Source organism: Equus asinus, chromosome 3 (genome assembly GCF_041296235.1).
Source record: "Equus asinus isolate D_3611 breed Donkey chromosome 3, EquAss-T2T_v2, whole genome shotgun sequence".
Taxonomy (NCBI): Eukaryota; Metazoa; Chordata; class Mammalia; order Perissodactyla; family Equidae; genus Equus; species Equus asinus.
In genome coordinates this window covers 450,663-522,751 of record NC_091792.1, presented here as the reverse complement: position 1 = coordinate 522,751, position 72,089 = coordinate 450,663, and the positions used below count along the sequence as shown (strand labels likewise).

The 72,089-nt window shown below is 41.2% G+C and overlaps 2 long non-coding RNA genes across 2 annotated transcripts; both read left to right on the top strand.

Moving 5' to 3' along the window:
- The first annotated feature begins 22,024 nt into the window (after positions 1-22,024).
- LOC139044949 (uncharacterized) lies at positions 22,025-27,602 on the top strand. Its single transcript, XR_011502426.1, has 4 exons — positions 22,025-22,213; positions 23,729-23,811; positions 24,298-24,416; positions 25,648-27,602. It is a non-coding gene; the product is annotated as an uncharacterized lncRNA (long non-coding RNA).
- Positions 27,603-46,844: 19,242 nt separating this feature from the next.
- LOC139044749 (uncharacterized) lies at positions 46,845-55,851 on the top strand. The gene is made up of 4 exons (XR_011501806.1): positions 46,845-47,169; positions 49,422-51,048; positions 55,159-55,211; positions 55,711-55,851. It is a non-coding gene; the product is annotated as an uncharacterized lncRNA (long non-coding RNA).
- The last annotated feature ends 16,238 nt before the right edge of the window (positions 55,852-72,089 follow it).

Sequence of the window (72,089 nt, the reverse complement as noted above, 5' to 3'; positions counted from 1 at the left end):
CACTCACGGTACTTCTCTGCACTGCAGTAACTTGTGTACGAGTTCTGTCCTGCGTCTCCTGCTGGAACCTGATCTCCACGGCGGTAGCTGTACGTCTCCATCATTTCAATGCTCTTCAAAGTCACCCTCGGCAGAATACCCTGCACACTTACGTATGTTGAATAAATGACAAAATCCAGGGTAGGGCATGTATGTCAGAAGTTCAGCGGGGAAACCTTCACTCCAGTAAAAGTTACCACACGTTGAGAACAAGCTTATGTGGATTTGGCTGTGTTAGATCTTAGGGGGAAACTTCAGTAACACGCAGTTAAGTGTTCTCATGTGTATCTCCTCCGGAACTTGAGGCCTGGTGAGTATGAAGCCTGGCCCAGAGACGATTCCCAGAGAGGAGCTGGTGGGGTGGCTCTCACCCGTGGAAACAGCCTCAAGCCCTGACCTCTCCCCTCTTCCAGATCTGACCTCTAGAAGGATGGAATTTTATCCAACTCAAGGTTTTGGCAGAATCTCTTCAGCAGCTTCAACTCATTTCTGTTTAAATTGCTTTTAATTTGTTATGGGCATGGGTTGGATTAACCAACCAAAGTCAACCTCATCCAAGGAAGTACATTCTCTATGTTGCCTTATCCACACAGCTCTTTGGATACAATGAAAAAAATTAGGAATGTGCAAGTGGTTTCTTTTTGGTATCATTGCTTTTTCTTATGTTTTAATTTTAATACATCCTATGAATTTGTCACAAGGTTGTTTTATCTGGGAAAATACTCGGTGCTGCACATTCCTGACCCATAAAATGCTAAAGAAGAAAACAAAGAAGATGAGGGGAAAGAAGAGAAAAATGGAGGAGGAGGAGAAAACATGGAAGGAAGGAAGGAAAGGAGGAAGGAAAGAAGGAAAAAGAAGGGGAGGAAGTTGGTTGATAAACTTCTAAATGTCTTCATTCTTTTTTACACTAAATTTTTAAAAAAAAATAAATGTTCATTTCAGATACTCATCATGAGAAAACCACTCTTTCGGGATATGAATATTTTGGGAAAAATCATTATCTGAAGACACAATTCACTGAATTCTCAAGATTCCCTCATGTACTCTAGTAACCCATTTTTCTTTATTTTTCTCTTAGTATTTGATTTTTAAACATTTCTAATCAACTTTTCCCACTTCAACCTAATTATTTCTAAATTTTAGCTTTTAATTTTTAGTTCTACGAGATCGACATCTGGCTTGACATGTGAGGAGCTCGGCTGACCAGTGCCCCCGTGAAAGAGGGGGGATTATTTAACAGCCACTTACAGCCTCTGGAAACGGTTCCAATGACAGGCAGTGAATGAAGACACATCTCCTCAGTTTGGTGAGACTGGTGAGAGGCTGCGCTGTCTGAACTCAGCTGGTGCCCCTCACAGCTGGTGAGCACGGGCTCCACTCACCCCGGCCGCTCAGCTGGGCTCCCCTCCTAAGAAGAGCAGGGCTGCAGCGTTTCGCTCCTGTCCCAGGTGTCTGTTGGTGATGTTATGTTCCAGGTGGGTGCGTCCGGAGGTGGGCTCCTTTCCTCTGCCCAGCCTCCATCGCTGAGAATGGGGTGCCATTGTCCATGCCCTGGCTGGCAGGCAGTGGTTCCACACAGGACAGCAGAGACCATTGCTGCCCTCTTGCTCCAGGCAGCATTCAGCTCCTGGATCAGGGATGTGACTCCAGACAAGCTTACCAAGCACCTGCCCTCAGCTTCAGGGTGTCCTTGAGAAATGGTGGAGCAGTAGACCAGAAATTAGCAGAAGTTAACAGCTGGGGTGGTCAGGGAAAGACAGAGTGAAAGAGAGCCCTGCCCAAACCACCGCCATCCAGGGAGACTGTGGACAAACCTCAGCCTTCGCCTCCCTAACAGACAGGATCAGAGGCTTGGACTATGGTGGAGAACCAGATTCGACAAAGTAACACAGTCAGTCTCCAGGACATAAAGAAGCAAATGGCAATCTCGAGCCCAAGCTATCCCTCTTCCTGTCCTTGTCCCCTCTTCCTGTCCCCCCTTCTTGTCCCCCTCCCCTCTTCTTGTCCCTGTCCCCTCCTCCTGTCCCTTTCTCTCCTCCTGTCCCCCTCCCCTCTTCCTGTCCTTCTCTGTATAAGATGCCCCCACAGCATGGCTTGATGAGCCGTGTGTAGGTCTGCATCCAGGCTCCAAACTGGTGAACCCCGGGGCCACTGAAGTGGAGTGCACAAACTTAACCACTGGGCAACAGGGCTGGTGCCATATGAAATATAATCGACAAACACAGTATATCTCTCAATTTATTTAGATCTTTAACTTTTCTCCATAATGTTTTGCATTGTTCTGCGTATTTTCATTTGATATATTTCAGAGTAGTTGGTGCTTTTTGCTTTTATTGCAAATGGAGTCATATTTTAAAATTTTATTTTCTGTTTGTTTATTGCTTCTATATAGAAATATACTTATTTTTTATATATTTAATTTTACCTAGAAACTTTGCTAAAATCATTTATTCTAATGGTAGATTGTCTTTCACTTTCAGCACACAATCACACTGTCTGTGCATGAATAACTGAGGAATGACAGGTGTGTGTTCGTTTTGACATCTCTGCTTCGTACTGCACGTCAGCCAGGGCAGCTGTCTGGCACCGGGTTTTCATCTTCTTCTTAGGACCAGGGTGCTATCTGGTATGTTCTTATGGAAATGGAAGGGGCATAATAGATAAGATTGCCAAATAAAATACAGAGGGCCAGTTAAATTTTAATTTCAGATAAACAACGAGCAGAGTAGTATAAGTATGCCCCATACTTAGTGTAAGTATGACCCCCTGCATTTTTTAAACTAAATCTGACCATGGTAACAGAGCAGGGAGAAACCCAGGAGATCTCTCCAGACACACTTTCAATGTCATCTCATTTCTATTGGCCAAACAGGGTCACATGGCTGAGCCCACACTTAGGAGCAAGAATACATATCCCCTCACTTTAGTCGAGGGACTGAAAAGTCAGGTGGTGAAGGACCTGGGTTCAAGGAGGAGTGAAGGCTGGGGGCCAGTAATGCAGTCAACCACATAGCCTGCAAGCAAGAAATGGGATTTAATGTAAAGAATACACATATTTAAAGAATTGAAACTAATTGAAACATAAAATAAAATTGAAAAAAAAGCCCAAGCAATTGAACACTCATTGTGCCTCAGATGCTTTCGTGTGTGTTCTTTATTTAATCATTCCACCACCTGAAGGCCCACGTCATTTCCAGGTGAAGAGAAGCTGTTAGGGGATGAGACTTGCTCAAAGTTAAACAATTTTCCATAAGGAGAAGAGGTCCTTTTAAGTCTCCGAGTCCAGATTCTGTGCCTTCTCTACTTACAGCTCCACCTTGGAAGTGCATGAAAATGTCAAATTCATTTAGGAAAACATCTCGAAGTATTGAAGAAGAATGGGGGGATATGGTCTCATGACTCGTTCAAAGGTAGGGGGTAACTTTCCCAGTGGGTAAAACAGGTGTCGTGGGAGTGAGAGCAGTTCTGTCAAAACGAGAAGGAAAAACCTTTGATCAGCAGCTTCAGTGTACTAAAGATCTAAATACTCAAAGATTTCCTCTACTTTCATCTATCTATGAATCTATCTATCTATCTACTTTTGCAGAAATGCTGCTCCCTGATTTATGCAGTAAACCTCACTTTTTTGAACACAGGAGTCGCCCCTTTCTCTCCCACGGCCGCATCTTAGAAGGTGGATCCCAGATTCCCTGTGTGTATGCTGCCCGTGTGACCACCATTTCTGAGACAGGCAGGCATTCCCTTAGCCATGATGGAGCCCTATTGTTCTGTTTATTATCAAAGAATTTTGGTGCCAATGCACTCTAATAACATTTTCTCCTCTTCTGGCATAAATGGACAATAACACAAGTAACCATCTCATCATGGTTATGTGCTCCACCTGTCTAATATGTAGCACTCACCCTTAATATTTGGTTTGCTAAAATAAATGGAAACTAGCAGGGAAGAAATACGAGGAGAAATGGCTTCATGTTAAGTAACAGCATCAGGCTTGGGTGTCAAAACTGTGCTTGACTGTTCATGTATTTGAAAACATTAGAGTCATAGGATCCAAAATTGATTAAGCAATAAGAAGCTTTACTCTCATTAATATTTGAAAACTCACAAATGGATAAAAAATTCTTTAATCACCAGGTCAAAATGAATATATTCTTCATCTTAAAAATGTGTTTATAAATGATTCTGTGACCAGATAATTTCTGGATTCTATAAATATCCTGAGGGAGCAGTGAATTATTGTTTTTTATAATAAGAACTATGGCAAAAGTTTAGTTCCTAGAAAATCAAAGTATGATTTATCAAGGTGGGAAAAGACAAGGTGTCTGAACTGCCCTGGGAAGCCACGTCCATGCGATGTGTAGTATCAGAGTCCTGGAAGTTAGCTGTTGCACGGTCAGAAACCCAACAAAGAATGTCAAAGCGTCCCCTTAGACAGCGTTTGCCAATAATGGAATAACAGCAACGGCTACCATGTATTGAAATTTGATGATCCAGACGTTGTTAAAGGTTTAATATATTGTGTTTCATTAATTTCATGATAGCAAGTTTTCATGTTTTAATACCTGTTGAAATAGATTCTTCTTATAATAGATGACGTCTTTATTACAGTGTTCTTTGCAAGACAACCACCGCTGTCTACTCGACGTTGCCTGCGCATATGCAAACTTGGTCATTGATGCTAAAATTTTCCTCATTTCAACCCACTGGATACTATCACACATGTTAAACTTAATTGCTGTTTAAAATGTGTTAAAATATATTACATTGTGTCTAGATATTGAAAATTATTATGTGTGCAAAAAGGCAGGGATACAAAACAGCGTATGCAGATAAACATGGAAAGAAACTCTAAACCTGATATTAGTGAACGAAAAATCCACCAGAGGATTGAGCACAGTTCAATATTTTCTTGAAAAGTCACAACCAGATGCTTTCCAGATCTAAGAAAGGAAGATAATCATAACTGCAATAATCTTTATTACGTATTGTTTCTGGGTTATGTAAGAAAAGATGGCCTTTCATAAACGAGGTCCTACAACTAAAAGGCGGGAACACTGCTGGCTCCCTTAAACAGGTGAGGGAAACGTCAAAGAAACCAGGGGCAGGTATGATCGGATTTCCCTCCAGAAAGACCATCACGAAGACACTCAACCTCAGTGGTCAGGAACCGTCTACTGACGCTGAGCAAAAGTTGCTCACGATTCCAGCAATCTGTGGTTGAAATGAGAGGGAAAAAATGAAGTTTTGTTCTTAGATAAATAGTAAGTTGCTGGCATCCCCGTTCCAGAATGAGTGTGGATGAGTGGGAGAGGATCCTAGAGACAGTTGTGCCTCAGTCTCTCGAGAAATGCTGCAACCCCAGTGCTTTTGGCTGCACAGAGACAAAACAATAACGGTATGGACGCTGACCAGTTTTAGTTTCCAAGTGACTTAAAATAGGCTCTGAAAATGGTAAGTTTTGGGAATATCTAAACCAATGTATTTTTCTTGTATTTTGATTTCAAAATTTAAATAAACCTTAAAGCTCCTTTACATATATATATAATAAAAAATTCTAAGTGAAAGAAAGAATTACAGTTTTTTTCTTACTTAGTGATATAAAAAAGAGTGACTATTAGAATAAATGATAGATTTGGTGAAATATGACGTTATTTAACTTATTCCTCAAAATTTTAGTTACACATGTTAATATTTTCAGTTTCCGTGAGAGAAGATCAAGGCTTCGGGAGTCTTGCTGCCGTGTCCTGAGCCACACAAACCGTGCTGTGTCTGAGAGCAGCCGTGGGGACTCCTGTTGAAATGCCGCTGTCTTTCATGAGGTGATCAAATTTCTACACATTCCAGAGGCTTGATTTCCAGTATAAAATGAGAAAATTGAACTAAAAATACCATAAAGTTCTTTTCACTGCTGACGTCAATGATTCTGAGGAAAACCCAAGCTCTTGTCCAATGACAGCTGCCACCTGTGGGACCTGTTTGCTAAGTGGCCTTACGTTCATTCAATATGTCATTATGGCTGAAACACCCAGTCGTTTCTCCAGGATCACCTTGATCCACTTTAACCTGCTCCGTCCACTCTACACCCTATAAGGCAGTCATGAGTCTCATATGCTGTAATCTACAGCAGAAAAAAAGAGATTATTTTTGTTTGTCCTAAAATCAACATTTTGTTCTAGAATCCATGGATTTAGTGAACAAGTTCTTTCCCCCTCATCTATACCTTTAATTAATATTAAATTTCAAATGTAGAACTTTCAGCTTTTGGTTTTTGACATTGAATAATGGGTTTTAGTCTTTTCATTCGTAGATGTTCACAGAGAATCTCTAACACTGGCTAACTTTTTCTAGAAGGCAATAACTGCAGTTTGATGCCTACAGTACAATGAACAGAAAGAAAGGTTTTCACATGTGGTGAGTCTTGGTTTGATTTATGGATTATACAAGTATTTTTTGCTTTTCTTAATAACTTGACGTCTGTTGTGCTTTTGAGCTAATATTCTGACAACCAGGTTGCAACAAACCAAAACCCCTCCTCCTTCTGAGTGTGCCGAGATTTCACAGTCGCTCACTTCAGTTGAGCTGTTTGTTTTCTCTAAATGTGTTCCTTGACACTCGCAGACCCAGTGGGTCTCTGCCTGTTGGGCCAGTTGACAATCTTTGATCCCTTCCTGTGACTCATCTCTGTCAGCTTCGACACCCCCGGGAGCCAGGAATTTGGAGGCCATTCGACCCATTTTACTCCTTCTCCATCTAGAATAGAGTGAAATATTTCAGAGCTGTAGTTCGTCCTAGAGTTTTCTGAGAGATGTTACGTGAAATCAGAGAAATGGAATGATGTGACCAAGATGTCACCCGTCCCGCAGCAGGGCTGGTCCAGGAGTCCTGGTGCCACATCTTGATTCCCCATGCCATGCGGCTACTCCACGTCCATTTCCTCCATCTTTCTATTTAGACTTTCTAAATGAACTTCCTGATCTGTCACAAATAATTTCTTTCAATACCATTAAAACTCAGTTACCTTTTTTCTTTTTAATGAGACTTTTTTAAGAAATCTGACAACTCAAGAGACTATCTTGAAGAAAATGGAGAGCACAGTCTTTGGAGTCAGAACTATATTGAGTCTAGTCTGGGCTCTATGATATGAGCTTTCTCTACATCCTTTTGTTTCTTAAAATTTGTATAATGGGAAAAACAATAGCTACTTACAGGACTGTTGAAAAAATTTGTATGAGATATATGAGACCACACACCTTCATCCTGGGCCATTGTGAGTCTTTAATAAATGTTAGTAATTTTACTGGATTGAGAAAATGAATGAAATACACCAAAATGTGAAAAGTAAAGATGACAAGGTGAAAAAATAATGGATATTTATCCCCTTTATGTAACTTTTCCAAATATTGTATGAAGGCATTATAGTAGTGAATAATGAACAAATGGATGTAATTAAGTTGTAGAGAGAATAGAGAAAACGTACACAATTCTTCCAGTTTCCCCGATTTCCCTGTGATGATGGAGAGGCCTGGGAGGCCAAACAGTTTTACTTCTTGTCACCAATCACCTCAAGGTCCATCTTCCTGGCAAACTGGCATAGAAAAATTAAAGCAACAGACTAAGAGCACAATGAGATACACTCCATACGATCGGGAGGGTTAAGATTTAAAAAGACTCATGCCAAGTGTTGATGAAGATGTGGACCCACTAGAATTCTTGTAATTTTCTGGCAGGAATATAAAATGGTGCAACCACTGTGGAAAACTGGGTGTTAGTTTTAAAAAGAATATCAAAGATACCCCTATTCCACCTCTAGATATTTACTCAAAAAAGAGAAAAACACATATCTACCTAAAAACTTGCACACAAATGCTCATGGACACAGCCTAAAACTGGAAACAACACCGATGTCCACCCCCAGGTGAAGGGATAAACACTTTGTGATATATCGATACTATGGAATGCTGATCTGCAACAGGAAGAAATAACTATTGATATTCACAGCAACACGGATAAACCATTGAAATAATCGTGCTGTTGAAAGAAGCAAGACAACCCCCTTCAAAAAAAAGATGAGCCCATCTAGCGTAGAATCTAGAAAGTGTTGGAAAAATGCAGGAAATTTCAAACCTCAATGGATGGGCTCAACATCAGAATGGAGTGGACAGAGGCAAGAATTGGTGAACTTGAAGATAAATCAATGGAAATTATCCAATCTGAAGAGCACAGAGAAAAATAGACTAAAAAAGTGACCTACGGCAGGTGAGCTATCGTCTGGGGGAGGGGTGGAGGGTCAGGCAGATTTGGGAGGCAATGGGTACCTTCACCATCTTGACTGCAATCGTGATTTCACGGTGTGTGCACAGCCTATCAAACCGTGCACTTTAAATACACGTGGTTTACCATATGTCAGCTACACCTTAATCAGATTGCTCTTCTTTTAAAAGGTTATGCTACGCTGAATGTAGTCTTCTCTCTCAAACAAGGGTTTTGGGTCCATATTTTTACAGATGACAAAAATGGAAGCTTAGAGGCACAATTAGAAAAATTATGTTTATAGGATTATCTCAGATCTTTTATTCTAAGAATTAAAACATTTTTTCACTTTTATCATCTTTATAATATCTAAAAAAGGTCAGGCTTACTTTCCTCATTTTATGTAATAAAATACTGATTCTGCCGATAAATGGAAGTGTTGCAGTATGTGGTTTCAGGGTTCTCACTCCGATGTTTGTGCTGGACTGCATCCACCTTGGGGACTGGAGGGTCCATCTGAAGTGTGGTAAGGGAGCTGTTTTGGAAGAATGTAGCCAGTCCACAGATTTCTCAGTAGCAAGAACCATTCACAGAAACAGAAACTACGTGAGGTCCACCCGGAAAAACATCCCCCCTCAAAGTGCACTTATGAGATAAAAGAGACATATGGGCTTTACATTCGGCTGGAATGCGGCTGTAAATCATGTAAATGGTGTGATCACAGCTTTCAGCTTCTTGTCTTCCCCATTTTTCTATACAAAGAAGGTTGGAATCACATACAGCTGTTTTCAACAAGTTTTACTCTTGGACTTCTGTTAAAAGCCTACCCAAAGACACTTGAAAGACAGAACAACAAATACCCTCCTTTGTGGAAATTAAGAAGCCAGCACAGACCGGGGTGCAGGCAAGATTCCTTTACAATGAAAATCACAGGAATGAACAGTTTTGTCACAGAAGAATTTCATTCCAAATAAGTAAATTGCCATGAATCAAATTTCCATCCTACAGAGCAAATACTCAGCTTCCCATCTTTCTTTATAAAAGCTGTCAAGTGTCAGGAAGGGAATTAGTATGTGAAGAGAAATATTTTATACAGGGCAGGTGTTCTGTGAGTGTGTTTGACTGACAAGAATCCTGCTAAAACCTGGACTGAAGGAATTAAATCTACCGTTCGTTGTCACCTAAACGTGAGGGATCCTGGGAAGCTCCCCACCCTCAAAATAGTTCTCCATCGGCCTGTCAAAATGCCTGTAATTTCACCATTAGAAATTCACTCCTTTCCACCAGCTGAGGCTGTGAGCGAGCAGAGACACCTGTGTGGACACTGCTCAGACCCGGAATCTCTGACGTACGTGAAGGCTGGACAAAGGACACACCATTGCACGTTGTGAAGAGTTCCCATTCTCACAACCGTGCATGCAGCCCACTGAGGGTAAAGCATTTACCAGAAGCCTATGAGGGCCGGTAGGATGTCCAGCAACACAACATCGTCAAAGGTGCTAAGGGATACAAGCTTAATCACTGAATGTCACTGCAGGGTAAAAAGGGATTTTTTTAGGACACAGAAATCAATGATAATTTTTAAAGGAGCATTCAGTACCAACTGAGGGTATTAAGCAATGAGTGAGCTGAACACCCTGGCGAGGAGGTTTGTGTGTCTACGTGCACGAGTGAGAGGCGGGGGTGATTTCCGGTTCCACACAGCGTGAGGGATACTCCAGGGATGGTTCTTATTATATCGCAGAGTCTGTGCCCGTGGAAAGCCCAGGTTTTAATTATTCATATCTTAGGCTCTTGAGTCACACAACAGCAGCAAACACACGGCAATTAATAAGCAGCCAAAAGCCAGTGCTTGGTCTCCGGAGCTCTGACTCTCAGGACGAGGGAGGGAATTGAGGCTGCAGAGATGCCTGCCCAGGAGAGCGGTTCTCCAAGCCTCGCCCGGCCCTGGGGTGTGTGCTGAGCCCTCCCCGGCCTCCTCGCAGCCTCTGTGTGCAGAGCAGCGGCAGTCGACTCTGTGCAGGTGCGTGCTGAGTTGCTGCTGCCTCCCTGCGCGCACTCTGCTGACACTGGCTGCTGTCTGGATATTCTCATTTCCTGTCCTGATGCTCACCTACGCTGATGCGGCTGTAGCAGGCGGGTCGTGACCAGACTCCCACACTGTGAAGTGCTCATCTCATCACATTCGCTGCATTTTGCTGTGGAGTAGGGGGAGGTGCACCCAATCTGCAATGAAGCCATTCTATCTCACATTCTTTGGACACTCGCTACCCCTACATAATGTTATCTACTCAGAAAATGGGAGCCTTCCCTCTCCCCTCCCTACGTCTGCTTGAAACCATTGCCTCCAATTACTTTTCATTCAGAGTTCACGTTTGCTAAAATAGGAACAAACTCAAAAAGCTTTAAAAAGAGAGGGAAAGACACTCATCAGGATGCATTTTGTCAGTCTCCGGGCTTTTTCTCCTTCCTCTCCGAGAGGGCAGCCTCTTCAGATGAATGCTTTGCTTTTGACAGCTCTGCAGTGATTGGGTGCAGCAGGAAATAGTGCCTGACACATAAAACCCACTGATTCAACTATGCAATATTTATTTCATGGCCAACATAAATAAAAATAAAATATTTCCGTGAAAATTTTGCTCACACTCTGCTGGCTGCATTGCCAGGGACTTTTCAGGTCCTCCTGTCAGGAAACTTTTATTTGCTTTCCACTACACCATAAATCATTGTCTCTGATCTGACTCTGATCGGACAATCCTTTGTTGAATAATAATGCATAGGTATTTCTTGGGAATGTATTTGAATGTATTGCAGATAACACAATGAAGATGGAACGAGTTCAGTTGGATGAGGGAACTACTGGATTCAGATGAGATAAAGCCTTTCAAGGGAAAACACTATGCTCCTTGACCTAATTACGAATTCCCTTGGTCTCGCGGTGACTGCACCAAGAAGCTGTTACCCAGTGATCTGGGCTTTCACGGGACTGGAGCAGCCACAACCTCGAATCCAAACCCAGGGTACTAGAAGGAGAACAAGGTAATTCAGGAAGCTGCAAAAATCAGAGAAATCATCACTTGTAGGAGATTTTATAGCCTCAAGTGATTCAAGCAAGAGCAAGGCTGATGACCACCATCACATGAGACCTAACGGAGTTGCACAAGGGAGAGAGCTGGGAAGTGTCTGTTGCTTGGAGAAGCATTTGTGAGGGTGGTCAAGGTTTTCCTAAGAGGCAGGAAATCATTAGCCATAAAGGGAATGAGGTTAAACTACATGAAAAGACCATGGGGGAGAAGAATAGGTGACAGAGGGACGTCCTGACGGGGCTGTCGCTGCTGAGCTTAATTGAACATCTCTCCATAATTGGGCAACACAGAAGAATTTTATTTAATCCACTCACTTGATACGAGTTTAGATTGTTTAGTAGCAGCTTTCAAACTTTTTTACTCTGATACCTTTAAAATATTTTTAAGAGCTATATAACCCTTATAATTTTAAGCTGACATCTAAAAGTTTTTCATAATATGATTGTAGCAAATGATATAATTTATGTGTATTATAAATATTGACATGTGAAATTCACACAGTTATACTACTTTTTAAATGCATATGACTGAATATAAAGACCATGGTGTTTGATTTACACCTAGATCCATTAAAATTACAACAGAACCAGATGGCAGGGATGTTGTGATTATCAGACTGGGAATGTAAAACAACTAAGACTAAAATGCTAAGGGGTCTAACAGCTAAAGCATATAGCATGCAAGAACAGATGGGCAGTGTAAGCAGAGAGATGGAAATCCTAAGAAAGAACCAAAAAGAAATGCTGGAGATTAAAAAAGAAAAATTATAACGGAAATGAAGAATGCCTTGATGGGTTTATTAGTAGACTGGACACAGCTGAGGAAATAATCTCTGAGCTAGAGGACGTAACAATAGAATCCTCAGAAACCAAAAAGCAAAGAGAAGAAAGATGGAAAACACAGAAAAAAATATCCAAGGACTGTGGGGCAACTACAAAAGATGTAACATATGCATAATAGGAATCCCAGAAGGAGAAGAAAGAGGGAAAAAAATAGAGGAAATATTTGAAACAATAATGACTGAGAATTTCCTTAGGTTAACGTCAGACACCAAACCACAGATCCAGGAAGCTCAGAGAACACCTAGCAGGATAAAAGCCAAAAATCTACCCTCAGCATGTCATTTTCAAACCACAGAAAATCAAAAATCCTGAAAGAAGCCAGCAGGGAGGGAGGGGGTAAACCCTTACATATAGAGGACCAAAGATAACAATCACATAGGACTTCTCAGAAACCATGAAAGCAAGAAGAGAGTAGGATGAAAATTTTAAGGCATTGAGAGAAAAAAAACCCACCAATCCAGAATTCTGTACCCTGTGAAGTTATCATTCAAAAGTAATGGAGAAATAAAGACTTTCTCAGCAAGTAAAAATTGAGGGAAATTTTGCCAGTAGACTTGCCTTGCAAAAAATGTTAAAAGAATTTCCTGAGAGAAAGGGAAAATAATATATGCCAGAAACTTTGATCTACATAAATAAAGGAAGAGCTTCAAAGGAGTGAAGGCAGAAGTTAAGGTAAAATACAAACTTTTCTTGTTCATAATAGATCTAACAGATAACAGCCTGTTCTACACAATAATATCAACAAGGTATTCAATTAACTACACTTAGGGATGTATCTTATGTAGCTGTATGTTTATGTGTAGGTGAAATGAGTGACAGTAATGAGACAAGGAAGAAGAGGAAGGGTATCAATCCAATGACATCAATAATCACTTTGAACATCAGTGGTTCAAATACACCAATTAAGACAGAGATTGTCATAATGGATCAAAATACAACCCAACTGTATGTTGCCTAAAGGAAACCCCATCTATATGTAGAGACAAATGTAGATGAAAAGTAAACGGATGGAGGAGAATATACTTTGCTAACGGTAATCAAAAGAAAGCAAGAGTACTGAAATTAATTTCAGACAAAGCTGGGTTCAAAGCAAGGAAAGCAGTCAGGGGCACTGCATAATGACAAAGGGGTAAATTCTCTAAGAAGACATAGCAATCCTTAATGTGTATGTGCCTGACAACAGAGTGTCAAATTATGTGAGGCAAAAACAAGTAGAATTGCAAAGAAAAATAGATGAATCCAGTACCATAGCAGGGGACTTCAACACCCCCATCAGAAATGGACAGCAGGATTTCCAGCCAGCAGGAAATCAGCAATGATAATGGAACTCAACAACACCGTCCATCAATTCGGTATAATGGACATTCACAGACTGCTTCATCCAACAACAGCAGGGTGCATGTTCTTCTCAAGCTCACACGAAACATTCAGCAAGACAGACCACGTTCTGGGACAAACCAAATTTAAAAAGATAGAAATCATACAATGCCTGCTCTCAGACCCCCATGGAATTAACTAAAAATAGATAACACAAAAGTACCGGAAAGTCCCTGAATACATGGAGATCAAACAACACATGTCTAAATAATCCATGGTTCAAAGAAGAAATCTCAAGAGGAATTTAAAAATATTTTGAATTAAATAAAAATGAGATACAACTTACACAAATTTGTGGGATGTGGCAAAAGCAGTTTTTAGAGGGAAATTTATAGCGTTGAATGAATGCATACATTAAAAAAGAAGAAATATCTAAAATTAATAACCTAAGTTTCTACCTAAGGAAACTAGACAAAGAAGGGTAAAAAGCAGAAATCAATGAAATTGGAAACAGGAAATCAATAGAAAAAAAATCAATGAAACTAAAAGCTGGTTCTTTCAAAAGATCAATAAAATCTATAAGCTTCTTGCCAGGCTAACTAAGAAAATAAGAGAGAGGACACAAATTACTAATATCAGAAATGAAAGAATAGCTGCCACTGCTGATCCCACGGGCATTAAAAAGACAATAAAGGCATACTGTGCGCAACTCTATGCCCACAAATTGGATAAGCTAGATGAAATGGACCAGTCCCTTGATAGATACAGTCCACCAAAACCCACAGAAGAAACAGACAATCTTCATAGACATATGTCTATTAAAAAAATGGAATTCGTAATTAATAACCTTCCAAAACAGAAAGCAGCAGGCCCAGATGGATTCACTGGTGAATTCTACCAAACATTCAAGGAAGAAATTATACTAATTCTCTACAATCTCTTCCAGAGAATAGAAGCAGAAGGAATACTCTCTAACTCATTCTATGAGGCCAGCATTACCCTAACACCAAAACCAGATGAAGAAATTATAAGAAAAGAAAACCAAAGACCAATATTTCTCATGAACATAGGAATAAAAATCCCCAGTAAAATATTAGCAAATTGAATCCAACAATTCATAAAAAAGAATTATACACCACAACCAAATGGGATTTATCCCAGATACGCAAGCCTGGTTCAACATTCAAAAATCAATGAATGTAATCCACCACATAAGCATGTTTAAAAAAGGTAAATCACGTGGTCTCATCAATAAACGCTGAAATACAGCACCCATTTGTGATAAAACCTCTTGGTAAACTTGGAATAGAGGGAAACTTCCTCAACTTGTTAAAGAATATCTACCAAAAACTACAGCTAGTGTCCTGCTTAGTGGTGAAAAACTTTCCCACTGAAACCAGGACCAAGGCAAGATGTCTGCTCTCACCATCCTCATCAACATCATCCCGGAAGTCCTAGCTAATGCAATAAGGCAAGAAAAGAAAACAGAAGGTGTACAGATTGAGAAGGAAGGCATAAGACTGCCTAAAGATGTAAGACTAGAGGAATCATTTTATCCAATACTAAGGCATATTACATAGCTACAGAAATAAAGCCTTTTTGGTATTGGCAGAAGCACAGACACAGATCAATGGAACAGGAAAAGGAATCTGCAGATGAAACCACACAGATGTGTTAACTGATCTTTGCAAAGCTGCAAAAGCAGTTCAATAGAGGTAGGATAGCCTTGTCAACAAATGATACTGGAGCAATTGTACATCCATAGGCAAAATAATAAACCTCACACCTTACACAAAAGTAATTCAAAATGAATCAGGCACTTAAATGTAAAATTATAAAACTCTTAGAAAAACACACAGGAGAAAATATTCATTATCTAGGACTAGACAAAGAGTTCTTACATTTAATACTAAAAGCATTGTCCATAAAGTGAAAAATAGACAAAATGGACTTCATCAAAATTTAAAACTTTTGCTCTTTAAAGGTCCATGTAAAGAGAATGAAAAGACAAGCTTCAGAGTTGGAGAAAATATTTGCAAACCGTGTGGTGTGTAGTAGGTTGAATAGTCTGCCCCACAAAGATATCTGAGTCCGAAAGCCAGGAATCTGTGAATGTTGCTCTATTCGGCAAAAGGGCTTTGCAGATGTGATGGGGAGATTATCTTGCATTATGGGGAGGGGGTTTATGGGAGTAATGTGATCAAGAGTCCTTACACAAGGGACACGGGAGGGCTGGACAGGGCAAGCCAGTGTGCTGATGGAAGCAGAGATTGGAGGGATGCAGTCACAGTGCGAGGAATGCAGAAAGCCTCTAGAAGCTGGGAGGGGCAAAGATAGATCTCCCCCCTCTGGACTCTAGGAGGAACCATCTTAGCAGACAGTTTAGATTTAGCCTTGTGGGACTCATTTTGGACTTGTGATCTTCCAAATTGTCAGATGACAAATTTGCAGTGTTGTTTTAAGTCACTAAAATTGTGTTAATTTCGTACAGCAGCAAGAGGAAACTAATACACCATATATTTGATTAAAAAAGATCAAGATTACATAAAGAAATTTGACAACTTAATAGTAAGAATACTAATTAGCAGGTAGGCTAAGGGCATGAAGAGACGTCTCACTGAAGAGGACGCACAGATGTCAAACAAGCACCTGAGAAGATGGTCAGCATCACCAGCCATCAGGGAAGTGCAAGTTAACAGCTCAGTGAGATACCGCTGCACATTTATCAGCATTGCTTACATAAAAGTTACAGCACCGAATGCTGGCAAGCACGCACAGGAAATGAGTCACTCATTCATTGCTGATGGAAATGTAAAATTCCCACTCTGGAAAAAAATTTGGCAGTTTCTTATAGAAATAAACATGCAGTTACCAAATGACCCAGCAATTGCACCGTTGGACATTTATTCTAGAGAAATAAAAACTTGTGTACACACAAAAACCTGTACATGAATGTTTATAGCAGCTTTATCTGTAAGAGCCAAAAGCCGTAATCAGCCAAGATTTCCTTCAAAAGAGAAAAGGTTAACCAAGCTTTCACACATACATAGCATGGAATACTACCTAGCAGTAAAGAGAAACAGGCTGTTGATGCATGCCGCAATGTGGAGACATCTCCAGAGAATTTGCTGAGAGAAAAAAATCTTAAAAGGTTTTATATGGTATGATTCAGTGCATATAACCTTTTGAAGTGACTAAATTTTAGAAATGGAGGACTGAGTAGTAGCTGCCAGAAGCTAGGAAGGGCAGGGGAGGTGGATATGGTTATAAAAATGAAATTGAGGGATCCTTGTGACGATGGAATTGCTCAGTATCCTTGACTGTCTTGGTAGATATACAAACTAGATGGGATAAAATTACATAGAACTAAACACACATCCACACACACACTTCAACTCAGGAATCTGAATAAGACCGTTGGATGGTATCAGTGTCAATACCCTGATTGTTATAAGTTTTCAAAATGTTGACACTGGAAGAGTCGGGTTAGTGAACACATACCTGGAATATCTATAATAGTTCTTACAATCCCATGTGAATCCACAACTATTTCAATAAAAATTTTGATTAAAAATGCACCTGTGAAAGTGATAATGAGCCTAAGAGAACACCATTGACTTGTTTCTCCTTCGGGAACTAGGGTCTATGATCTACAGGATTCTAATTTCAAGGTTTTGAGAAGCACAATGTCTTTTGTGGTTGTAATTCTCATTTTTAACTTTTTTGTCTTTATATATTTTACCTTATTGCGAAGGAAGTTTGTTTGCCAAAACCTTGTTGATAATTTTCAGTATCTTGTTTACATAGGACAGAAAACACACATGCTGATAGAGAACAACTTGGTGTGCAATTTTCAGGTGGCAGTGCCTTAAACTGGGAATCAATCCGATTTCCGTTTTAAATCACTTATTTTTTCCCATATTGATCAGATAACTTGGGCACAAACCATGCTTAAGATCATTTTTATATCCCACGGTTCTTGGCATTATGCCATCCTTGAACATAATTAAATTGTTAAATATATATTTACTGACTCTGCTGCTAATTAACCTATCATATAAACTGTATGGCTGTAAAAATACAGTGGGGAAATGAAAATATAAATAAACATTCTTTATAGAACATTTTATAAATAGCTGTCTGAAAGTGTCAGTTAACTTCATTGAGAATGTCTGTGACACAAGACAGAACAAGACAAGGCCACTTTGAAAGCAGTAACATCCGTTGGACTATTGTGGAGTGTCAAAGTGTCAATAACCCCCTAATACACAATTTGAAGCCAAAACGTGAAGGAAAGTAAGCAACCACATCCATCTTACAATGGGATATGAAAGAGCTCCATGCCTGCTTTTTTAGTGCAGACTATCGTATTCAGCTTTGCTTCTAAGATTCTCATTAAAATTTTTGAGTATGGCTTAAAGAAACACGGCACAGTATGCAGAACCACACAGAACCTCTCTCTTAATCTACTGACCTATGTTTCTGATGACTAAAGTGGAAATAAACTGGACAATTTGCTATATAACAAGTTTGTTTTCTGACTTGAAGTATTGGAATAAATAAAACATTGTGCAAATTAATCTATACAAATATATATATATATATATACCAACTTCCACATTCAAAAAAAGAGTGTGTGTTGGTTCACAAACTGGCCTCATCCATGGAGGGCAGGGAGAGACCCAAGAAAGAGGCAGGGCCCCCAGGTTGGGAGGCGGCAGGTGTAATAAGTGAGGGAACTTATGTCGGAGGCTTGTCTTGGGAGCCACAAGACGAATACCGTCCAGATGGTCTCAACAACGCATTGCTCCCTCAAGGTTGTGTCCTTGAAACCAGCTCCCACTGGGGGAACAGGGGGCAGCATGGACATCCCAAGGACAGAGGAGGGTGAGGAGCCTCCCATTGCCCAGCTCCAGGTCATGTCTTCTCAACGACCTACCCCACCAGGGTACGTGATCTGGAGTCCTAGAAACAACAGATGAACAAGTGCTGGATAGTCCTTCCGATTTCCTTTTTAATTTGTATCCTGGTGATGGTTTACTTTGATCACTAATTCAAGATTGTGAACACACTCTTTTTCTTTCTCTCTCACACACACAAATGGGAGATGTGCCGTTTTTACACTCAGGCATTATATTTTTCTCTCCATGTGAAAACAAGTTGCCTGTCAAAGAAGATGCAGAAGAGAAATCAAAGTCAAGATGACTAAATGGAAGGGAACCAGTGATGCTGACCTGAGGAACACCCTTTGCACGCAAACCCAGAGATCTCAAGGACTTCCTGCATCTGAAGACAGACGATCACTGAGCAAAATTTATCCTCCTTCACGTTGTTTGCTTGTGGGCAGCAATATCGGAAAAAACATACCATCAAAGAACTGTAGCTCCACTTAGGGAATTTATTTTCAAGGCCATGAAATGATTGTTAGCGAAACTATAATTTCACAAGGTAAAAAATTTAGAATTAGGGAACCAATTTCACAATTAGTGTTATATTTATTTGTTCTCTAAGTTCTGAAGGTCACTTTATATTGATGCTGAGAACACGTAGCCTACGTAATAAAACACACAGAAAAGCATCAATTATCTCAGTTTGTCATGTTACTGGAAGCTAGAGGGATTGCCATTTCAGTGAACGCTTCTCCTTGGAAATAGCAAATGCTTAGTAACTGTAGATAGAGAATATCATAAAGAAAAATGCAAGTGGTATGTGATTGTTCAAGCAATGTTATGAGGAAAGTCAGAGTGAATTACTAACTGTTGCAAAAATACATCCAACAGTCATTGAAAATAATCTACTACCGCATAGTAATTGACAGTGTGGCTTCTGGGGTCAGGCTGAATTCATAACCCAACTCACACGTATTAGCTGTGTGACCGTGTACAACCGCACAGCCATTCTGCGCCTCAGTTTATTTCTTACAAGAGAGGGAGGATTCAGTGCCTAACTCCCTGGGTTGTTATGAGGATCATGTAAGACAATCTACATTTTAAAAAAAAGCAGGAGCCAGCCTGGTGGCGCAGCGGTTAAGTTCGCACATTCCACTTTTGCGGCCCAGAGTTTGTGGGTTCAGATCCTAGGTGTGGACCTACGCACCACTTGTCAAGCCATGCTGTGTGTCAGGATCCCACATACAAAATAGAGGAAGATGGGCATGGATGCTAGCTCAAGGCCACTCTTGCTCAAGCAAAAAGAAGAGGATTGGCAGCAGATGTTAGCCCTCCCCAAAACATCTTGCTAAAAAAAAAAAAACATAAAAAAGAGGGGGAAAAAAGCAACCTAGAATACTGTCTGACACATAGTAGATGCCATGAGTAGAGCTGTTACGACACGCCGTTGTTTGCTGACACAGTGAGGCAGGGAAAGAATAGAGAGGTAAAACCTAAGAGAACGCACACCATCCTGGAGAGGCAGGCATGCAAACAGCCCCGCCAAAAATAAAAAAGAAAGTACTGGGAAATGATTCACAAGGAGCTAATTACAACGGGATCATTAAGGAGGATTTCTTTTCAAGTAGTTTTATTGGGATTATAATCATTCATAACATTGTGTAATTTCGGGTGTACAAGCAGGATTTTAGGGAAGAACATAATTTGAGCTGAGACTTGAAATTTGAACAGCATTTCAATGGTTTAGGGAGCTGAGGGGAGGAGAGATGAGAAGAACTTTCCAAGACAAAATGAGCCTAAAGACATAGCGTTGTCTCAGGAAGAGATGATCTTGGGGAAAAGTCCGCAATGTGGTGGCTGGAGTTTGGGGACTGGGAACATAAAGGGCGAGGCCTGGAGCTGAAATGTGAGAGCAGGAGGCTGTGCTTTGCACACTTTGCTGTGGAGTTTTGTCAGCTGTGGTAAAAACCTACACCAATAGTTCACCAAAGACTCGCAGTCCCGTTCTATATCTTAGGGTGGACTTGGGGAAGCTGCTGCCAAGGCAGGGGCTCTCTGATTTGCGTCTATGTGGGGCCTTATGACTAATTCTTAACAATGGAATTTGAAGCTGAAGCGATGTGTGTCCCTTCCAGCCCAACATGGTTAACACCGATGCGCTCTCTCCACCATCTGTCTCCCCGTTCTCCACCTGGACGGCAAGAACTCTGAAGTCCCAGAGGATGAGGGTGTGAAAAAGGAAGGCAGAAGGAGCCTGCTTTCCTTTTGGCCACTGTAATGTACATGGGTGCTTAACAATAGCTGGCGTTACCTCACCTAATAATAAAAGTGATTTCCACTTTATTCTTATAGACACTGAATATTCCAGGAGAAGAACTCAGACAGTGTTGTACAGAAAACCTGGCTGTGATGTTGGGAAAAACTGTAGTGTGGATAAGCTGACAGTGGGGAGGCTACTCGGGATGCCGCCCCCAGTTCTGGCAGAGGGGGAGTGCGCAGCTAGGGAGCCGGCGTAAGATCCAGGGGAGGAACGCACGAAGGCAGTCACCGGGGGAGGCCTGAGGGGGCTGGCGGCCGACCTGGGACGAGGAAGAAGGAAGAGAGGAAGAAACACTGCAGATTTCCTGTCGCTGTGAGCGGTGAATAAAAGTCACGAGACACCATATTCTGGCTTAATCTGTGATGATGGTTAATTATAAGTCCTATCAAAAGTGATGGCCAGCCCATGGAGGCAGCGGCATCTCCAACATCCAAACAGACATGAAGGTGGTGAAGGGCCTTTGCTAAGGGTGTTACGGACGGGCTCCTCGAGGAGAGGGTCCTTGTGAAAACATAACTTAAATTTCTTACAATTCAAAGATTTTATAATTAAGCAACAATGGTGGGTGGTATTCAAAATGTAGCAACAATTATTAAGAAAAAATTCAGGCAAATTTCATACAACAAAAATGTACAGACTATAAATGCATTTCATGCAGCATTTTTGAAATAAACATTTTGTTTGGTTCAGAATTATGCAGGAGTTACAAGGATATTTCAAATAGCATTTAATAGTATTGACATAATCTGATTAACAGAAGTTTATACAATGATGAACAATTAGAGATCTTAGGCATGTCTATACATATTTTCTGCTGGTTTTTTTTCTGAAATAATTACCCAAGCACGTTTTGTGGTTCCTATCCAGGGCACAGGCAGTACTCTAGAATATAACCTAGCACTTGCCATTTCTCTGTACAAGCCCTTCCTCATTCTTCGGTCTCCTTTACCCACCCGCGATGTTTTATCTGAGGCAGAGCTGCTCTGCCTCCGCATTAAGAAGTGTCAGGAACGACACAGGTCTGTATGTGATGGTTTCTGTGCGTGCATGTTGTGTGTCCACTGCCGATTTGCATGGCATCTGCTGTCACTTTGTGCTTCCTCTGTAGTTTTTCCGCATTCCTGACAGCTGCTTCAACAGCACTTTGCCATCGGATTGGCTGTGATGAGGAGAAGACGTGACACCTTCAGACGCTGATGACACAGCAAACTGCAAATTACCCATTGGCAAAATGAAGTCTGTTGCTGGCAAATAGTCTCTGGAATTCTGTAACAGGCAATCTGGGCATTGCAGGCTCCCGCGCAGCAGATGCTGCTCTGTGACGGCTCCATTTTCCAGTCGTCAGAGAGGTGATCAGCCACGCACGGTGCCCACGACTGCCCGCTGTCAACAGACACGTCCTCTCTCACTCCCAGACACTCTGGTGACTCCGTGGGCTTAGCAGGGCAACGAGGCTGTTGCTTTGAGGTATTGTCATTATCTTTATAAATTACACAGTTACAATTCTTTGATCCTTCATTAATTGCCTTTCATGGCGTTTCACTAGCATTGGCTGTACATTCAATGAGACAAATCACTTTTGAGCTAATAAGAGTATCAATTTTAATGAAATAACCTATATTTTAAATTATATAATTTCACTATTAAGGTGTAATATAAATGCAATTTGCTTCAGAGATTAGAGATCCTTTACAACAATCAAGATGGAATGTGAGAAATCTGTTTTTCTCACATCCCAGTGTGAAAGCTTTAAAGGCTGATGAAATAAATTTAAGATGGTTTATACCAAAATGTGTAAATTTTATTATACCTCCTTAAATATCTGCTATAAACTTCTTGAAGGCAGGGGAGTTGTCCCACCATAGCACATCAGATAAGTATATAATATAAAACACAAATAGAATATTGATTAAATACAAAATAAATTACACAAAAAATGATCTTCCATACAACAACATATTCTGACCCTAGACAATATTCCAATACTAAGTCAGAGAAAAAGCTTTTAAATACATATGTTGAACCCCCATTACAGATTTCTTTGATGCTAAAGCCTTCTTTGAAATTAGCACAGATAAGAATAACATCAATAAAATCTGCAAAGATGAGATTCACAAAATCAGCAGAATTTTTGTGCTAATATGACACAACAAAGTCTAGAATTTAAAGGACCAGGTTGAATCAGTGGCTTTATTTAACAAGTGGTCTTTGTAGGGAGCAAAATGTAGAAAGTCATACTCTCGATATATGCAAATCACACGGATGGTATTTTCTCACCATAGGTAGCTAATTTAACATATTCTGTTGTTGCAAAAATTGCCGACATGTATACTGACCTACAAGTTAAAACTCTTTATTCTGTTTTAAGGTATATAGAGTGATTTACTCCATTTTTAGGAGCCCTGGCATCCAAAATGTCAATTATTTCAGCAATCCAAGTTTTGACCACAATTGTGTAAATATTAATTAAAGTCCACAAGATAAATTTGCAAAGGCTATCTCTTCCGTTGTTGTGTCGGATGCGCGCAAACAAAATTGTGCACTCATGTTGTGGGGTGCTCACCAGTAAACTCGTTGGACAGGAATAAGCAAATCATTGAGAGAAACTGAGTTTAAAAGGATAAGTAGGGGCTGGCCCCGTGGCAGAGTGGTTAAGTTAGCACACTCTGCTGCAGGCGGCCCAGTGTTTGGTTGGTTCGAATCGTCTCTCAGGCTCAGTGACTGTGCAGCTGGCCGCTTTAGACAAAGTGAAGACAAAAGGAAGAGAACAACAACAGGCCACAGAGGGAGCGTCGTCAGCTCTAGACATCAACCCCTTCTCACTTTCGACTTTCAAAGTCTGGAGGTGCTCTGCGACCTCCTCCCTAGACCTCCCCCTTTAAAGAAATGTTTTTGGAAAATGAAGGAAACGTTTCTAAACGTGCTAAAATATTTCAGAAATGAGTGATGAGATGAGGGAAGTTACAGTTATGCTTCTTCTAGTTACAGCACCTGAACTCCAGCCGAGAAGTCAGGGTGCTGCCGCAGAGCTGTCCTGGATTCCAGAGCTGCCCCGGATAAGCTGTGTATCCTGATGAGGGAGATTGAGTTTAAAACTGTGAAGTTAGGGAGCATAACGACATGGGTTCAAAATTCTTCCCACCACACATCACCTGTGTGAGTTTGAATGAGTAAATCAGACTTATAAACCACAGCTTTCTCTATGCTACAGTAAGAATAATTATAGAACTTACATTTTAGGGTTATGGGTAAACAAAATAATATAATGTATATAAAATAATTGATATACAAATACATTTAAAAGCCATAAGCTATTGTTATTAATAGCCTCTAAAGAGAATTAATTCTATGTCTAGATTACAGTAAAATGTGCAGCTATGTTACATTGCTTTCTTATGTTGAGTTTCTAGATAGTAAAAATAGGTCTTTTCATATTCTTCATAACTAAACTCAATCCTTAGCATTTTGATCTTAAAATTTAACTTTATTTCTCAAGCTATAACAATTTAAATCTCTTGAAATCATTATTGACCCTAAGCCTGTCATCACAGATGAGCCATTCCAATCTAATGAGCAAATCCTCTCTGCCTCAACTGCTGAAATCCTTCAACCAGAGCAGCCTCGCTGGCCTCGTGGTTGAAGTTCCGCATGCTCTTCTCCAGCAGCCCAGGTTTGTTTCCAGGTCTCAGAACCACACCACCCATCTGTCAGTAGCCATGATGTGGTGGTGGCTTACACGGAAGAACTAGAAGGACTTACAGCTAGAATACACAACCATGTAGTGGGGCTTTGGGAAGAGGAAAAAAAAAGGAGAATCTTTCTCAGCAAAAAATCCACAAAAAACCTTCAACCAGACACAACCAACAAATGTACTCCATGACCTGTCACCAAGGGGCTCACTTTAGGTCAGCATGATTCCATTAATTTCTCCTTCTTGGAAATATTTTTCAGAATTCGTTATGGATTCAGGTAATTGCACTCTTATCCAGTATTCCATACCTTTAATGTAAGCATAGATAATTTGATATTTTGCCTTCTGAGTTGCTGAAGTCATTCTTTACATTTCACTCGTCATGGAAGCCTGCATAAAGGGATGAAGTTATGTCTGTACAGCTTGTTCTCAGGGAATCTGCATCGGTTCCTAGTGTTGATACTTCTGTTTTCTTATATATATATATATATATATATATATATATATATATTAATTCATTTGTTCATCAAGTATTTATTGAATAACTGCTATGTTTTATGCATTTTACACGATGGGAAAACCTTTGTGAACAAGGAAAGCATAGCTTCTCCTGTAGAATTGTGGGTCTACTAGGGGTTATGTTCATGAAGACAATCATAATGTAATAAATTCTATTGTGAATCAAATTCATGATGGCATAAAACCAGACTATGTGTGATGAGGGGGATCGTTAGTGAATATTTCCTAGAAAAAGTAAAAACTTAATATTTAAGCCAAGACCTGAAAGAGAGGTAAAATTCAGCCTCACTGAAGAAGAGTGCTTAGCAAAAGGAAATAAGGTTTACGAATAGAAGCAAAGAAAATATGGATGACAACCAGAAGGGTCAGCTTTGCCGTGGCTGGGGTGAGGAGCCTGCTGGGTGAGGCAAGGAAGAGGCTGGAAGGGCGAGCCAGCCAGAACGGGAGGCCCCGGGCAGGCCAGGGGAGCGTTCCCACCACAGCTGTGGAGTCAACTGGCCTTGCCCACCTTGTGGTACTAGAACAAGATTGGCACATTTCCATGTCACATGCATATCTTCAAATTCCCATTGTTTTCCAATTTTTATTAATCATTGACCTGTGGTCACAGTCACACGTTCAGTACATTGCATATGAGCCACTAATTTACTCTTTCACTTGTTTATTCATCTATCTATATATGTGTATACAGCTGAGTTGTCCCCAAAATTCACACATTGAGGCCTGACCACCAGCACCTCACAGTGACTGCACTTGGAGACAGCACCTTAAAGAAGGGTTAGGTGGAACCCAGTCCAGGCTGACGCTGTGGGGTGCCTTCACAGGAGCGACGTTAACACATCAGAGAGATGCCAGCGCAGTGCTCACAGAGGAAGGACCAGCAGGTGAGGACGCAGAGGGAGGGCTGCCACCTGCCAGCCAGGCGAGGCTTCCCAGGAACCAACCCTGCCAGCCCTTTGACCTTGGACCTCTAACCTCCAGAGCTGTGAGGAAATAGAATTCTGTTGCTGAAGCCACCCAATGCATGTGCTTTGTTATGGCAGCCCCGGGAAGCCAATACGATGTGTGTATTTATGTATATTTAGCTATGTCCCCTTCCCTGCACTTTCTGTTGGTTAAGGACATAAAGAAAAGAAACATTATTTCCTAAACTCTTGGAATTTAAAAACTGAGGGAGAGATATATTAGTAAGACAAAAACTGCCCAAAGGGCGTGTCTGATCACAGAGGTCTGCATGTGCTGGGAGGGCACTGCCAGGAATTACCTCGACATCCAGGGAAGCTTCTTGGAGATGGGGATGCTTGGGCGAAATCTTGAAGGGAAAACTGGGCTTAGCAAGATTAAGGGACTGGTTCTCAGTGAGGAGATGGCCTTGGCTTTCCGGCTGGTTGCAGAGGGTGAGGAGCCCTGCCGAGTGTAGGACTTGCTGCTGGCACAGGTGCGTGTGAGTGGGGGGCCTGCGGGGCCCAATTGACCTTGGGGAGTGAGCTCCTCCCTAGGACTCCTCCGAGACGCTGTTCACCCTTGTCAGTGTGTGCACCATTTCCTGTGTGAAGGAAGGGAGCAGGTTAGCCATCACCCATCTTGTCCGTCTCTGTTACCCGTCTACTCTGCATGACCTTTCCCAGCGCACTGGTTCCAGCACTTCTTGATCCACGATTTTGTTCTAAAAGTATGTTTAAAAATATGGCAATACTTTTTCAGGCTTTGGCCTTTTTCCTGACCGTCAGGTCATGCTGACGTTCTTCCTCTCAGCTTTTGACCTATTTTAGTCGGCTTTAAGCTGATGATGAATGCCTACACCAGCTGGTCTACACTGTCGGTACACACAGCAGACAAAACACGGACAGTGACTTGGTCGTGACGCTGTGGGGTGTTCATCTACCACACCCCGATGTGTTTGTCTTTCGGATCAATTCTTCTATGCTGGGTTTCTGCTTTATTCCCCTTGGGTCTACTGTTCTAAAACTTTATTGTGTATCGAAATTACCTGGATGTTTTATTGTTAAAAACGCAGATTCTCCCCAAGCATTCTAATTTTTGAAGAGGTAGTGCATGAAATGATTTGACTAGAATTCACTGAATCTATATATCAGTTTGGGGATAATTGACTACTCTGTGGAATTGCACTTTCTGTCCTTGACCAAAATCAATCTCTCCACTTATGAGGGTCTTATTTAGTTTCCTTCAATATTTTGAAAATATTTTCTATGTGAAGATATTGCATATCTTTGGTTAGATTTACTTATATAGGCATATCATCATTTTGTTTTCATTAAAAATATCTTCTTAAATTACATTTTCTAATTATGTTTGAATAATGTATGAAAATGCAATTAATGCTTACATATCAGTTTTATATCCAGGAAACTTGCACAACATTCTTTAAAATTCTAATAATTACTCAGTTGCTTCTCTGGGGTTTTCTATGTAGGAAAACACATCAATTGTGACAAATTTCATTCTCCCTTCACAATACTTATAAATTACATAGAGTGTGACAAACGTTGTCTTTTCATTAGCGAGTCTAGTCCACTTACATTTGTTATTATTACTGGCACACCTGACTGCTCGTGTCTTCCCCTTCTAAGAGCCACTGATTTCTTACCCTCCTTGAAAGGTGGCAGCATCTGGTTCCTGCCGATCCTCCTGGATTAACTACCTGTTTCACAGGACCCTGCATTTAGATTATCTTCTTGAAGCAGGAGGGTTCTGCCTCCGTTCTTAGGTGTGGTTTACCCTATTTTCCTTCTCCAGTTGACTGTCCAATGACACTTCTACTTTTCTTGAGTATTTTAGCTTAGTGTCTCAGTTTCTGTTTGCAGAATTTCTTCCCAAGTCTGTCCTATTGCCTAGATAACTTGAGATAACAAGATAACTTCCGGCTTCTCCCCGAAGTGCCACTCTTCTGTTTTGAGTCTCTCTAGTTCCTAATTATTTGCTTCTGGAATTTGAGTGACTAGGGGACACAGCAGCCCTTGGCTCAAACTCATGATATAAAATTTAATCTGGCCAAGAAGGTAGCCTTCATTCCTGTCATATTGTCTTCCTCGTCACAGAAGAGCTCCCTTTGTGTTTCTGAGCCCTCTACACTGGAGCAGAGTATTTTGGGGGAGGACATCATGATTTCACCAGTTTCTCCCTCCAGGATGTCAGCCTCTTACAAGGAGGAGGAGAAACGGTGTCAGTTTAACTTCTTTCCCATGGTTTCAGCACAGCTTGCTGTTTTTATTTTACCCCAGTTTACCCAGCCTCTGCACAACTAGAGTCAGATTCCAGCATGGTATATGTTGTTAAAAAAATACTATACCCATGGTCATAAGATAACAGCAGCCATTTCTGTTTCACCAGTCTGTGGTTCTGTCACATGAGGAGTTCCTTTAGTGCAGAGCAGCACCTCGCCCATTCCCAGGGCATCCTTAGCATCTCTCCTGGGATCTGAATCCCACATCCCTCCAGACACGAGTCTCTGCCGTGCACTGTGTCTAAGCACTGTGGTCCAGCGGGCAGATTGCTCACACCTATCCTGTCATAGTCATTCAATTTCTCCAAGGAGCAAATTAATTGCTTACCTAGGCACCTAGGGAGACCTGCTCATCCCGATTTTCTGGAATTTGAGTTTTTAGGACTTCAAGTTACGTACCTAAATTATATCCACCTCCCTTCTCACTTTTAAAATTCCACCTGAAGTTCCCAATTCCAACCCTGCTCTACTTTGCTGTTCTGTCTTAGTGCCTACAAACAAATAATGTTAGCTCACCCTTCTACTCTAGCAAGTTATATGCACTAACAGGGACAAGTTGGTAACCTATTCACTTTCTTTCAGCAGGTTGAGTTTCTTCAGCTGAATTTCACTATAAAGAGTACAAGTAATCACTTAATCCAGCCTAATTTCATCAATAATACCTTTCTATACTCTTCTTTGCAAAGAAATCAAAAGTCCTGAATTCTTTTTTATCTTCTGATGTGTCAAAATTTTTGTATATGCTTCCCACCTTACCTCCAAACTCTAAAACCCATCCAAACACTAGCAAGCCTGGGTCACAGAAGCAGAAACTTTTGAAGATGCGTATGATTCTTAATACGCATAGAACTTCTAAACTTTTTCCTTGTTTTTCTCCCCTGAAGTCTTCTTCCTATGGGATTTGATGGACATATGTCCACACTAAAATTCACAAATGCTCCTCCTGTCTCAGACATTGCACTTTCTGGGTACGTTCAGAAAGTACTTACACAAAGTACGGGAATGGACTCTTCTTGCTGGGGCCCCAGGACCACTCCTAGCAGCGGTTCGTCACACATGGAGTAAGGCAGGAGCTATTGACCATTGCAGACCTGTCCTGCCCATAAAGGACGCCAACCCTGACTGACATGATTTTCAGGGCTGTCTCTTTCCTGATACTTCCCGAGGGAAGCTAGAAAGTTGGCAGTGCTACACACGTCTGAATTTCCAGCTGAAAACCCAATCTCAAAGGCTTAAACTTTCAAAGGTCATAGAGCCAGCCTCTGAGAGTTTCCTAAAACTTCTTTCTCAACCCGAAGAGTTTCTAGAGCCATCACTGAAGACCAGGTTGACTGATGCTGCTGATTTTCTTGCTCTTTGAATCAATTCTTTGGCAGTCAAGCTACGAATGGATTCCTGGCTGATGTGAAGGGTCTTCATTTTTTTTTTTTTTTTGAGGAGGATTAGCCCTGAGCTAACTACTGCCAGTCCTCCTCTTTTTTGCTGAAGAATCCTGGCCCTGAGCTAACATCCTTGGCCCTCTTCCTCTACTTTATATGTGGGACGCCTACCACAGCATGGCGTGCCAAGCGGTGCCATGTCCGCACCCGGGATCCAAACCAGCGAAGCCCGGGCTGCCGAGAAGTGGAATGTGTGAACTTAACCGCTGTGCCACCCGGCCGGCCCCCTGAAGGGTCTTGATTTAAGCTAAGCTGCAGCTGGATATTGTTAGAGAATTCAGATGATCTTGGACAAGACTTTAAAATAAAATCCAAAATTAACTGGGTGTCCTTGCTCCCGGGGGTCTAAATAAGAGTAACAGGAGGCTCAGTGTAACGTCCTATAGACTGTCCTCGAAGTTCTAGTAGTTTTGCCTGCATTCCAGCTTCTTCGGAGTTCCTCTGCGCTTCATTGAGTTTGTTCATTTGGCATCTATAATATTACTGACCCATGGATGTCGTCACTGATTAAACTATACTCACCCCCATGGTTCTCCTCCACTTTCCTTCAATCTATAAAACATAAGCGAATGTCTTCAAGCAATCGGCTTACTAAAACTTTGAGTAAATGGATCTTTTCCACGGTATGGTATAGAAACCAATTTAAATCTGAAACATCTTTAGTGTAAAGACAAAAGCCCCGGGATTTCCATGATTCGGATCTAGCCTTCTACCCTGCTGTCCAGTCCTCCCGTTTCAGTGACTCATACAGAAAGTCTCAGTTTTCTCTGGCCTCTATCCTGTAGCTCACTGTGGGCCTTGTCTTTTCACACACATTAAATAGCTGGTTGCACTAACCTGTGGGCCACCTACTCAGGCTTCTAGAAGCCCTACCATCAATTGCTGTTCAAACAATCACAGAGAAAATAAAGAAGCATTGTGGATGTTTTTACTGATACAGATCACCTACCTACTCCTTTTAGAAAGGGCATACTCTTTTTAGAAAGGTTGCAGGCAGTTTGGGTTTTAAAAATAATTGCTTTCATTTTGCCTCCTGGTGATGTTCAACAGTACAGCACGATTCTTCCATGTTGGACTGGAAGCTCTATGCCTGCTCGTCTTTCCCTCTCCTTGACTATGTCCTTCCTTCTGTCTTTCCTTTTCATTTGGGGGAAGGAGTGCTAGCTTCTGTCGTCTTCTTTCTCCCACTACTTTCTCTCTTCCATTTCTATCATCTCTGCCCTCTTCCTTTTTCTTTCTCCTTCTTTCCTACATATCCTCTTTCTGCCTCTCTTTATTAAGTTTATTAAAAAAAGAGGAAAAAAAAGATTTATTTCTGGCAAGTTAATTACTAACACCTTTTTGAAGAGAAAAGATTCAACACCTAAATACATAAGTTGACATTTCAGTTGGTAGTCATACAAATTTATACTATTATCTTCATGTTTCTCACAGATTATAAATTAGATTGGTTCTTCCCTTGGATGTGATTTGATTGAAAAACCTCCAATGTTCCAGCTGGGCTTGGGTCGGGGGAGGAATAGCTTCTTGCCAAAGTGTCGTCCCCTGTGAATTCCAGAACAAAGCTGCCACATGGGGACTCTTCCCTTCCCTGAGTGATCTGCAGGGTCAGAGTCCCTCATCAGACTTGTCAGTGTGAGCAGGTCTGTACCACTGCTATCAGCTTAAACTTCAGCTGTCTCGTCACCATTTCACATTTCTCTGGCACGATTTAAACTGATTTTGACAGTATTCCAATATCAGAGAGCATATTCTGCCAGTATAAAACATGTTCAGTAGCTACAATCACAAAACATTTAAATTTATCCAATTTCACTTCTTGGAACCCTTTTCCCCCTCACCCCACATGCCAAACTAAGTCATTTTTCCTGCCTAGTGGTACAAAAAGGCCCCAAGTAGCCAATCTTAAAACGTTGAGAGTGAATCAATGCTTCCAACTTTTTTCCCATTAATTTTGTAACTCTGCATCCTCAAGTTTTCAAGGTAATATTTCACTAGAGTTTGTGTGTTGGTTACTATAAAAGATTTTTAAAACATCAAGGCTCATGTATCTAACTGTTTTCCAATCACCCAAACCTACAGATGGAGAAACGTGATGCAGAGAAGAGATTTGCCCCAAAACGTACTTCTGGAAAGTGGTCAGACTGGGTACAGGCCTGGGTTCAAGGCTGTCCTAGTCAACACTAGTGTACATTCGGGCAGTCCAGATGTTGCTGTCAGTAATTGGAGGTGGGGATATTGGCTATGCCTTAGACGGCATCCATGTGTGTGGATCACTTACCAGCTCAAAAGGAAAGCGTCTCTTTTATTAATGCATATCTTTGGTACTGTAAAATCTCTTCGACCGCTACTCATTGTAGGAAATTATTGTACACATTGCAGTCGATTACCAGATACATACCACTTCTTGGGGTGTCGATATTAAGTTGAACTTTATGAAATCACTCAATTATTTTTTGATGTAAAAAAATTACAAGTTAATAGTGTTTAATCTAATACTTTGATGACATAGTAAACAGCCTTTGGGACCAAAATAATGCCAAAATCTGTGTCCTTTTATTTCCTAGATGTTAAAGTCAAGACAGGTAAGAATCAGTGGAGGAAAATATGAATTTTGACCATTTGGAAAAGGAAAAATAATCCAAAAGGAAAGATTTCCTTTGTAAGTCTTTTAAAAGGGCATTGCAACCAATGCAGAATAGATAAGAATTAAAATCTACACATGGCCAGTACTTGACAACGTCTCCTTAACAGCTTTAGCCGGTTTCAATTCCGCCTGGTGTCCTGGGGCGTCCACTCCTCCACCACGTACCTGCAGCTTGACTGACTCCTTGTTCTTGTTGATGCAGTGCATGGGAGCTGGCGCCGTTGTCTTCAGCTTCCAGGACTATCAAACATCTAAGAAACTTAGCAACCAGCATGCCACATCCATGCAATGCAGCCGGCTGGTGAAGTCTTGCTGCGTATTAAAGTGAAACTTTGCTTTCCTTTTGAAACGATGCTTGGGACTCCTTTCTTTCATATGTAACGTCTCTGGGAGTTTTGGAGACATTAATCCAAAGCTTTTCATCTTAACAATGGTGTTTTTGTCTGTTGCTACAAAGAGGGAACACAAGGCAACATGGAGGCAACTCTTACGCGACTAAATATAAAAAGCATGACATTTGTAATGACATATGACCATTTCAAGTCTATACATTTTGAGGAATTACCTGTACATTTAGGAAATGAGTATTAGATAGAGGACGTGAGGGGTGTTTGAGGTGCAGAACCAAATGCAGAGAATGTTTGCAGATCCAGCCCAGTATCGCCGATGCTCTCTTTTTGGTATGGGTGCATAAATGCTCAGAGTTATCATGTGTGAATGTGTAGTTTCCATCACTGCTAATTAACTCCTTGTTTTCTTTACTTACCAACTGGAATCCTGATTTATCCCAAAATTTTTTGAGATGGCTCTAATTAACTCAGTGCTTGGTTAGAATAAATAAGAATAAAATAAAGATAAAATAAAGAATTAAAATAAAGAAAAAATAAAATAAGAATAAAATAATTTAATATGGCTGTTGCTATCTGAATTCATAAACTGAAACACACCAGGAGACATTTAAAAAGCTGTGACCACATGAATTGAATATAGGATATCAGAATCTGCCTACCTTTGTGAGAGAGAAAGTGAAGAACAGATTCATAGACGAGAAAGGTTCATTTGTTATAACTTATTCCAACTTCTCTTTTCAATTTTGGAGGTAATAATGAGTAAGGGACTTTTTTAAAGTCTTAAAGGTAGTTTGTGACAGTCGAGGTTGGAATGTATGTTCCCTGATTTCCAGTCCAGTATTCTTCTACTGTGCAACAGAGATGTAAACTGATCAAGGAAAACTTCCTTCTGGTTCGCTGAGAGCGGAGGAGGACAAGCCCCATCCCTCTCTGTAGGGAAAGGCTAAGGCTGGGGAGAACTGACTTTGCAAATGGCAACTGAGAACATTTTCTCGGTGTCCTGGTGTTTCCCCATCGAAGACGCCCAAGAGGAAGTGCAACTGTAAAAACCACGGTTAGTAATGACAGTGTAAATGACAGGCCTGATGCTAGGACAGATGGGCTAAAGAAAGGAGGGCAATATGCTTTTCTGTGGTCTGTCTGACAGTTTGAAGAGAGAAATAGCAAAGCAAGTGTGATCATTCGCTGCAGCAGCTGGAAGCTGCACGGACACACAAACTCCTTCTTGCTCATTGGTATCACAGAAAAATAGACTCCATGTTTTTAAAGGAAGTAAAGGATTAGGATGTCCGTGTTTATGCTGTGACTGTGGGAAGTTTACTTAACAAACAAACTTTTTTTCCTCAACCACCGAGGGCACTACTTTGACTGTGTAAGATGACTGTCTAAAATCGATCCACCTTAGGGTGGGCTGCGTGGCTCAGTGGTTAAGTTCATACGTTCTGCTTCTCAGTGGCCCAGGGTTCACCAGGTCAGAACCCGGGTGCAGACATGGCACCGCTTGGCAAAAGCCATGCTGTGGCAGGCCTACCAAGTATAAAGTGGAAGAAGATGGGCACGGATGTTAGCTCAGGGCCAGTCTTCCTCAGCAAAAAAGGAGGATTGGCAGTAGTTAGTTCAGGGCTAATCTTCCTCAAAAAAATAAATAAAAATAAAATAAAATAAAATCGATTTGCCGTGAAATTAAAAAGAAGATAAAAGCAGATCATGGCAGCCTAAGAACAATGTTAACATTTAGTTTGGAAAGAGAGACATTTATTGCAAGGAGTAATCCAGGTGTGCAACTCTCAAGAAAAATCTGATGAGATGAAACTTATAATCATTCTTGAAAAGAAGAAAGAGACCATCCTGAAAGTTAGAAAATTGTACATGTGTATTATGTCGAAGTGACGTTGAGAAACGAGTTGAACTGAAGCCCTCCCAGTTAATGCCCCTCACATAAGAAAAGATAGACTGAAAATTGATGGAAAATTATTATTTGGGTAAGTTGTTATTTTTGTGTGGACACACGCTGACCACAGGGGTTCGAAATGCAGCAGATCGCACGGATCTGAGGACTGATTTCCAAAGGACATTTAGCTATTTTTAGGGCTCGTTGAGCCTATGATCTAGTAAGAATGAAACCCTGGTCCACATTGACCAGAACTCACAGCAGCTGCCAGCGGCCTTCCTGTCCGATGCTGCCCGAGAACTGAAGCGTGGTAACGTCGCACACCCTCATGCATCCTCACAGGCACATTCCTCTCCGGGGGATAAGAGTGTTTGTGGGCTAATCCTTTTCCAAGAGGCAAATTGGTGGCTTTTTCTAAAGTACATCTTAAAATATCCAGCAGAATTGGTAGAACAAAAGTGGTAAAATTAGCTTCTAGAAAGTTCACATATGTTAACTTTGGCTTGGTTGTTTTCTTGACCTTTATGAAATATAAAAAGAATGATTTTATACAGGAGAATTAAGACATCGATTTTAGCAGTTCATCTTACATGTTTGCCAGTAGGAACTGTGTTCCTCCCCCTCAATCCTGAAGCCTTTTGAAAGAATTTTTTGCACTTTAAGTCTGTATTTAAATCAGTGGAAATAGGTGCAGAAGACGTGCGCTATATAGAGATTCCAGAAGCGACCCGCTCACCAGTCGTCTTTATATCTTACTTTTACATCTTACAAAGCAGACCTCACAGGTCCTAAAGAATACGCGAGCGTCACCTGCGCGTGGTCCTGCCATCAGTCCACGACCTCTGCACGAAGAACAGCATCTGAGAGACAGTCGTTTCCTCACGAGAAATCACAAACGGCACTTGCATGTTTGCACGTGGACGTCTGGGCCCAGGGACCCTCCACGGCTGAAGTCCTGCCCCGCCTCTGTCACAAGAAGTGTGCACTTTTCCACCAGAGTTTCTCAAGGAGCAGGTTAGGCAACAGCTTCAGTCACTCTAGCTCCGAAACCACATGATTCTGAAGCTAATTCCACATCCCCTGACTGCAGAACAGCTTCACCATGCGGCCAGAACGCTTGCTGAAATTCTTGTCACTGTGAGGGGCAAGGAAAGCACAAGGACTTCGACTACTGAGGAGAGAGTGCGGCCTGTGGTTCCACAGACATAAAGACACAGATATAGAAAGATATCCAGACAGGGAGGGACCCGCAACATTAACAGAGTGAGTTGCAGAATCTGTTTAGTTGGATGCGGCTCTTCCAATTTCAGTCCCTGTGTAATTCGTTCCTGGTTTTATTAGGGTGACTCTGAATTTTGTAGGTATCATGACTTGGAGCACTTTCCAAGACAAAGCTTGAAATCATGACGAGGTGTCTTTTTGCAATTATCCTAGATTTTTCCATCTCCCTACCGTTGCTGTGCATTACAAATGTTGGTTTGCTTTTTCTCCCTTTTTTTGGTCAATACAGTGACAGAATTACTGTGCAATTTTGTAGAGCTTTATCACTCTAGCCAGATATTTTGGAAAAGAAAGCTTTTCACTATAGGTGGTAGCATTTCTAGCAATCTGATTTACGTTTCTATTTCATTTTAACACTTTTTGGGCCATTCTTGAGAGAAAAGCATCTTTTTTAACATATGTTTCACTGTCAGGAGTTTTGGGAGTATTTTCAAGCATTTAGGATTAGTATTTTCAGGGTAATTTTCACTTAGTAGCATTTTTACATCCAGAGTAACTTATAAATTCCAAATTAACTCATTACTCTCGACCACACTGTGTTTGACAGCTAAGCTCAGTCTTGCAACCTAGATAACTATATAGATTTTCCCTCTAAGTAATTAAACCACAAGGCTTGCATTGTTAGATACTTTTTAACAGAGAGTAGATTTTAGGAGAGTTCTGATAGTTAAAATTTCTCATACTCTTGGACTAGCATTGGCCAAGTGTGCTCCACTGAATACTTGTCCTGGATAATAGTTACTTGAGGGGACAAGGGCTGGGAGTGGGTGGAGGAGGCTGACAACGCACAGCTGATGACTTCTCAGTCTTGAAATGGTTAAACTTTATTCTGATAATCTCAGAGCATTTGCGATATGATGTATTCCCAAATAAAATCACAGTATCACCCCCTTAATTTTTTTTTTTTTTTTTTTTTTTGCTGAGGAAGATTCACCCTGAGCTAACATCTGTGCCCATCTTTCTCTGCTTCTTAGTATGTGGGCTGCCAGCATATCATGGCCCCTCACAAAGCACTGTAGGTCTGCTCCCAAGAACTGATCCAGGGCCCCCAAAGCAGAGCGTGCTGAACTTAACCACTAGGCCACCAGAGCTGGCCCCTCATCCCTTTTAATTTAATAGAAAATTTCATTATACTAGTATTCAGAGGAATATATTTTGGAAAACACAGTTTTAGACAATTTCCTCATTTAGGATAGAAATCATCCTTTGCCTAGAGGTTTTTCTTTTTTTTTTTAAAGATTTTATTTTTCTCCTATTTCTCCCCAAAGCCCCCCGGTACATAGTTGTATATTCTTTGTTGTGAGTCCTTCTAGTTGTGGCATGTGGGACACCGCCTCAGCGTGATTTGATTAGCAGTGCCATGTCCGCTCCCAGGATTCGAACCAACGAAACACTGGGCCGCCTGCAGGGGAGCGCGTGAACTTAACCACTTGGCCACGGGGCCAGCCCCTAGAGGTTTTTCATAGTACGTTTTTTAACATGAAAAGGGTACTTCTCTTTCTACTCCATCTAAAGCTGCCTGTAGACAACCTATGAACACACCAACTTCTCCCTTGGCCTGCCTCCATTGGTTTCTGCCCGTCTTGTACTCTCCACTCCAGGCCTCTTCACAGGGCAGCTGCGCCCGTGACAACGCCCTGTACTCCGGGCTTCCTCTTCTCGGTCTCTTTGGACTGAGGTCCAAATCTGCTGAACTCTGTCGACATTCCTTGCTTCGAGCATGAGTCTATGCTAACGACCCTCAGAGGTTCTGAGGAAGTTTGTAGAGACTCACAGAGCTCTCTCCCGTCTCCCATGTCGTTGACGCCCTCAGAAGACAGGCAGTCACCTTTCTTGTCCAACTCAAGGCAGAGTTTCCAGCTGGAATTTTAAGTTAGATGCTATGCCAGGGTGACTGCTAACACAGCGGTTTGAGGCGTGGGCTCAGTTTTAGACCAACCAGCAAATACGTGTGTCTGCTATGTGCAAATCAATGCACCTCTTTAAGTTCTTTTTTTCTGGGTCTATCTTTGTTCAACAAACATATATCGAGTGCCTATTCTGTGTTAATCCTGAGACAGGCATTGTGGGTGAAATTACTGTGATATTCACTGTGGCATCTTGAATTAGTAAATTCCTGAGGAACTTGGATGTACCTTGTAGACCAATGAGAGAAAGATTTGATGAAAAGTAGGATCCTAATATATTCATTCCAAAAACAATTTTTGGGGGAAGGAGTTAAGCTAGACTTTGTTGAGGTTTGCTTACCGTATAGGATTACAGTTTACCTAACAGCCAGACTAAACATGAGCTTGGGAAACTGGTAAAGTGGCACCAAAACAACATTTGGACGATCGTCGATTTTTCTAAAGAGCATTATAATAGTCCTTATGAGAAGAATCAGAATTCCCCTGAATTTTCACATGCGTATTTTATTGCTCTCTGTTGTTTCTTCCGAAGTGACATGCATGCGTTAGTTTTGCGGCGCTGCTATAACAAAGGACGACAACCGGGTGACTTAGAGCTACAGAGGCTTATTCTCTCACAGTCCTGGCGGCTGGACCTGCCCCTGGGGTCGAGGGGAAGAGCCTGGCCTGCGTCTCCCTCCTACGTGCTGGTGGCTCTGACGAGGCTGCTGGCCCCTGGCTGTGGCCGAGTCACTCAGTTTCCGTGTTCATCTTCACGTGTGTCTCTGTGTGTGTCCAGATTTTCTCCTTCTTTTAAGGACACTTGGATGTAGGGCCCATCCTACTTCAGTGTGACCTCCGTTTAACTTGATTACGTCTGTAAAGACCCTGTTTTCATATAAGGCACATTCACAGATTCCGGGAGGACACGAATTTGGGGCGGGGACACTATTCAACCTAACTCAATGAGTGTGGCATGTTTCAATCAATGATCAAAAGCGCCAGTGAAATGAAGAGTTAGTAGATAGCAGGGATAATATGGGTCAATATAATGATGTTTCTTATAATCATAATATCCACAGTTTCGCTTTTAATCCCACTATGAGGATGTTCTCTTTAATAAAATCATTCACACAACTCCTCCTGTCTGCAGAATTAAAGCTCCAAGACAGTAGGGGTTTTTTCAAAAACAAAAACCCAGAAAGGATTTTGCTCATTATAGTGATTGAATAAATATTAGTGGAATTAATTAATTACTAAAAATAACAAAATGATGTTCTAAGTATTACTTCTAGCCTATTTTATTCTCTTTATTCTTGTTTCCTTGATGTTGTCTTTCTTGGGCATTTTGTCACGTGAGATGTATTTTATTTACTTTATCTTCTGTTGTATTTTGGAAAGTGACTTTAAGCTTTCCTTAAAAAATATTGGACCAAATTTTCCAAATGATCAAAGTCCAGAATAAAATAAGAAAATTTTACATTGCACAATGGAGGAGGAAGAATTAATATTCCCTGCTTTCTTTAAATTCTCAGGCTTTATTAGTTTATTCTTGGAAAATAAATTGAAATTATTTTTGTGATTATATGAGTATAACCTAAGAGATAGAAGTGTATTTAAGAAATGACTCCAGGCGTCTGCATTTGATTTTACAGCCAGAGTTGAGCAATTGTTTGGATTGACAGCCCAGAAGCTGAGTGTCAGTGCTCAGTGACAATCTTGTTCTGCAGAGCCTGCCCTCTGAGTGCCTGGTTTCCACCGGCCCTCGGGGGCGGAGTGTGTCCCCTAACGTTCTGTCCAGGAAAGCAACACAGGACCGTACTTCTGCACCTCACTGCACGTGTGGACACGCTTCTGTGGCCTAGCAGTTACGAGTGACAGCTGGGCTGGGTATAGAACTCCATGATCATGGCCCTTCGCTGAGACCTCATAAAAATGATTTTATATGAAATGCACTTTTCTATCTGGAGTCTAAGAGTATCCTCTGTTTTTTGTAGATTTGTAAGTACCTTGTTTTCTCACTTTAGGTATTTAGGCATTTTTCTCTATCTATCAAACTGGAAAATTTTCACTAGGATATGTGTAATTTTATGTCAATATTTTTTATCTTTTTCAGGAATGTAATAGGCTTTTTTAAAAAAACCCCTTCCTCAGGGAATATTTCAGTCTGACTTTTAAATTGTCTTTTTAATATAATAATTGTTAGAAATAATTTCTTAGAGCATCATTTAATTCTTTACCCTTTACAACTCTATCTATGGCATCCCTGTAGTATGTGTGGTTTTGGATTTTTTACATTCTAAAGGAACTTTTCTCTTTTTTAAGAACTTAGTTTTAACGTCACCTTTAAAAGAGGCCTTAACCCACTCCCTTTGTCATGGCTCCAGTGCGTCTCTACCCACATCCGTGGGCGTCTCTGCCTAGTGACATTTTATCTCATCTTACTCCAACTCTCCTCTTCTTGTACAGATTACATTTCTTAAGATCATTTTTTATACTGTATCAGGCTCCTGAAGCAGATATTACTTTCTTTTTACTTTCAATAAAATCGATTTTTGAAATATGTATTTCGTGTGGGTCTTCTTAGTAAAAGTACCATCTCTTGAATTGTGTTGGCTTTTATGTAGTACTCACATGTGTGTGCATGTGTGTGTGTTTCTGAGTGTTTATACTAGAATGAGATGAGGCCTGTCTAAACCTCAATTGCTAGTGTGTGTGAAGTGTCATTAGTGAAAGAAAGAAAGATATGTCCTCACAACCAGGAAGGGAGGGGGAGGGCAGGAAGGGAAGGGAGGAGGCTGACATTTGAATTCACTATATCGACTTCTATGGCCATGTCATTCTCAATACACCATCAGCCTGTTGTAGTGCCTTTAAGAATTAAAACTGTATGTTTTTGCACTGGAAGAAATTTCAGACCTGACAGTAGACTCAGTGTGAACATTTTGCCATATTGATCCCACCTCGCTACTTATAATGAGCTTTGTCTATTCTTTCTATATTAACATCAGAGAAGGCAAACTGGGGGTGAAGTGGTGTCGTCTTCCTCATCTTGCTGCCTAGAACCTGGGAGACTGGTATTCAGAAAAAGCGCACAATCTGCCTCTTGCTCTGGCCACAGCTGGCAGCTTGAGTTCAGAGCGACAACTCCAAGGGGCACAGAACTCACCTGCCGGCTGCCCCTCCTGGGTCGAGTGTCCGTGTCAGACCAGCAGCGAGAACACGTGGTCCCCACGCTCTCCGGACAGCATCGTCCAGGGCGAACAACTCTGTCTTTCAGTGCAGATGGGAACACGATTTGAGGAAAAATCTTCAGATGGAGAACGGAATCTTAAAGAAAAGACTTCTCGCTATCAGGCTTCAGGTAACTGGCAAGTTTAGCTTTTAGAAATCTTGACAGCAATGCATTCTCCACATATTTTTAGCTACTGGAGGAAAAAATGTAACGGAATCTACCTTAAAATAACCAACAGTGACATTCTCTTCAGATCAATAAATATAAAGTCTAAAGTAGCAGTATCTTTAAGACATCCAAGCTCTTTTATAACACCTTCCCACTGTAAGAAGTTGGGTTTATATGAAAAATTGCTATGTTTGCAGGGAAAAGGAAAATTCCTGTAGAATATTTGATCAGAAAAGTAATTTTTCTTAACTGCATGCCCTTCTTCTTCCCTCCTTTAGGAAGGATTTTCTTTAGCATTGGAGGAAATATATTCTGATTTAAAAATACTGAATTAAAAAATAAACTCAAAGTATATTACATATTTTTATTCACACAGTGTCCAGAGCTGAAACTGAGCAATAAGAGAAAAGCTGAATATTGCTCTCTTCTCCTCACTGCTAGGACTGGCTCCCTGGCAGTGAATTAATCCCAAAAGGAAGAGAAGAACGGGATTCATTTATTAAGCTCTTACTGAACACCAAGGGGTGTGTGTGTGTGTGTGTGTGTGTGCTGGAAATGAAAATAGTGTTGTGAAATTGGCAGGGTTGTTGCCTCCATTTACAAACACTGAAACAAAAACAAGAAATAACTGAAAAACTCACACCGAGCTCAGTTAGCCAGGAAGTTACAGAACCGAGACACAGACTCAGAGCTGCCTAAATTCAAGTCAGCCACCGAAACAAACAAACAAATCCAAAAGAAACTGAAAAAAATCTAACAGAAAAACCCCAAAGAAATACATCTTGTAGAATTCTTTTCCAGTTGTGGGTAGTAAGCACACACAGGCCCTAAAACACTTGTACACGCTCTTCAACTACGTCTATGAGAATTGTCTTCTCTCATGTCTGCAGTAACCACAGCAAAAGAACAAATTAAATTACATTTGATGTAATAAATAATAATGATAAAAGGAAAAGAGGGGAAAAACATAAAATAAAAGTCTTCAAGGGGAGTAGTTTCACCCGTGGATGTGTGACAACACGTGAAGAAAGCAGACGGCGCATCCAGTGCAGTTCTCTGGTACAAAGCTGTTCCCAGCGCTTCTCCTTCAGACAGTAGAAGCGAATGGACTTCTACGGCGTGTGGGAGTTAAACCAGGTGTTGACACAGCAGCTGAGCAAGTATCAGCACGCTGGGCCCTGTACGACTGAGGCCGAGGAAGTCATTTGTTTTAGATGTTTTTATTATTTCTGTTTACCTTTAATTTTGTTATAGTTTTGTTAACTCCAAAGACTGGAGGTTTGTGTATTTATTAGGAGAAACTTCCTGCATATGAAAACAAAAAGTGTCTTGTTTAAAATAAGACAGATGCATATCACACTGCTATAGCTAAAAATTGAGAAAATAATTTGATATTTGAACAACATATGAGCTATTGTATTTTTCTAAACAAGAAAATACTTTTTCCAATAGGGTTTAGTATAAAGTTATTTATAAAACAAAAAAAAATGTATAATTCTTTACCTTTATGATTTATTGACCTTTTTTACTATATGAAATATCTCTTTGTCTCTAGTAAAATTTATTGTCCCAATATCCATTTTGCCTGATATTAATATAGGCACTTCAGTTTTGTTATGATTTTTGTTTGTATGCTATGCTTTGTATGGTATTCTTTTGTTTTATGGTCTCTTTGTTTTTTAGACACCATAAAGTTGGATTTTTGTTTTTATATTCAGTTTACTGTCTCTGCCTTTTGATTAGAGTGCTTAGACTACTTATATTTAGTGTGATTTTTGTATGGTTGCATTTTCATTTACCATTTTATTATTTATTTTCTGTATATCTCCTGTCTTTTTTTGTTTCTTTGTTTCTCTCTAAACCCTACTAAATAAATATTTTTTGTGTATCATTTTAATTCTTTCATTTTTTCTTAGTAATTTCTCTAGAGATTACAATATGCATTCTAATTTATCACAATATACTTCAGAGTAATACTAACAATTCTGTTAAAATATAATAACTTTGCTTTAATATAGATCACTTTCCTCTTTTGCACCAATATTGTCATATATCAGGTCTAAATATGTTATAGTACAACAACATAGTGTTATAATAGCTTTATACAATCTGATGTCTTTTTGAAAAATTATAAGAAGAAATGATAAAATGCCTTTGTAAACTTTTTTTATATTAGCCCACAATGACCATTTATGACGTTCTTCACTTCTTCCAAAGGATTCTAGCAATCCTCAGGTGTCACTCCCTTTCAGCCTGACAAACCTCCTCCAGCGTTTACTGCAAGGCAAGCCTATCAGAAACAAATATCCCTGGTCTCTGCTTTCCTCAAATGTCTTTATTTTACCTTAAAGTGGAAGAATAGATTTGCTGGATACAGAATTCTTTGTTAAGGCTTGGTTTTAATTTTTGATTTTGTTTTCTCCTTCTTTACTTTTAATACGTCATTCCATTGCCCTCTAGATTCCATTAGATTCTGATGGTAAATCAGCTATTGATTACATTGACGCTCTCTGCATAAAATGAGTTGTTTCCATCTTGCTCTTTCAAAATTCCCTTTTTATATTTAAATTTAAACAGACAACTATAATGTGCCTTGGTGGCCTCTTTTGTATTGGTCCTATTGAGATTTGTTGATCAATATTTTCCGTCAAATTTGGTGTATCTTTGTCCACTATTTTTTCACTGGCTCTTTCTTCTACCATCTGGACTGTGCTGCTGAGCCTCTTTTCATTCCCTTTTTCATTTCACTGTTTATAGTCTTCAACTCGAGGATTGTTATTTGGTTGTTTTTCATAACTTCTATATTCTTTTTGAAATTATATTTGTTGATTCATTGTTGTCATACTGTCATACTTTTCCCTTAATTTTTGCCATGATTTCCTTTACTTCTTTGAAGATATTTAAAACAGCACATTTGAAGTTTTTTTCTGCTAAATTCTGTATTCGTGGATCCTCACGGACAGGTCTATTGACTATTTCTATTTTATTCCCTGTCAATATGTCAGTTTCTTGTTTATTTGCAACTCTCATACCAGTTTTTTACAAGTAATATTTATCTATGTAAAATAACAATAATATCACTATTTATTTACCCGTCATCTACCTATGTATAAGATTCTATGTTGCAGCCACTCTGGATTTTGATATTTTGCCCCAATGGTAGTTGCCAGTTTGTTGTGTATTTCTTTCTGCTTATTTTTGGAACTTACCTGGACATATCTGTGACGTCTGCTTCCACTGTGGTATGCGGCCAGTCATGTCTCTGCTCAGATTGTTTTAGTTATTTTTTTTTTAAATTTTCTTTCCTAGGAGATGCTCATGTATCTGTGTAGCTTAGTGGTCATCCAACGATTGCACAGAAGTTGTGCTTAAACACTTTGAGCAAGTAAGGTCTTTGTCCTTTGCAGATGGGTCTGTTTGTGTGTGAGGATACATTCAATGGTCAGGCCATTTTCAAGTTGCCTGAATTTTACTTTTCATTATGGCCCCTTTCAAGTCTTCTCTACAGATTGTGTGTGGTCACAGGGTTGATCAGGAGTGTCTGAATAGCCTGGGCATCCTCCAGTGTCTGCTTCAGCCAAAACATACTTGACCCCATCACCTCCATGATCTCAGGCTAGTGGAGCCAAGCAATTGGCTCACACCTGTTTGCTTGCCTTCAAGATGTCATTTCCACCAGCAATGCTGATGGGTGTGGATTTGACCCAACTTTCCAAGTAGAAAGGTTTTCGGTCCTCACAACTTTGCAGTCCTGACATAAACGCACAGTAAGCGGGGGTAAATGGCACCAGCCCCTGCTGCTCTTCTCCAGTGTTCAGCAGTTTTTCAAGCATAAGCACGTCTCCATTTATATGCCTTTGGCGAATTTCCAGAGCAATGAAATAGCAGCTTTTATCAATTTTGTGGCAATATATAGTTGCTTTTTGGAAGGAGAACTTGCTGATCTCCTCTGTCATCCATGAAATCCTGACTTTTTATCTCTATTTTGCAACAAAACAAACAAAACTAAAAACTAATTCAACTCTGTCTTCATGGAGGAAGGTGTGTAGTTGTGAAGAGACGTGGAAGTAATTTTATATGTAGCGCATATTTGTTGTTGCCCCAACATGTCAATCATGGAGATGAACTTTAAATTCTAGATGCTCACCTTATAAAGTGTGAATGTAAACTTCGATGAAAACTTACGACAAAATGGAAAGGGACAAATTAGTATTTGAAAGGAATACTGTGAAAAATATGGAGAAACTGAAGATCAAAGCTAAGATTAAAAGATTGAATCTAGGTAACTTACGTGCAAGGAAATGTTGAAGATTGTCTCTGCTCATAAACATAGAAATTTATGCGTTAGAACACAAGGGTGTTATAAAGATCACTGAGAGATTACAGGAAATGGGAACTAAAGTGCAAAGAAGACGAAATGTGAAATTAGACTCAGTAAACCGCTAGTAACAGTGAGTATACATGTTTTGAAAAGCAATGGCAGCATCTTCCCAAGAAAAAATACTGTTAAAAACATATACACACTGTCTGATTCTGCTTGTGCCATAAGGAAAGAATTTTAGAGAGGGCTGACACTGACTGGGAAAGGATGAAAAGAAAGGATGTAGGAATCAGTGTTAAATCTAATTCTACCTAAGCAGTCTAAGATAGCAGCAATGTTGAAACATATAAATATATAAAGTGTGCAGAAGAGGAATTGAATTAATGAGAGAAAAAGGGAAAGCTTTGCATTTACTGTATTTTTAAAAAACTGGCTGAGACAGATTTAATGTATGACCTTTTTTAGTTTCTCAGTGAGAATAAATGTAAATAAGCATAATAGTTAAAGAAATGCTATAACAAAATATCTGGAATCTTATCCAGAGGTCTTGGAAATGACACATACTAAAGGCAGGGAAAGTCCATACTTAGTTATACTTGAATATGCACGCAGGGAAATAACACGATGGTTTTGGGGTGTTTCCTCTACAATTATGGTTCTGTAATGTACGCCGAGACAATCAGGAAACTGAAGTGTTACTTTGCCACGTGAATCAACATAACACATTTGTATAGTATGCTTTATATTCTTTGCAACATGCGAACTATTCACTGAAGACAGAGCATGTGTGGGATTGACAGCCTTACAAAGGATTATTGAGGAAACTGAAAACAAAAACATGAACAATAATTACATTAGGACTGATTTGTAGGTAATATCACCTAAAGAACGATTTTTCAATGTAACACGGATATTACATAAATATCTTTAAAACTCTTATATAGTTAAGCAAATAGTAAAGGTGGAGAGCGTGTTTCCTGAACTCTGCACGTATTCATTAGTGTCTTATTCCGTCTTGAAAACGGCCACAGGCTGTTAGGATTCCTTTCTCCCGACCGCGCTGACAGTCCGCTGGACGTGGAATTCCAGGAGAGCCGCTGAGCGTAATGGAGTCCAATTCCGTCACTGAGCCTCCAAACCTTTCGTAGCTCAAATGGCGTGAAATACACTCATTTTGCGCCGCACGAGCGAGCCGCCAATGGCCTCCTCCAGCACTTTGCACCGGAGTTCTCGTGAGCCCTTCTGCCGGAAGGTGAGGAGGCTGCAGAGGCAGCAGCCGCCTGTGCTGGCTGTCCTTCTGCGTCGGGGCGTTCGCTCGTCACAGATGACCTCCCGCTCGCGCTCTGGTCAAAGACAAGACTGCCTTTCTCGACCTCAGGGAACCGACAGCCCAGCAGGGCCTCAACCTGGGCGGGGTGATTGAGAGGAGGGGCCTCAGGAAAGGGCAGCGTGAGCACGTTTCCAAGCTGCTCCTCCAGTGTCTGCTGTCAGTGCCTGAGGAAAGACAGGGCTGTGTTCCTGAGGGTGGAGAGTGAGGCATGACAGAGAGATGCAAAGGACAAGAAACAAAGGAGAGCGTGTTTTCATAATAACGAAGACCCACTTTCTTATCTGGTACTTTCAGATACCAGCAAACCCTACGAGTAGTTCAGACTTGAAATGTCGTAACTCAGCATGAGCTGGTGGCTAGGACTCCAAATGAGATCAGTGGAGTTTACTCACCTAGAGGGAGTAGTTCATGATCCACTAGGGTAGGTACAAGCTCTTGAAAGTGTTTTTCTTCCACTTTTTATTTTATACTTTTGCATTTCTTTTGTTTGTGAGTAAAATATATAAACTGAATTAATGTAACAGCACCCGCGTGTAACTTGTAAATAAATAAATATGCATATATTGGGGGTAAATATTGAATTAGGTGTTTACTTATAAAAGCATTAATAAAATGAAGATTATCAATCTCGTGGAGTGATCTGTGAGGTCATAATCAGAAGACCTAAGTCCTAATACCAGCACAGCCTTGATTTATTCAGTAATCTTGGCCCCATGACTGACTTTGTTGTGCGTCAAATGCTTTATCTCCAAAGCAGGGATAATAAATATCTTCATTGCATGTTTACTTATGTTGCTATTGTTGCTGTAAGATAATAATGATATAAATCATGAAAAGCATTTTAAAAAGTTATAAAAAATATAAAATATATATACACTAATTTTGAATGGATTTTCTACTTGTTAAATACTGCATTAAGTTGGTTTGTACATGAATGAATCATTTATTCATTTTATTTATTTAAAACGAATTACAGATTTTCCAGTCAACTATAAAAGATTTAACATTAGCTGAGGTCCACTGACACACCATTCCAGATATAAGAGGATGCAAGAAGTCAAATAAAACAAGTGGGAGATTTGTTCTAATTTATAAGGGAAGATCAGTTACTTAAGTTTAGCAGACAGAAGACTCTAGTCCCAAAATGAATCTCAAAGAAGGCAGATTGACAAGGAAAATAATTAAAGGAAGGATTTATTTCGGGAGAAGTACCCTCCAGATGGTTTTTGATAAGGTGGACAGCGTGTTCCGGTAACCAGGACGAGACAAACCCGTGTCTCAGGACCTCCTGGCTCTTAGCAGAGCAGTGGGTGGGAGTGAGGCTTGAGCACGAATGTCTCAGCGGAACTTCGATGTGTAAGAAAATAAACAATACAGATGTTGCGAGAAGGTACAGCCCACTTCTACTTTATCTTTTCTTTTGTGCTTTGATTCAACATGAGTTAGTTAATCATAAGTTTATGACTGATAAAATGATAAATGTCTACATCCTCTTGGAAATAATATTTTGATTACATAACACATGAATGGTGGTTTTTGGACTGTAAGTGGATGTCTAATTCTAAATCGCTAAGATGGAGCAGTTTCCATGTGAAGAGGAGAAAGTTATATCCCAAAAGGGACAACTACCCAGCCCTGCTAGACCGTGTCCCCACTCATCAACAAGGAGAAATCCATGGCCACCCTATCCTTACTTAGTAGAAGAAGTCTCCCTTTGGGTTTCGAAAACAGTTTAAAAATTAGGAATGAATTATTCACATGATCAATGATTTTCAGATCATTAGGATTGTTTTTTGACTGTCCACCGTGTGTAAGGCCCCGCTTTAGGACAGAGGTGTACAAAAAGGAACAGGACGTGTATGAGGGACGTCTGTTCTAAAATGAACCTGGGATTTGAGTTTTCCTTCTTTTTCTCTGCTTTGTGATGGCTTATATATTATTATATATATCATTATATATAATGTTGGCCCTTGAAAATTTAAGAGCACTCACTTGAAAAACTGATGTGTATCCATTTCTCTATTATCATTTGGCATATAGTTGATTATAATTAATTCTCCAATATTTAGTGACCAAGATGGTTTCACATTTTCAGTATTATGAAAAGGATGGAGTTGCTATAATTTATTGAAAACAAATTAAAGATAAAAAAATGGTAAATCCGTGAAGTGAAATTAGAAAGATTCAAAGATATAAAGAGAAATCCTTATAGACGCTTGGAGGGTGGCCACAAACTCTCCAGTGAACACGCTCAGTCTGGGTTTAAACCCAGAAACCATCACAACTGATTTCTCCAGCAAGAGCAGCTGTTAGTCACACAAACCTGGAGCCTGCATAAAGTCTTATGAGCAATGTTGAATTGCCAAAATAAAGGCACCTGTGTCTATCAGATTAACATTTCTGTGCTTTCAACATGTGAACACTGTCGTGGCAGAGGTCGCCAGCTCCCTTGGCCAATCTTTGCTCCCTGTCCATCTGTAGACACTGGTGTGGATATCGAGTATGCGGCCCCCAGCTCACTATGCTGCTCCTCGTCCTTATTCTTGCCAGGTGGGGTCACGCGACCAATTCTGGCGGAGGGTATGAGCAGAATTGAAGTGTGCAACCTCTCAACCGCTCCCTTAACAGTGAAGGAGCAGACGAATTATCTCTTTCTTCTTTCACCCTCCCCAGGGCTGTAAGGTGGATACTGCGACTCATTTCAACCGTGCTGATGAGGTAAAAGCCTAGGGATGTTTGAGCCAAGAAAATGCAAGAGTTTGTGTCCCTGACACCTCTGGGCATCCGGCCAACCCGAAGTCAACTGCCTGGAGAGTTTCATCGTGGAGAAATGAGTGTTCGTCTTGTTTAAACCACTGCAGGGCACCTTGTCACCAGTCACCAGGGCCCAGCCTGGATCCAAACAGCGTTTCATAAAGGCCCTCTGGGAGGCTCCTGAGAACTCCTTAGTTTAATAACGGGGGAATGTGGTTCTTACACAGTTGCTAGGACATTGGAGCGTGGTTATTTTCATATTTTTCCGTGGCGGCCCCCTAAGGTCAGCAGCATTTCAGAACTGGGAACATCAACAGTGTGTTCCAGGCCACATTCCTGTTAACTCAGATGCCTGCTAACTGCAATCATCACTCAGTGCCACAGGATAGAAAACGCACCATGACAAGACCTCTCATGCTCGTCCAGAAATGTCTGCCACCCACGGATTACGTTAGACTGTTCACAATTCTGTCAATTTGAAGAAAATCTCAGGCATTCCTCCACCCAACCCTCTTCTAGGTCCCTCTCAACAGCTTGCTGGGGGTTTTAACCTGTATTTGTACATTTAAACAACAAGAACTTCGGGGGCTGGCCCGGCAGTACTGGTTAAGTTCAGCACGCTCAGCTTAGGCGGCCCAGGTTCACAGGTTTGGATCCCAGGTGCGGACCTGCACCACTGGTCGGCCATGCTGTGGCCTCAACCCACATAAGAAATAGAGGAAGATTGGCACAGATGGTAGCTCAGGGCTAATCTTCCTTAGAAAAAAGAAAAGAAACCCGAGAACTTTGGACATACGTGTTACAGACCTGACTAACCATGTTCAAAGGCCAGCCTCTCAATGGAAAGCAAGCTTCATCCACTTGTACACCAGATGTGGAAAGGCCGCTGTGGTGGAACCCTGCAAAGCGGCGTATTACCGGGAAGTAAGCGCAGTGTGAGCTGGGAGGAATCGCTGATCCAGAGTGACTCCCTCTGCTCTGCGCGGACGTGCTGACTCCTGGAACGCCATGGTCCCCGCTCTCCTCGCCGCTGTCCCTCGCAGTGTGTCATCCCAGGAAAAGTGTCAGATGTCGCGCTGCTGAATGACATGGAAACAGTCACTGCTCTTGTGACAATCTTCATTTAAAAAGTCTCCCTTTCCAGCTTTCTTTATTTGGATTGTAACTTTATTTCCTTTGAAGCTCTTCATTTGTAGGATGTCAGTTTCTTTTGAGAAATGATAATATCAATAATAATAATCAAACACCATCCAGCCAAAGAGGGTCTATGCTTTTATCTGATAATTCAGCATTTGCGTGGTGTTTAAGAGCAGCCTTCCAGTTTCTTGACGCTCAGGCCCTCTGAGATGCTCGGGGACTGTCCCTTGGAGCCCCTGAGGGCTCACGATGTGCTGGAAGGCAGCGGCGAGGGCGCAGTCCCAGCTGGTCCTCGGCCTGCGCTCCAAGGCGGATACCCTAAACAGTTCGGGGAGCTGCCCCGAGGCTCTACCAGAGAATTTCTGACTGTATCTATTATTTCAAAAACAGCTCTCCTCCACTCCCTTATGTGAGTCATATTTGAATTCTCGTGTGTTCTGGAGCCGATAATATTGATTGTAATCTACAGTGCTGGGTCGGGCCCAGACAATTAGGGATTAATTCTGGGGCCCCTGACCAAAAAGGAGACAGGATTTGGCTAGAAAAAATTTTCCTTCAGTCAGGCAGGAAAATGCAGGCCTCCGCGGGGAGCCTGGAGGCCTGGACCCCGAGCACCTGTGCAAGACGTGCCCGGGGCCAGGCCCAAGCTGACCCTGTGGCCCTGCGCCCTGCCATGAGGGCGATTCTCACACAGCCGCACACCCCCAGGATGGCAGTGCACCCGAGCTCACGGAACCCTGCCTCCTGGATGCACCAGGTTCGTTTTAACAAAAATATTTTCCAGGCTCAAGAGTCTACCTTTGTCTTCCGACCTGATAGTAAAATAGGTGCCTGAGAGTTTGAATCATTCATTATGCACTTTCATTTCCACAAGCGGTAATACTTGGAGAAATCTCTCATCTCCAAGAGGATTTCTTTGGAATTATTTTCTCCTCCATCCTTGGCTTCTTCTCTTCTCCCCATCCCCCAACAGGCCTCGTTCCTCACTTCAATTTTTCCCCTTAGCAGCCAGCCAGAGTTCCCTCTAATTGATGCTAAAGCTCCCTGCTCTGGCCGGCCCGGTTTCCTGCAGGCCCGTGAGCGTGAACAAACCACCACCCAGCCTGCCACTGAGGGTCCCGGCGTGTAATTCTCACAGCCCATCCCTGACCCTGGGCTCAGAGCACACACAGTTTCAACAAAGCACCAAATCAGTTTTACCACTGTCATATTTTTATACATTTAGGTCCTGGGAAACCTGGCATTTATGAAGGAAATAGATGAAATAGGATGAACTAGCAAAGCCACATCAATATCTGCAAGTTGGATAAGGGCATTTCAAAAACCTGATGAAATGAAATGAAGGCATGGACTGAAGGAAACAGAGTTTGATGATGAAAATACAATTTTTTTTAATTTACTAACTTGGTATTAATTAATAATATTGTCACTTTATAAAAGTATTAGCATTATGACAGTTTTCTTCTGTCTCAGCTATTACTTAGCAGGTTTAAAAATCATATCTATCACTTTATTCTTCTATGTGGTATATTTTATTAGTCTGAATGACTATTAACTAGCTAAGGAAAATGCAAATTTCAGCTTATATAGCATCTTTCGGCCTAGAATCTAAAAGTATCGGCTGCTTAAATTTTTTCCCACTTAGCTTTGAGCTTTGAATGACATCTATGTGGATTTGAAAGCATTCTTTTTGCCTTTACAAACCATAGAGTCCTCCTTGCAGAGGACGAATGCGCTCTCTAAATAATTCCCTGTTTTCTGGAGGAGATATTGCTCCAGGCTGCAGGATCTTAACATGGAACAAGGCACAAAGAGGAACGGACCCCACATGTAGGCCATTCTGTTCAATCATTCATTTTCAGGACCGACAGAGGAGACAGGCGGGGGAGCAGAAACACAAGCCAGCAGAGAATGTGGGCTTATTTTCTGCTTAGGTGCCAGCATGCAGGATCGCCTTGTCTGCTGCACAGCATCTAAAAACCACGATTATAAAAGAAAGACAAATTGTCAGGCTTTCATTTTGTTAATATACCACAATTAACCTAGTCTCCAGAAACATAAGAATATTTAAGGTAATAGGAAAAAAATCATTTTTTAACTTCTGGTATCATTTGTGTGAATAAGATTTGTGTTGTGCAATTTCAAGTTGCATATATACACTAAATGAAGTCTCAAAGATTTCATAGTATTTGAAAGCTATACAATATTTTAAAAACAGTGCCTCAAAGGCTTCCAGAATATTCTCTTAACTGAGTAGAACACACTTAAATCAATGGTGGAAGTTGAAGCATTATTGCCTAGTTCTGTAAAGTCAAAGAATGTTTATTTTAATTATTCAAATATTGAATATATCAAAGCTAACCTATTTATTAATATAATAAACATCAAATATAGCAAGTAAATATCAAATATGTCATTTCTATCAACATCTATCAATTATTAACTATCTATATTAGAGTTCCATTAATTTTGCCTTTAGTATCTTGTGAGTGGGGTAAACAAAAAACCCTAAATGTAAAATAAAATGTTTTCCCCAGATTTCAGATATTGAGCTATCACATTGACACATCTCTGTGTTTACATGATTCATATGTGAAGTATTCTCAGAAATTATAATTATGTAATTGAGCAAGAGGTAGTTTTCATTTGATAGAACTCCATTCAAGTGAGAAATAAAGTTAGGTTCAGTCGCAACGTTAATTATAATTTGAATAATCCCTCCCTTTAGAGGACTTCTAGATTATATCAAGGAGTGAGGCAGGTATACAGTTTATCCAGACGTACCTAATCTTTATTATAGAAATTGCTAGTAAGAAATGGAGTAGGCACGTGGATCTGAGGAGAGAGCTGCGCAGAGAGGAGCCGGAGATGGGCAGACAGCGCTGAGAGTCAGCGCATACGTTCGAGGAGGCTGCTGGAGTCCGGGAGAGGACCACAGGCAGGGAGGAGAGGTGACGTGCCAGCTCACACTCGGGGAGACGATTATGCCCACTCCCAGCAGCCACATGGGGAGTGTCGGGATCCGGCGCATGGGGTGGAGGGCAGAGCGGGTCTTACGTCAGAAATGGGAATAATTAGGTCTATCTGGAGCCCTGTTCTCCTCTCACCTAACAAATCTTAAAAGCAAGACCCAAAAAAGGATCAATTTCTCCGTAATTTGGCTGCATCCCAGAACAAAGATCAAGAATATTTATACAAATCTTTCCAGAACCCCACCAGGGAAAACTTGCAGTGTCTGGTATGCAATCAAAGATGATCAGGCGTCTGGAGAAACGGGGAAGTATGAACCGTGACAAGGAGAAAAGCTAGAAACTGACCAGAACTGACATAGAGATGAGAATTATCAGACAAGGACATAAAAAAGTTATTATAACTCAATCCTATATGTTCAGAATGGAACTAGAGACACTGATGACATATAAAAAACTCAAATTGAAATTTTAGAGATGAAAACTACAGTGTCTGAGATTAAAAACATACTGGATGTGAGGCCAGCTTCTGAAGACTTAACTTAGATTCTCTGCTCTAATATTCATTAGCTGAAACAACTGTTTTTTACTTTAGTTTACTGCGCTGTGAAACAAGACTAATACAACCTGGTGAAGGTATTGTTGCAAAGAGTAAAATGGGATGCTGGTAAAATGTGACGATGAGGGAAAACACAGCCTGGTACCCAGCACGCTGCACCAGTACAGACAATTCTGTATTTATATGTGGCCCCTGCTCTGGTTCTTTTCTGGTTCCCTAACGTCCTGAATAAGTTCACACTTTCTACTTTGATATTCAAGATCTATACAATCTGGTTTCAGCCTTTTGTCCAGCCTGATTTCTATGTTAGTTTATGTAACTATATTATAGTCAAACTAAAATTTACCATTCTCTTTGTATATCATACGCTTCTTCAGCTCACTGCCTGCTGTAGGCTGAATTACATCTCCTCAAAAATCCACATGTTGATGTCCTAACCCCATTACCTCAAAATGCCACAGCATTAGTAGAGAGGGTCTTTACAGAGATAATTAAGCTAGATTGAGGGCATTAGGGTGGACTCTGATCCAGTATGACTGGTGGTCTTACAAGACCAGGAGGTTTGGACACAGACATGGATGGAGGGAAGACAGCCATCCACAAGTGAGGAGACAGCCCTGGACAGACCCTGGCAGCCCTCAGAAGGAGCCAGCCTGCCGACATCGTGACCTCGGAGCCCTGGCCTCCAGAACAGCACCCATCTGCAGTGCTTTGTTGCGACAGCCTGCACGTCCTCGTGACACGTCCAAACTACAGACTTCTATTCACGATTCATATCATTTGCCCATTTCCCCATCAGTCAGCACTTCTTTCTCCCACTGAAATGCAACCTCCTTCCCCCCAGGAGTCATGCGATGTCATCCATACTATTCCAGTGCTGATCTTCTCTAGATTTTGAATTATCCTTAGTTGTCTGCCCTACTACTCCAACTGGACTGACCTTTCCTGCAGAGCGGAATCTATTTCTGATTCATTCTTGCTTTCCCCACAGAACCGAGCAGCCCCGGTTTTGGGTAGAGCTCCCACTAAGATGTTCCCAAAGAGGTAAGCCCAAGTCCTACAGGTCTGAATCTGCACGAGTGTATTTGTGTATTTTAAGTTGCGTCTCCCACACTAGACAGCAGAATCCATGAACACGGGTCATTTTAAGTGAGTAGCGAAAGTGTTCATTCAGCTTTCAAAAAGCCCTGCCACTCTCAGGCAGGAACGGGTTGGATTCCTATAGGCATTATGGCTAAATAATGCATTTTTCTAACAACCTCAAAAGGAAAAATAATTACAATTTTGTGACTTTTGGTCCTAATTGTGCTTCTACCATCAGGACTAACAACTTCTGCGTAAGGCGTCTGCTCTAAGGATGAGCTAACCCTGCCATCTCCGGACCTCGGTGCCTCACTCTTAACACTGCCACCAGCCCTATTACCAGGTCGTGGTTGGCCTCTTGTTTTCTTTACGTCTTGAGCTGGCTTACTTGCATTTCTTCTGAAAAACAAATCAACAGAGAAAGTAGCGGTAACAATCCTCAATTTCTTTACACCATCAGAAGCCGAGAGGACGGGGAAGACGCGTTTCAAGATTCACCTGGAACCACCTGCTCCCTGAGCACTTGCCTCACCACGATCCATGTGGATCCCTCCTGCTTCCTGTCCCGTCCTGCGTGGGGTAAGAGCGACGTGCCTCTTAGGTAATTTTCACCGGTTTCACCTCCCCTTGCTAAACTCTAAGCCCCATAATGACAGGAAAAATGTCTCACTAATTTTGTGGGTGTCTCCAGAATGCAGCACGCGGGCTCTTCCCATGGAGAAGGGCACCGGTGGCTCATGCACCAGGGGATTGCGATGAAGGAGCAGGATGCTGCGGGGTTTAGTGTTTGTTATCATTGTTATTTCCTCCTTCATCATTTATCTTTGTTACTACTACTCACTGTTGTTCCCTCTGCTTTTTATTTTTCGGTCAGGTAATCTGAGAAGACCTTCCTGCCTGGTTGTGCCAGCTGCTGCTTCTTCTTCTTCTATTATTATTCTTACTATTTATTATTGTTGTTGTTATTATTATAATATTTTGTTGCATTGTTATTGTTACTGCTCTCTACCAGGAAATCTAAATGCAGGTTTTTGTATGCATTTTTTAAATACAAATAACACCAATGTCCTCAGTGTAGGATGTTAGAATGCAAACAATTCACTTTATGCAATCCCCGCCCAGATCGCAAGGAATCAGGCAGTGCTCGCAGGGTGCCCTGCGCGTCCACCCCGATACTTGACTTCCAGGTAAACACTTTCCTCGTGGTTCGCGCAAACCCCAGCTGTGTCCAGCGGCTGCTTCACAGACTTTCTGATCGGAAGCTTGTGGTGGTGTTGACATCTGTGGGGGTTGCGACAGGCAGTAAAGATTCCCCAGGGGGTTAGAATTCTGGGATGGACCTTCTCTGCACAATCAGGCGCTCTCCGTCTGGAGGATTTTAAGGCTGTCTGCGGTGCAAACCCGTACGTGCTCCACAAGGAGGCCACGGGGCTGGGCTTCTCCAGGAACGATGCTGCCCTCACGGAGCTCCTGGATGCAGACCCGGGGTGGGTGCACCCGGGCTCAGGTTCATCCAAAGGACTGGGTGATGTCCTGAGACTGTGCACAGGGAAATAAGCCCCAACCAAAGGGAGAGTCCAAAGGAGATGTAAGCACAGGTAGGTGAGCCCCAGGCAGCACCCAAAAGGGCAGGGTGAGCACCCCGTGAGGATCCAAACGTCAAGACACGAGCAGACATTCCCGGAGGTGGACGCGGCTGGAGGCTCAGGCAGGACAGAAGTGCAGTCAGGTATCTGATAATGACAATGGCAAGCCGAGCCCAGTGCCAGTGACTGTGGCATCAAGTTAAAGGGAGGCCAACCCCAAATACTCCTGCTGGTGATGAAGCGGCTGGTGGTGCAATGTTCCCTTAATTGCCCCTCGTTTCCTCGGTTAGATGCCCCATTGCTGGAAATGAGACTGATTCCTGGGTTGATGCGAGGCTGATACTGGCTCAGGAGATGTGGGTGGAAGCTGCTGGAGGTACATGAATTCAGGAGAGACAGCAGAAAGATCAAGATTCCACTCGGGCTCAGCAAATCCCTTTTGAGGGAGTCCCTTTACCAGCAGTGCGTTCCCGCCTATGGGCTGCGAGGGGTCCACTGCACCGGCCCCAGAGAATTGCCCTTGGCTGGCGGAGGCTGTCTCGCCAGAAGACGCCTGAGAGCTCAGGCTCCCTCTAAAAGGAGGATGGGAAAGAGGGTGGACTGGCGGATGTTCCTATCAAAATCGCCACCCCCTCCCACTTACTTCACCGCAGGACCGCTCTGTGGTGGGGGTCGCTCCCCAGAGGACCAGGCTAGTCCAGACTGCAGTGAACCACGTTTCCTTAGCTTCCTGCCTGCTTTCTCCTGCTTCTTTTTATCTCCTCACAGCTTTCTTCTGAGAGCACTCCTGGAGAGCCTGCTCGGAAATCCTCTTCTCAGGCTCTGCTCTCAGGAAGCTGGTCTAGCGCAGCTCTTACCGAGGTTTACTCACGAAATTAGAAACCTAGATATGGGGGTGGGGGTCCCGAACTTAGAGAGGGATGGAATGATTGCTGGGTGACCTCGCTGAGCTTCAGTCTCCTTGGCTGACGTGGGAACCTTCCCCTCCTCGCATGCAAGGTTGGGGAGGACTGTTAATAATCTTTATGTTAATTATAATAGTCTGCGTCCATGTGTCAAAGCCACACCAATCACATTTCACTTATTGACTCATTTATAACCTTACTCAGTTCCCTCCCTATGCTAGCAGAGTCCTAGATTCTGTAGTATAGTGCTGAACAGACAAAAATGACTGTTCCTTTGAAATACTAAGTGAGGACAGTAAATATTCAAAGTACACGTGATTTAGAAAAATACTACAGAAAAACTATGCAGGAAATTGGTGTAGTAATTTCGCTTTAACCCTCACAGCTGTGTGGTTTACAGATGAGGAACCTGAGGGTCAGAAGGGAAGCTTTACAACATCACACAGTCAGTCAAGAGCAAAGGGGGGTGCAAATCCAGCCTCATCTGACTCGAGGGCTCAGCTGTATCATCTCACGGCAAACGACAGACACCATCGACAGTCACAGCAACGTGGAGCAACCGAACAGCAACCAACCACCACTGAGTCCCAGGCCACCTGAGGTATTTTTTTAAAAGTGCAGTTTATCCTTAGAATTTCTCGTTTGCGGTTGCATGAAAGATCCAGCTACGGTGTTAACCTGCCAGCTTCCTGACAGAGGAAATAGAAGAGATGGTAAGATCTGAGAATTAGTGAGTGCACCTTCAGTCTGGGATTAAACGGAAAAAGTGGAGGTTTTGAGAAGGAGGTAGAAATGAAGAAAGAAGAAAATCTGACCAGCATTCGTGGGAGGAAATGGCAATGTTGCCAGGTGAGGTTAAGCTACTCAAACAACCATCCCAGGTTTGTTTCATTAAGAAAATGGTAAAACCTGAGGTGACCTGGCTTTGCATGACTGTGGGCACTCTGGTGGGATGCCCTTGTGCACCACGGGGGTGGCACTGGAGGGAGGGGCCACTCGTGGGCCTTAAGGCTGTTTATCTCTTTCCAAATCCTGAGCTCAGCTAACTCAAAGCAAGCATGCACTCCATCCGTAGGAGAATTGGGTTATCTAAGACCAATTAGGAGATAATACCTGTAGAGAATTCTGCATTATTTTCTCCTGGAAAGTTAGGAATTTTCAGCACACCTTTTAGTCATACTGATACTTACGTTTTGACATGGATGGAAGCCTGGCATTCCACCACCTTCCCACCCTCAATGGGGTTTGTCTTTTTTTTTCCTTTTGATATCCTCACAAAATATTTAAAACAGAAATTATGAACCCTGATAGGCAGATGGGCAAACTAACTCGTAGAAAGCTTAAATATCTTGCTCATGTCCTAGTTTTTGACTGGTAGAATCAGTATTTGAAGTCTGATTTAAAGAAAAATTGCTTTGGTATTAACTTGCATAACTTGCCTCTTGTTAGGAAAATTATATTTTTAAAAGAGATTATATGTGTATAAGTATGTAGCAAAATGTCTGGAACATAGTATGCATGCAATAAATGTATCTTTTTCCTTTTTATCTTTTTGATGAAGAAGATTGGCCCTGAGCTAACATTTGTTGCCAATCTTTTTCTTTTTTTCTTTTCTCCCCAAAGCCCCAGGACATAGCTGTATATCCTAGTTGTAGGTCATTCTAGTTCTTCTATGTGGGATGCCGCCACAGCATGGCCTGATGAGCAGTGTGTTAGTCCGTGCCCATGATCCAAACTGGTGAACTGTGGGCCACCAAAGCAGAGCAGACTTAACCACTTGGCCATGGGCCTGGCCCCTCTTTCATTTTTTTAAAAATTATTTTATTGTGTTAAGAACACTTAACATGAGATCTGCCCTCAATAGATTTTTAAGTGTTTAATATATTGTTGTTGGCTATAGGTTCAATGTTATACATCAGATCTATAGAGTTAATGCATATCTAATTATATTATATTACATATTATCTTAATATACACATAACCTGTATCTGATGCAAATTAACTGATCGTATATCTAATCTTATTCATCTTGTTCAACTGAAACTTTATGCCCATCGATTGGTAAATCTGCATTCCCCCTCCCTGTAGAGCCTACCACCACCGTCCCACTCTTTGCTTCTATGAATTTGACTATTTTAAATACCTCACGTAAGTGGAATCATGTTGTATTTATCTTCCTGTGACTGACATTTCACTTAGCATAATGTCGTCAAGGCTCATCCATGTTGTTGCATATTGCAGAATTTAATTCTTTTTTAAGGTCAAATAATATTCCATTATAACTATATGCCACATTGTCTTTATCCATTCTACCATTGATGGATGTTTAGATTGTTTTCACATTTTTGTTATTGTGAATAGTGCTGCAATGAACAAGGGAATGCTAACTTCTAGATGTCCTGATTTCAATTCTTTAGGATAACCTAGAGGTGGGATTTGGGGATTGTATGGTAGTTCAATATTTGACTTTTTGAGGAATATTCATACAGTTTCCTATAGCAGCTGCACCATTTTGCATTCCCATCCACAGTGTGTAAGAGTTCCAATTTCTCCGCGTGCTCACCAACACTTGTTTTTTCATAATAGCCATCCTAAGAGGTGTGAGGTGATGTCTCATTGTGGTTTGATTAGCATTTCTCTGATGATGAGTGATTTCAAGCATTTTTTTTCATATGCTTGTCAGCCATTTCTATATCTTCTTTGGAGAAATATCTATTCAAGGCATTATCCCATTTTTAAATTGGGTTGTTATTTTATTATTCAATTATAGAAGTTCTTTAATCTCCAATTATTTTGGAAATCAACATTTTGTCATATATGTGGTTTGAAAATATTTTCTCCCATTCCATAAGTTGCCTTTCATTTTGTTGATTTTTTCATTTTCTGTGCAACAGCATTTTAGTTTGATGTAGTCCCACTTGATTATTTTTGTTCTGCTGCTTTTGCTTTTGGTGTCAAATCCATGAAATCATTGCAAGATCAATCTCATGAAGGTTTCCTCCTGTTTCCTTCTAGGAATTTTACACTTTCATGTCTTATGTTGAATTCTTTAATCCATGTGAGTTGATTTTGTGTATGATGCAAGAGAGGGGTCCAATTTCATTCTTTTGCATGTGCATATCCAGTTTTCCCAAGATTGTTTATTGAAAAGACTATTGTTGTCCTATTGTGTATTCTTGGCACCCTTGCTGAAGATCCATTGACTGCATAAGTGTGGGTTTACTCCTGGGCTGTCTGTGCTGTTCCATTTGTCCATGTCTGTCTCTATGCTAGTACCATACCATTCTGATTACTGTAGCTTTGTAACATATTTTGAAACCAGGAAGTGTGATGCTCTGGGCTCATTCTTCTATCTCAGGATTGATTTTGCTATTTGTGTTCTTTTGTGGTTCCATATAAATCGTAGAGACGTTTTTTCTATTTCTGTAAAAAAAAATTCACTGGAATTTTGAGGAAGATAGCATTTAATCTGTAGATTTCTTTCGTAGTATGAACATTTTAACTATATTGTCTTCCAATTCATGAACATCCATTTATTTATTTCTTCTTATATTTCTTTCATCAACGTTTTGTAATATTCAGTATACAAGTGTTTCACCTCCTTAGTTAAGTTTATTCCTAAGGATTTTATTCTTTTTGATGATATTGTAAATGAGATTGCTTTTCTAATTTCGTTTTTAGATAATTTGTTGTTAGGATACAGAAACACAACTGAATTTTGTATGTTGACTTTGTGTTCTGAAATTTCACTGAATGTATTTATTAGTTCTAAGAGTTTTTCTATGGAATCTTTATGGTTTTTGACATATAATATCACTTCATCCACAAAAAGGGACAATTTTAATTCTCCCTTTCTGACCTGGATGCCTTCTGTTTCTTTTTCTTGCCTAATTGCCCTGGCTAGGACTCCAGGTACTATGTTGAATAGAAGTGGTGAGAGTGGGCATCCTTGCCTTGTTCCTTTTGTTAGAGCAAAAGCTTCCACTTTTTCACCCTTGATAATAATGGTGGAAAATGGTGGACATTTTTTTTTTTAATATGGCCTTTATTATGTTGAGGTACTTCCCTTCTATTTTTAGTTTGTTCATAGATTTTATTATGAGGAGGTAATAAATTTTATCAAACACTTTTTCTGCATCTCTTTAGTTGATCATGTGATTTTTATTCTTTATTCTGTTTATAAGATGTATAACATTATTTGCTTTTCATATGTTGAGCCATCCTTGCATTCCAGGGACAAATTGTAATTGATTTTCATGTACAATCCTTTTAATATGCTGTTGAGTTAGGTTTGCTGGTATTTTGTTGAGAATTTTTGCATCTATATTCATCAGGGACATTAATCTGCAATTTTCTTTTCCTAAAGTGTCTCTGTCTGTCTTTTCTATTAGGGTAATGCTGGCCTCATAAATGAGTTTGGAAGTGTTCCCTCTTTTTCAATTTTTTAGAAGATTTTGAGAAAGATTGATGTTAATACTTTTTTACACATTTGGTAGGATTCACCATCAGTGAAACCATCTGGTCCCGGGCACTTCTTTGCTGAAAAGTTTGGCTTACTAATCAGTCTTCTTACTTGTAATTGTTCTGTTCAGAATTTGTATTTTTTCATGATTCAGGCTTGATGGGTTATATTTTTCTAGGAATTTGTCCATTTCTTCTAGGTTATCCAGTTTGTTGGCACATAATTTTTTATAATAGTCTTTTGTGATCCTTTTTATTTCTACAGCATCAGTTGTAACATCTTTTCTTTTATTTCTGATTTTATTTATTTCAGTTTTCTTTTTTCTTTATTAGTCTACCTAAAGATTTGTCAATTAAAAATTATAGGGGGGAGATATTCAGCAATTATACAATTAGATATCAAATTCTGATGTAGTGTGATTGTTTCCTCTCTTTCATGGTGCCCTGTGGGCAGAGGATTATGACACTAGCTACTTTGTCTACTGATAAAAAACTTTCTCTTCTGATAAAATTGTTTTGCCACCGTAATGAATAATTATTCTCTCCCATTGAAAAGAATTTATGAAATTATTCTTATTTCCTATCACTAAAATCTTTACAAAGATTTTGAATCACCGTGATATTCAGCTAAGATAAATTACTATAACACAAATAAGGAATAAATAATAGCACAGGTAAGAAGAACTATATTTATTGAGGCTGATTCTACTTAAAGATACCCTAATATCTTTACTAGAGATTGCTCCATCCCATTTCATATTATGTTTCCTTACTTTAATGGAAAAAATGTGTTCACCATAAACTCCCATTGCTAATGAAGAAAACAAATGCATAGATTTCAACTCCTTTTTAAAACAAAATAGGTGTTAATTTTGAATTCAATGACTTCTCTCTGCTCTATTAGATGGATGTAGAGGGAAGAAATGGGACCCAGAATTCAGGAACAAGTTATTATTTTCACAGAGGTCTTAAATCATTATTTAAAAAAAAAGTAGTACCTAAGAAATGAATGAGCTACTCTATAGAGTAGGCAATATTTCAGTAACTTTATTTTATCACAAAATAATTATATTAAATAATTATGAAGTAATGGAGGTAGATTCCATATTTCATCAAACAAAGGTAGAATGTAAAACTAAATGTACAAACTGAAAAGGTACTGTATTAGTTATCTATTGCTGTGTAACAAATTACCCCAAAACTTACCATCTTTAAATAACATTCATTATCTCTAGGAGTCAAGAATCTTAATAAGGCTTAGTGGGGTGTTTACAGCTTAGTCTCTCAGAAGTCTGCATTCAAGGTGATATCTGAGGCAGTCATCTCAGTACTCAACTGGAGGGTAATCCACTTTAAAGTTCACTCAGGGGGCTCTTCACAGGTCTCAGGTCCCCCAGCTGAAGGCTGGAAGTATAAGCTCCTCGCCATGTGACCATCTCCATAGGTTTCTCACATTGTGGCAGCTGGTTTCCCCCAGAGTGTGGATTCTGAGAGAAAGATGCCAAGATGGAAGCCATGATATTTTCTAAAACTTTATCTTTCAATTGACATCCCATTGCTCCTGCTCTATTCAATTCCTTAGAAGTGAGTCACCAAATCCAGCCACACTCAAGGCAAAGGATTACGCAAGGCTGTGAATATGAGGAGTTAGATCACTAGGGACCATCTTAGAGTCTGCCTACCACGCATGGTATTTACTGATGACCCCCAGTGGTAGTATTTCCCTTGCCTCTTAAACATCTGAAAGCAGCTCATTTTCTTCTCTAATATTTGGACATCATCAGTGAATGAAAACCAGTGGAACTCAAGGGTAAGAGCTGAGTAACTCGAATACTATGACTGGATTCCAAACCTCAGGGCAGACTGAATGGGACACATCCACCTCATCTCAGAATGGCATTAATTCCCTAAAGTACAACAACAGAATTCTTTATCTAATTTTTCCAGGTGTCTACAAGACTTTGTGTTTTCTCTTCCTTTTCTTTTTTCTTTGTTTTCCCTCAATTTCATCTTAATCTTGATTCTTTCCTCTTTGACCTTCATTGGAGGTCATTAAGCATACATCATCACTATCCAGGAAAACTGGGCAGATGGAAAGCCAATGAAAGGTCTTGGTCTCTGCTAGATATGGCTTCTAATGAGAGGACTTAAGGGGAAAGATTATCCCTTTGTCTGATTTTGTTAACTCTAGCTAAATATAGCCATTTTGTCTGAGGTCACTAAGACCTCCTGTAGATTGAATTTCTCTGGGCACACTTTGGGTATACATATTTCAGAAATAAATTTAGCTACAATAGAGCCTAATGTTATTATAAGACTAAGATATGTATTTTGCATTTTATTCAAGAGACTTGGCTGTTTCCATGAGCTAAGAGTAGGTTAACATGAGCCTGGTGCTTGTTTTTTCTGCTGCATTTAAATCCCAATCCTAATGACTAAAGAGTATAAACATATAAACATAAGCTTTTAGTGGTTTGATTAAGGTTGAAGACAGAAAGTTCTGTAGTTAAATTCAATTATTTTACAGGGCTCAGTCTGCTTAACGTATCTTACTTGTCATAACGCGGTTCATAATTATGCTGCGAAAAAAAAAAACTAAAAGTGTAGAATTTTAATTGCATATTTTGCTTTCTATTTTTTACTCTTTAAAAAATTTTCCTATTTTTTACTGTTAAACATCAAGTCCTATTTTGCTGCCATATTTTCTTCCTTTAATGACCTTTATTAAATCTAAAACTCTCACCCCCACGTGTGAAAATGTAGCGATAAAATAAGCCAGTAGCAAAGCTGAATGGATTCCAGCTCTGAAATCCCTTGCCTCACTCAGTTGCTTCTTAGGTGTCTGAAACATGCTGCCTAATTTAGAAAGAGAGATTGCAGTGGGGCTGCGTCCTGCATTTCAGAGACAAGGGAGCAGGAAATGATGTGCCGGTTATTGAAAGGTGGTGTTTGCACTTAGGATTTCCTGAGCTTTCCAATTTTAACCTTGGAGCTTACCTATCTTTGATTTTAAGAATTAGATCCAACCCATATTCTGGATATCTCCCCAATTTACGAGTGCATCTTGGCTGGGATGAGAAAAATGAAGGCTCTGTGCTCAGTCCTAAAAGGGGAAAGAGCAGTTCAGAACGTGAAGGAAATGAACGGGGCTACAGTTCAGCTCTGCTCTGAGCCCAGGATGCAGAGCTGGCTTCCCTTTTAATTTAACCCTTGGTTGTCACAGAGAACGAGGGGCTCTGGGGAGATTCTATTGCATTTGCTGTTTCCAAGCTGAAAAACAAAATTAGAGAATACCTACGTGAGAAAATATTAAATTTTCTTTTTCATTGCAAGATGCTGTGAGTAAATACGGTAGAGTGGAATGTAAAATATCTGTGTGTGTATACATCTTATTTGTATGAAAAAAATGCCTGTAAAGAGTGAAGCGAGGTACAAATCTCCTTCTTTTCCTAAGATGAAGGATAAGGAGTTTGTTTTCCAGGTTAACGCATGCCTTATTTTCTAAAAATAAACTTTATCACTTTTTGTTTAAAGAAACAGTCTGGAAAATTGACTCTTGTCCAAGAGACTATTAACATTCCTATTCAAGGCCTCCTGCGTCTGAGTTCTGAATTACCCAGCACAGCACACCTAGCAAGCTCTCCATATCTGTCGGTTAAGTAACTGAATAAAGCCACGAAAGAAACAAAGAGAGAAAGAAAGAGCGAGACTGACAGAGAGAGACAGTGAGCGCAGGAGACAGAGGAAGCTGTGGTGGGGGGGGGGGGGAGGATAGAAAGGACACACGAAACACTTTGTCCACTGGACACCGCGTCTTGAGAAGCCTTCTGCACTTGAATTCCAGGAATGCTGCTCTCCTCTTTTTCCTCCTGCTTCACCAGTGCCTTTCATGTCTCCCATGATTGATTCCCTCTCCAGTTTCCAGATGTTAGAGTGCATTAGAGCTGAGTCCTCAGTTATTTCTCTATGTTTAGCCAGTTTCTAAGTAATCTCCAGAATTTCCATGACTTTGTTATTCTGAGAAAGCAACCCACGCACCTAACATATGTCTAAACTGAAGGGCTGACCTAAACTCTGGATTCATGCCCTTAGCTTTCCACTTGATCCTCCACATGGACGTCAAATAGCCATCTCCTGTCGACTTTCACCGCACAGAGCTCTTGAGTCACACGCCCTCCTTCTGATCTCTTCCTTTATCAATCTTCCTCATGTCTACCAGTGATATTGCCTTTACCCAGTCTTTCAAACTAAACCTTGAGGGCATTTTATCTCTTTTCTTTTATTGCACCAGTCATCCAATCTTTTCATAAACTCTGTTCTACATTCAGAAGAGATCCCAAATCTCATCGTTCCTCACCTTGTCTGTGGCTGTTGGAACAACTTGTTCCCTTGTTCTTCTCTTGCCTAGATTACTGGCATGGTTTCCTGATGGTATTCCTGCTTCAGTTTTTGGCCTTGTTTTAGTCAGGGTCCAATTAGACAAACAGAAATCACTCTAGAGAACTCCCTACCCATAGGCTGAGTCCAAAGGAGCAGGCATACCCAGAGCCCAAAGGATACTTGCTGCTGATGCCAGTGAGGCAGAGCCTCCCTCTTCCCACCCGCTTCCCTCCCCCTGCCAGCATCTCACCCAGTGGCCTCATAAGGACACCTGGAAAATACGGCAACAAGGGTCCATCCATTCCTCCAATTATATGGACCAGAACTTGGGAAAGAAGACAATGGGTATGAAAGCAATTGGACCAAGAAGCTCTGTCCCTCCCTCCATCCCACCCATAAAGTATTGTCCCCCAAAGAGTGAACTGTGTGAAATGGAATACGCACCACGTCCACTGCCTAGTCTCAACCTTACATCATAGTCTAAGTGCGCTACAAAGTTCTTCCATGACCTATAATGCCTCGGTGACCCAGCCACTGTCCCCGGCTATAATTCTTCCTGACTCTCCCCTCTTCCTCACCTCATTTCAACACATAGTCTTTCTTGCTTTTCTTTGGTTGAGCCTCGCAAAGCTTCTTCCCCAAGAACTTTTCCACCTGTTTGGTCAATTGCTCCCCTTGTTTCCATGATTTCTTTCCTAGCTTCAGTCAGACCCATGCTCACATGTCATTTCCCAGACAGGACTCCTGGCCACTCATCCAAAAGATTGACTCCCATTAATTTAGGCTTCTTTTCCCTGCTGTGTTTGTCTTCTTAGCACTAGCACTACCTCACACTGTGAAATTCATACTTTTTTACTGTTTTTCTTCCTTTTTAGAATGTAAGCTTGCTGAAGGTGATGCCTTTACTTGTCACTAACGTATCCCCAGTGCTTAATCAGTACCCAGCAAATAATAGGAAATCAATGTGTGTTTGCCGAATAAGAAATACAAATAATTTCTCTTATTTTCTGCATGTGAATTTTTGTCTTAGGTTTCAAAATTGGTTGTTACTCAACAGTTTCTTTTGAAGTGAATTCTTTGGAACCTAGAACACATTTTAACACACAGCTCTAATGATGGTAAGGTGGTGGATGGCTGTTCAGATTATTCCACTAAGAGTGCAGCTACAATATCATCAATTTAAATAAAAATGAATAGAGGACTAAACAATAATATTACTGGTATTTAAGCAATGTAAATTTTGGAAAAGTGTATTTAATTAAAGGAAAGTAAAGCAAATTCTTATCACACATAGAATTTGGAGTTATAAGTAATCTTATATGTCACCTAGTCAAAAATCCAAGCCAAAGAAGAAATTGCTTTTTGGAACAAACCTGTGAAAAGGTCATCCATTCTTTATGAACATTTCTAATGACAAAAACAGCATTGTAAGCTACCATCCCCACTAGATAAACTTGAGCCTGTTCTATAATTTATATATCTCTATTGCAATGTTCCTCATTATCTAATATCTGCCATTGTTTGCCATTGTGCCTTCTGCACTTATGCTGGGTAAATATAACCCCCTTTTACATAATAGCTCGTCAATTATTTTGAGGGAGCCACTATATCCTTCCTAAAATTTTTCCTCTCTGTGCTAAATATCCTAATCCTTTCAATCATCTTCACGCAGCTTGATTTTCAGACCTTTTGACGGGTCAACCACTCTCTTCTGTGTACACTCCAGCTTGACAACGCCCAGTGCTGGATTTCTGTGTCAGTTAGCTATTGGGGTGGAACAAACTGCCCCGGTACCTAGTGGCTTAAAAGAACAACCAATGTTTATGACTCACGAGTCTGTGTGTCATGTGGTTCTTCTGGTCACAGCTGGGCTCACTCTTACATCCTTAGGCAGCTGTGGGTCACGTAGGCAGCTCTGGCGATGTTGGCTGGGTTCCATCACATGTTGGGATGTCCACTGGTGGTAGACAGGTTTAAGAGGCCTCAGCTGGGGCAGCTGGCCTCTCTTCCACATGGTCTTCATCTCCCAGCGTTTAGCACAGGCTTGCATAGACCACTGAGAGAGAGAAGCAACACAAGGACAATTGAGACCCACGCTCAGGACTGGCACTGTGCCACGCTACTGGACTCTGTCGGGCAAACTTGTTTACAGTCCAGCCCAGATTCAAGGGAGGGGAGCAAGACTCCACCTACTTATGGAAGGAGCTGCAATGTCACATTGCAAAGGTGGTAGACACTTGAGGGTAAAAAATTAGAACCAATTTTGCAATTAGTCTACAATATCTTCCAATAGTTAGACTAAGCATGTACTTAGTGTAACAGAAAAACAGGAACATCAAAAAGAGAGAGAGAGGCTAGAGATCATTTAAAAGAGTTTGGCATTTAAATTATTTTGTCATTTATTAAAATAATTAACTTGGAAATAATGAAAATCTGGTTGGGTATATTATGTTTATTTTACAGATTATTATTGATATTTATTCTGAGTGACATATGGGGAAGAGAGTCACCATAAGCCTTTCAGTGCTTCTGGCTAAAAAATTTCTTAATTCAAGTTTTTACATGTCTTTCCTTAAATATAGCACTCAAAATTTCACTCAATCTTCATAAATTACAGAGATACTAAAAGGACCACTGGAGCAGAGCATTTGTAAGGATTTAAAAATCTGTGTGACTATTATTTATGTGGAATGTGTTTGTCAGTTGAGGTTTTGTGCTTATCTAGGTTTTCCAGAGAAATAGAAATGGAATATATATATATCTCCAATCAGATACTATATAAGATATATGTATATAAAGAGAATTATTATCAGAAATTGACATTGGAGGCAGAGAAGTCCCAAGACCTGCAGTCAGCAAGCTGGAGGCCCGGGAGAGCCAGCCATGCACCAGTTCAAGGCCGCAAGCCAGGGAACCAGGAGGGCCAGCGGCCGGTTCCAGTCCAGCAGGAGTCCAAAGGCAGGAGAGACTGACACTGAGCCAGAGACGATGGAGCTGAGACAGGGAGGGTCCCCCTCTCAGCCTTGTCATTCTATTCAGGACTCAGTGAGTTAGATGGTGTCCACCTGCTTGTGGGGGGCCGTCTGCTTTTCTCCGTCCACTCACTCACGTGTTGATCATGCAGAAGCACACTTGCAGACACACTCAGAACCATGTGTAACCAAATATCTGGCCACCCTCGGAGCAGCCAGATCGACACATAACACTGACGTCACAGGTTCATTCAGGGAGAAAGGACTGACGGCAATCATGTCCACTCAGAGAGTTCCTAAAGCGACGAGACCTAATGAATGATGGAAACGGGTAAAGTGGCGGCGAAGGCAGCTGCGCCCCCTCCGTGGTGGATGAGGCGCCGCTTCAGCACAGCCCGCCTTCAGGAAAGAGCCAGATGGGACACACTGAGGGAGCGAGGCCAGGCAGACCCGCGGGCAAAACCGACAAATTGAAATTCACGTTTCTCTCTCGCCATCTCCAGCCCTGTGTAATCTGCAGAGGATGTTCATGCCTTTGCCCCCAAACTGCACAGTCGCCTGACCCCAGAACCAGCTCGAGGAGGTCTGCGGTGACTGCGAGGGCTGCGGGCGCCCGTCCACCAAGACGTCAGCAGCTACCTGCAGAAGCTGCAGCCCCGCCGGCCGCCTGACCCTCGGCGCGGAAGGACCGCTTCTTCCTTCCACCTTCCAACCTCGCACAAGTTTCTCCTGGGGCCAGCCCGTCGCGACTCGGTTAGAGTAACATGTTAAGAGCAGTCCTGGGTGTCAGGCGGTGAGACAGGGCTCAAGACAAGACCACAGGGAATTGGAGTAGAGAAGTTTACTAGTCACAGGTCCATCCGGGAGGAGGGCAGGCCCGCCCCGGGGGTTCACACCTGGAGGCAGGGCCGCAGAGAGCAGGGCCTGGGCTGTGCTCTCTTAGGGCCCCTGGGGGAAGTGTTCTAGAGTTCCCATGCTAAGGCCAGATCCATCTATTCAAACCAAGAAAAGGCGGGGTTTGGGTAAGATTTCGGGGTTCTTGTCTAGGGGGAGGCCCTGGGAGCCCGGGAGCCTCTGCAGGGAGGCTGGGGAGTGACCCCAGGAGCTGGCATTTACCTGGGGCTCTGGCTGTTATCGGTCGGGAGCTGCAGGAAGCGGCGGGCGTCTCCTGCGGGCCACCTGACCGCGCGCGCGCAAAACGGACACCAAGGCGGCAAGATCAGGGAGCAGCTTAGCTAGACTCTCAGCACAGCCCCACCCTGACAGGGCAGTGAACTCGAGGAAATGTTGTTTAGTTTGGCTGAGTTGACAAAATGGGAAAACAACCCAATTCAGCTTTTGTCAACTAGAGATACAGGTTCATGTTCTTTAACTATCTTTACCCGCAAAGAGAGACAGAAACAAAGTCGCCCAGTAGGACGCCGCTGAGCTCCCTAAGACCCTCTCCAAAATGACCAAGTCGCAGTGCAGCTTGTCGCTTTCGTGGGTGACGTTCTTTTCTCTTCTAACAGAGGCCCATCTTCAATGCTGAATAAGATTAAGTAATATTAACACACTTCATGTTAAACTATGGGGGTTATGAGATTTAAGAAAAGGAATTCGTGAGTTCATGCACACACATTCATATAAAATAAGGAAGAGATGCTCCTGGCTCTGTGTGCAGCTGATACTATGACTCAACACCTCCTTGTTTCCTCTGCCCCCAGAGAGCTCCTTGGTGGGTCCTGGCTCCTCGTCCAGGAGGACCACAGGACCCTCATTTCTGACAGCTTCGTGTTCCTGCTTGTATCGAGTACTTGTAGATTTCCATTAACTTTATCACAGAACATGGGGCACTAACAGGGTACCCAGGTTTCTACTTCATTCCAAGCAGATGTCTCCTTAACCCATAGCAGCAAATTGATTTCCTCTCCAGAGTCAGGACCAATCACCCCAGAGAACATAGGAACCCCCTTCTTTTCCAGAGGACTCACTGTCCTGAGGATTCTAAAGTGACCAAGTGGCTCTCTTCTAGTTTAATAAAACAGTTGTGTCCCCTGGTGGGCATATTCATTCCTTGGGAACTAAGACATACCAAGCAGCAGAGCTCAAAGACATGAGGACAGGAAGCAAAACCCTCACTAATGGTTCATTTGCCGGGGATAAGAGTCAGAGAATCACCCCCAAATTTTATCCCCTGTTTCCTGAGTTATGAAAGTTTGCTATGGGAGAAACAGCACTAAATATGGTCACTGACTTACAGCATATGCTACCCCCTGGGAGACACTATTCCAATCTTAGAAGCTAATGTGTCTGTCTGATCCAGTGACCAAATATTTTAAAGGCTTATTCACTGTTCTATCATGCTAGCTGCTTCAGGGTTTTGATAATCATGGGAATCAATAAATTCCATAAGCATGGAACTTCCAGACATGTCAAGTTATCCTTCACCCTGAACGGCATATCTTGACATGTCCCAGACTCTAGAAATTTCACTGAAGTGATAGGCACTGAATTTCTGTAGCATTCATCTCCTTCCCTCGGGTACACATGCAA